At 39.0% G+C, this 72,089-nt stretch overlaps 1 long non-coding RNA gene across 1 annotated transcript; it reads left to right on the top strand.

Moving 5' to 3' along the window:
- Positions 1–42,330: 42,330 nt before the first annotated feature.
- Positions 42,331–65,580, top strand: LOC134299142 (uncharacterized). The gene is made up of 3 exons (XR_010006291.1): positions 42,331–48,037; positions 60,672–60,731; positions 61,662–65,580. It is a non-coding gene; the product is annotated as an uncharacterized LOC134299142 (long non-coding RNA).
- Positions 65,581–72,089: the final 6,509 nt, after the last annotated feature.

Below are 72,089 nucleotides of genomic sequence, written 5' to 3'. Positions count from 1 at the left end.
CGTCTCCAGTCTGTTCCCTGGCAATGAAGACATGCTTGCATCTTTGGCAATGAAGCCATGTTTGTATATGCACTCCCAGGCACTCATAGCTTAGCCAAGTAATAAGATTGTTTCCTTTTCTTAGTATCCAACTCACAGAGGAGGAAAGTGAGTTGCCAATATAGACATTACAGAAATGAACTACTATATAGTCAGAAGTTATTCTCAGAATAAGCTATTGCTGGACTAGTACTGAAGAAAAGACCTAGGACCAATATAGGACAAGAAACAGGCACATACAAGCAAATTCTCCCCTGACTCCTCATCCCCACTTCAAGTTTAAGTTTCTTTGTGTGATGAACAAAAACTTCATAGGTAGATGAGCACATTTTGATCTGGATGAAGGAACAAATACTGTATTTTCTTCTGTGGTGACAGTATTATTGTGTTGTCAAAGGCTTTCATGGAAGGAATCACTGGGTTGCTGTGAGATTTCTGAGCTGTATGGCCATGTTCCAGAAGCAGTATTATTATTATTTTATTGTATGACACAGCAAACAAGATAGACATGCTGGATTTCATATCACAAAATCACAAGTCGAACACTTCCCAAGCGTTTAGGACTGCGGGATGTATTTTCGGATGATGCGTGCAGATCCCAGTAGGGTGGCCTTTTGCAGTTGACAGATCATAATTTTGTCAATGTCTATTGTTTCCAAATGCCAGCTGAGATCTTTTGGCACGGCACCCAGTGTGCCCATCACCACCGGAACCACCTGCACTGGTTTCTGCCAGAGTCTTTGAAGTTCAATCTTAAGGTCCTGATAGCGGCTGAGTTTTTCCTGTTGTTTTTCGCCAATGCGACTGTCACCTGGGATGGCAACATCAATGATCAAAACCTTTTTCTTTTCCACAGCTGTGATGTCTGGTGTGTTGTGTTCCAGAACTTTGTCAGTCTGGATTTGGGAGTCCCACAGTATCTTTGCATGCTCATTTTCCAATACTTTTGTGATTCCACCAGTTCTTTGCTGCTGGGAGGTGGTACTTGAGGCATAAGTTCCAATGGATCATTTGGGCCACATAGTTGTGCCTCTGTTTGTAGTCTGTCTGTGCAATTTTCTTACAGCAGTTGAGGATATGATCAATGGTTTCGTCGGTTTCCTTGCACAGTCTGCATTTTGGGTCATCAGCTGATTTTTCAATCTTGGCCTTAATTGCATTTGTTCTGATGGCTTGCTCCTGGGCTGCAAGGATCAGGCCTTCTGTCTCCTTCTTCAGGGTCCCATTTGTGAGCCAGAGCCAGGTCTTCCCCTTATCAGCTTTTCCTTCAATTTTGTCAAGGAACTTTCCATGCAATGTTTTGTTGTGCCAGCTGTCAGCTCTAGTTTGTAGTGCGGTTTTCTTGTACTGATTCTTTGTCTGTCAGCTCTAGTTTGTAGTGCGGTTTTCTTGTACTGATTCTTTGTCTGCTGTGTTTTGAGGAGTTTCTGATTTTTGACTTTAAAAAATATTATTATTATTATTATTATTATTATTATTATTATTATTATTATTATTATTATTATTATTCCCCGCTTTATCTTCCCTAAATTCTAGTGATGGATTTTAACAAAACTTAGTATCTACTCTAAGAAGATTTAATGCTAATAACTGCAAACAGGACAACTCAACATCTCTTTCTCACCTTTAGTTCATACAAAATTAATGAATTTATACATGTGCATATGCAAATTCACACATCAGTGTACACTGTGAACACACACACACAAGCACAAAGAGAGACTTTTGGCTTTGCAAAGTTATTGCTGTAACAGGATCCATGTAGGTTAAGTCTGGCTTTAATTTACTATGGGGCTATTATCTGGTGAGAGACTGTTTCTTGTTTACTTTTACTTTCCCCTCCACTCCCTTCTTCCTTTGCTTTCATAAAAGAGCTTTCCCAGCAAATTTAGTTGAAATGAAATGTTGTTGGTAGGTCCAAGTCTCCAACTTATGGTAAGTAAAACAATGGGATATTGTTCTATAGTGGTAAGTTAGAAGGAAAATGAGAAGCAAATGCCAATTGCTGACTCTGAAAGCTGAACACAAAATAAATATATCTTCCCGACTCATAGACAGTTATTGGTGGTGGAATGGGATCTCAGCCTGACTATATATTGTTAACTCTACCATCTGCTGGGAATCCCACCAAGCTGACAATAATGCAGGGGCCATTTTTTGGATAACCCGAGGAGCATAAATACCGACAAAAAGAAAATGGAAAGAAACAAAATTAGAAATGACCCGCTGGGTTTTTTTTTTTTAAATGGTATTTTTGATGCTAAATGTGAAGGACTATTTAGAAAGTAAATTATTGTTCCTGGAGACTTCCAAGAACATACCCCAGAAACCATGGAAAACAACACCAGGACCACGTTCAATGAATCATTGTCCAACTCTACTAAGTTTCATTCTCCCCAACACAACACACATTTGTATACCTGGAAGAAGTTGTTGGGAAAGACATGTCAGCTAACTAACATAAATCCAACAAAGTCTACAGATAATACACTCCAAACTGCTGGAGATCCCTTGTCAAACATTAACCTCTACACCAGCCATTTCTCAGCCAACTCGGCAGCATCATCAGCACAGACCATGTTTGCACACATTTGTTTTATTGATTGCTCTTTTTCTGACTAATCTACTGAGTTTTCTGAGGAGAATCCATAGTCGCTACTTCAGTTTTTTGGAAATAATGGGAGCTCATGATTCATGTGACCTAGGTTTAACATACAGCCACACCTGTGGCCCTTTTATAAGTAACTACCATGTTTGTTTTGACCTTTCATTTCCCTGCGATCTTGATTATGTATTCCCCTTGCTTTCTCATACATTGCTAAATTACTCCTGTCTGTGATAGCAGAAATCATTAGCTTTAGAGAGGCAACTGGCCTTGCAAAGCAGATATTCTTAAACTGTATTGTTAAATCAGGCTGACAATTTTTTAAAGAGTTGAAGATCATGTGTCTCATAGGCTCAGCAGCTGTATACACATTTCATTTCATTTCGTTGATATGTCACTTTTCTCCTGAAGTGGGATCCAAAGTGGCTCAAAGAAGAAACAAATGAAAATTCAATAATATACTTTATTTATATTCCGCTCTATCTCCCCAAGGGGACTCAGAGTTGATTACAGAATACATATATGGCAAACATTAAATGCCATTACACGATTAACAACAAAGATAAACAGTACATAGACAGGGGTAAGGCTTCCCACTTTTTCATCTCCAGTATCTGGTGGCTGTGCTCGACTTGGCCATGGGGAGGCACTGTTGTTGTATTTTCCATGCCGAGGAGGCTATTGTCCATGGATGCCTTCCTGTCCTGTTTTGTCTTGCAAGAACAACCTTAAGACACTGTGATAAGTAAATGAAAACTGCCTTACTTCAGCAAAACATAAAGTACAGCACACTCAGTGGAATAATGCAAAAGAAAGCAAGGAAGTCTTAGGGCAAATGCAGTTCTTAGTCTCTGATACAGTCCCAAATCAAATAGCAGTCTTACTTCAGACAAAGAAACAGCAATAAATCCAGATGCAGACTCGGATCAGGCACACGGGGAGCGAAGGCATTAGAGCCAGTTTGTTACCAGCAAGAGCTGGCTGCACCTGATTCTGCTTTATAGCTCTGAGTCCCCTCACAGCTGCTAGAGCAGTTCCTAATTACTCAGCTGCATTTCTGGCAGTTATCCTAGCTGAACGACGTCTCTGCTCTGTTTCCTTTTACCTCCTGAAAAGTGGGTACTTGCAAAATCTCCTCCTCAGATTCCAATTCACCCTCAGATTCATGAACACTTTCCTGTTCCCCTTCCTCTTCTGAAGAAGAGGAATCCCAAACACTTCCTGATTGAATTGCTGGCATGTTTTCAGGGGCGCCTTTTCCCCGAAGCAGTACCTATTTATCTACTCACATTGCTGTTTTTGAACTGCTAGGTAAGCAGAAGCTAGGGCTGATGATGGGAGCTCACATCGACCCACGACTCGAACTGCCAACCTTCCGGTTGACAAAATTTTCTGTAGCTGGTGGTTTAACCTGCTGTGCTAGCCGCGGCCTAACAATAACAACAATGTAAAAACAATAATTAAAATCATCAGTATTTTAAAATCATCACATTAAAACAGTTATCAAATTATTGTAAAGACATACGATATAAAGAGTTATACAAGCACACACCCCAATAAGAAGCCTTCCTGTTAGTCATAGGGAAGCAGGGTGGGGCCCAGCCAAGACTTTACTTGAACACCCATGCAGTGGTCCTCTTTTCTTACTGAGACTGAAGACCCTTTTATTCTGCCCTTCTTCCAGCATGAAAAGAGAGATTAATGTGAGGTTATCTGATGTACAGAGAGAAGCCTTCTCAGTAAGCCTCATAAAGACCACTCTTTCCTTTCTTCTAATTAGGGTGGGATTGACTGAGGAAGCAGAGGGGCTGGCTTTAAGATCCTGAGATAAATATAGATAATATACTATTGGCTAAATCATGATCACAGAAAAGCTGATCACACTTGACCGAATTCCAAATCATCAATACCACGGGTTGGGAAATCTGGCTTTTATTATGGCACCTGGTCCATTCTCTTTAGGCCAAAATAGAGTGTGTGTATAAACTGCCATGTAGAATTCTCAAGGAATGGAATTTATCCTCTGTTGGAGCCTGCTCTGAAGGTTTTATAGAAGTTGGATGACCATATGTTGGGAGTGGTTTGATTGTGTGTCCCTGCACAGCAGGGGATTGGCCTGAATTGCCCTTGGGATCTCTTCCAACTCTAGGATTCTTACTAGGAACCTCATCATATGAAAGCAGGAAAAGCAGAGGGAACCGTCTTCTTTTATACTCTACCAGCAGGTCTTGTGCCTTTCCATGTTCAGGGATGGCAGCCACCCCATGTACTTTCCCCGCTTCTACCTGGCTTCTACCTGCCTTTTCCTGTTAAGAGTCAGGTGCTACCCGACTCCTGAAAGCACATTCTTTCCTTCATTTCTCTGAGCTGCCACAACTGAGTACCACATGCAACCACCAGAAATGGCCTTGCATCATGTGATGGCCTCCATTGGACTCTGTTTCAGCAGCACAAAGAAATGGAGAGAAGACTGTGTCTGATGAAGTGTGCATTCAGTAGGTTCACATAAAAAATTAATCATGTTAATTTCTCCAATCCTTACTAGTATTAAATCCTTCACCATCTAGTTTAGCTCCTGCTTTTATATCCCAGCAAGAATGTCATGAAACATTTTTCCTCACCAATATTGTCTATACCATCATTCTTCTGATTTTTTCCCACCTCTAGTTCTCTAGTTCATTGCTAGTTCTACTTTGGCATTGATGCTATCCTGGTTTTTATCCCTGGAGACCATCCATATTCTATTACCTTACATTACAAGGAATGACAAATAGCCAAACAAGAGCAGGGATCCTATTGCTTTGACATATAAGGTTTTTTTATCTGCCTTTGCTTTCTTTCTGCACTATATAAACTTATTTTCTTTACTTCTGTCTTCCCACATTCTTATCCTTGGTTCCACTCCTTCCTTTCCCCCCATTCTTCCAAAATTGTAGTAGTGAAGGGTTAAAAGCAATACTTTCCTTTTTCCATCTATGACTGACCGCCATCTGTTGTTAGTTAAGTTTGAAACATAGGTCTATATCAGATACAAAATTGCTGAATGTTACAGATCCTTTATTGCTCGTTTAATATCACAGTGCTTTTATGTATTAAAACCATGTGTGTTTCCTTATGTCTACCAATATAAAGCATCCAGCTAAGATTTGTCTCAGGTTGGTTTGTATGGATGGCCTTTCCAGGTGACAGAAACACTAACACACATTTAAAATATTAGCTGAGATCCTGCAATGTCAGACATTGCTATGATGACAGAACTACATTGACAGAGATGGTTGTCCCACCAAAAACATACTTGTTAAGAGATTTTTTTCATTCCAGGAGCAACTTGAGAAACTCCCAGTCGCTTCTGGTGTGAGAAAATTGACCATCTGCAAGGATGTTGCTCAGGGGATGCCCGGATGTTTTGATGTTTTTACCATCCATGTGGGAGGCTTCTCTCATGTCCCCACATGGGAGCTGGAGCCGACAGAGGGAGCTCATCTGTGCTCTCCCCAGATTCGAATTGGCAACCTTCAGGTCAGCAACCCAACCTTCAAGTTAGCAGTCTTGCTGGCACAAGGGTTTAACCCAATGTCCCATCTGAAGGTTTTTTTTAATGTGGTGCAGATTAAGAGGAGAAAAAGAACGCAGTCTCAAAGCTTGGGGTATTGTTTTTGGAGTACATCACTCAGAATCCTCCAGACACAATCCTCTGGGATTGATCATACAAAACTAACTTTTCCAGTCTCTGAGCTATTCCATCAGAGGACAAGAAGTAATCCATAATCCATAGGGCCAGGCTGTGGTGCAGCTGGTTAGTAGCCAGCTGCAATAAATCACTACTGACAGAGAGGCCATAAGTTCGAAGTCCAGGTCGGAGTGAGTGCCCAACCATTAAATAGCCCAGCTCGTTGTTTACTCAAAAGACAGTTGCATTTGTCAAGTAGGAAAATTTAGGGACTGCTTATGTGGGCAGGCTAATTTAAATAATTTATGTCACCATAAAAATGCCCAGCAGGGTGTGTGTGGAAGATGAGGAAGTATTCCATCAAGGACTCAGTGTCACAGTGGATGATGAAGCAGCAGCTCCCCCTGTGGCCAGAATTGAGCAGACTCTCATGAAGCCAGAAGCTGGAAAACGTTAAATAGCCTCTGTGTCTTTGTCTGTGTGTGCCGTGTGTCTAATGGCATTGAATATTTGCCATGAATATGTACATTTTGATCTGCCCTGAGTCCCCTTCAGGATGAGAAGGGCGGAATATAAATACTGTAAATAAATAAAATAAATAATCTGTGATGTAGAATTAACACCATTTGCTCCTGGACATTGTTACCACCAATTTTGCTGGCAGATCTATAAAGGCTGGAAGACTGTGTTTTGGTTGGTATGAAAGAGATATCAGATGGTGATGGACATTTCATTCTGCTCAGGTTTACTAAACTCTTGAGTACCTGTTAAATAGAATTAATAAAGCCGAGATTGATTTTAGCCCAAAAATTGTTCTTCTATCAATTCAGCTCCCATACAGAAACAAAACAAATAAACAAACAAAAAAGGATGGTGGGAGAGAGACCTCTCTCTCTCTCTCTCTCTCTCTCTCTCTCTCTCTCTCTCTCTCTCTCTCTCTCTCTCTCTCTCTCTCTCTCTCTCTCTCTCTTTCTTCCTCTTCCAACTTGGCTGAAACTAATGTGTGAATTCAGATGTCCATCATTATGTGAGGAAAATTCCTACAGCAGCTTTTCACAAAGAAAACAGCAGTTGAAAAACTGGAGCCCGGTTGCAGTGGCTGACACAACAAGGGCTCTGTGTTCTGATTGTTTGTTCTTTGTTTCCATTTATTTTGCACTGAGAAACTTGCCTTTTAAAAGAATTTGGATCAAGTTCACATATAAAGACCAGTTTCACCCCAGTCTTTCTCAGAATCTACTCCAAGTATTTTCATGGAAGGAGCAATAATGTCTGAGTAGACAGGAAACTTTGTTGTTAAAGGAATTGGCCAGGGCTTTTGGTCAAACCATCCCTGCTGATTCTGTAAAAGCAACAGCCTTTACAAATGATTAAGGAGGAAACAAAAATATTTTTAAATGTTATGTACAATTCCAATGCATTGAGAGCTATTGTTATATTAGAAAACCCTGTACTGTACTGTCCTACAGATGGCACAGGAAAGATACTGAATTGATATATTTCTTAGCATTAATTTAGAAGACCCACACAAAATTCATAACAGAAAGATTGTGTGGATAATATTTTAGAGTAAATAAAACAATTCAATCATGTTTATATGTGTTGCTGTAGTTCTACCTGAATATTAGGATGAACTTCCTAACTGTGAGAGCTGTTCAGCAGTGGAACTCTCTGTGCTGGAGTGTGGTGGAGAATCCTTCTTTGGAGGTTTTTAAACAGAGGCTAGTGGACCAGATATTGACTCTTGGGTTCATCTGTTGAAAAAATGTCAGTAACATGGCAAAATTACACCCCATGCTCCAGGAGGGCATTTGGGATGGGAGCAAAAGGATTTGTTTGATTTACAGGGCAACATGTTCCTCATCCCCTACACTTGCTATGGAAATATGGTCCTCAACCCTGTACAGTTGGTGGGGCAACATGGACCTCAACTCTCTTCAGTTGGCAGGGCATTATCTCCTCAACCCCCTACACTTGGCAGGGCAATATGGACCCCTTCTTCCTACAGTTAGTAGGGCAATATAGACCTCAACCCCCTACAGTTGCCTACCCCTAGGCTATAGGATAGATCAGAAAACCCCTCAGTCTTTGATCGTGCCCCACTTCAACCCCCCGCATATGTAGAAAGAGCTATGCTCTTATTTTCTTTGAGGTTGGATTTTAAACCTGGGACAGATGGAAGTAGTGTAATGTGAGTGGGCCATCATTTTGTCTGCAGGATTGAAATCCCCAACAGTTATATGTGACTTGCAGACTGAGCTAGAGTCTCTCTCTGTGTGTACATGTTTCTCTCCCATTATTTAAAATATGGCATCCCCATTGCTTGATCCATGAATTGCTATTATTCACAGACCTTGACCATGTCACCATTATGGAGGAATGTTTTAGTCCATCCTGGGACTGGAGTTCTCTGTCTGCTTCCCTGTCCTCCTACCTCTGTGGGGATGAGAATCCTTGCATTGAGTGAGACTGAGGCTGAAAGAGGGGAAGGCTGGCAGAAGCAAATTAGCATTCTGTTGCAATTCCAGCTTTCTACACATGATTCATTAGTCATCATTAAATAAAGTTGAAAAGAGGAGAAAAGAGGCAGGGAAGCTCACATCAAAAACATTCATGTGGCTAAAAGGGAAGCCATTATGAAATCTGAATCAAAAAGCAACATCCAATTTATTAAATAAAATATTAATAAATCCTGTGTCACCAAGTATGGGTAGTTATCAGAAAATGGGGACATATATCTTATTATGCTTGCAAGGAAGAGAAAGTTATGTACCTGTTTATAAGTACAAAATTATTTTTAAAAATAGATTTCTTACTATCATGTTTCACTGACCCAAAACCTGTCAATGTTAAATCATTTACACATGAAGCTCTTCATTTTTGGTAATGGGTGCATTACATTTACAGTTGCATAAGTGAAGTTTTTCAGTTGTAATAATTCCGCATGGAGCTATGTATTCCTGACCCATGCTTAACTATTTGTCAGTGCCTTCAATGTAGCACAGTGGTTCCCAACCAGTGGTCCGTGGACCACCAATGGTCTGCAAGAACTAAAATATGGTCGGCAAAACATTTTAAATTTTAAACCTTTATTCATTTTAATAAATCCATTGCTACACAGCTGGAGCTGGCGGGTAGGACGTTGGGCAAGCGCAGGAGACCAGGAGGAGGGCAAGAGATTGATGTCATGTGTTACATACTCACGCCACCCAGCATCAGTCAGTTGCACACATTCTTTTGTCTTGCTCGGTGTCAGTGGTTCTGTTTTGCCGTTTAGTGATTTGATGGCTCCAGCAGTTTTACTGACTGTGAGTTCTCAATATTCATATTAATTTTTGACTTATTTAATGACGATTGAAATGTTGGAGAGACCTTGCGCTATCTTATGGTCTTCTCCACAACTTATTTATGTGAACAAGGGTTTTCTGCTTTGCTGGTTATTGAAAAACAAGTCCAGGAATCGATTGAAAGTAAGTGATGATATGCATGTAGCTTAGAGCAATAATATTAGCCCCAGGATTACCCAACTTGTAAATAATGTTCTTATTTATAATATAATAGTACTCTCAATTGATGTTACTATTAAGTTTAATGAATATGTCAAAGGTTTTGATTAAAGTTTATTTTTTAGATTAACACAGTTTATTATTCTTGAACCATGTGGTCCCTGCTAACTGTTGTGGTAATCTCTGAGCAGTTAGACTCAATTTAACCCTCTCTGGGGGAGATTCCACCAAAAATCAGCAGAGTAGCAAAAGCAAAGCTTTTAAATGCAACAGTTACACGGGACGAGCAAGAGAAGCCTTTGATCATTTAGGATTGCAATGGACTGCAGAGTCTCAATAAAAGTTCAAAAAGTATTTATTCAGGTAAAAAGAACTCCATTGTAGATAGAAAGGCTTGGGAGCTGTCTAGCCTACTCGAGACTGGTTTCTAAGGAAAAATAAGAAAGGAAAAATAACAAACATCTAAACAGTTACATCTTGCCAGGAGAGACAGCAAGATGCTTCTTGTTAGCTAGAAGAACAAAAGGAGAAGAGAGCTTAGAGAGGGGCGACTGACCACATGGTCGTGCCTTTTATTGGGGCAATAAACATTCCAATGGATAGGAAGTTAGTATCCCTAAAGAGTCATATTTCTACTAACATCAAAGTAAGGGATGTGAAGTAAACAGGATAGAGTGAAACACAGTAAAGCCTGTCTAGGCATGCTTTGGAAACAGGGAAAGGATTCCCTCAATCTAACTCTATCATCTATCTAACTACATCTAGACTTGAGTAGTCCAGGATGATTCCCAACACTAACAACAAAAAAGATCAAAGCGGTCCCTGGTCAAAATAAATGGTAGGCTTCCACTGGTGTAGTACCTTAGAGGTTGATGAACTTTCCTTCCTTGGTAGATCTTTAAGCAGAAGTTGGATGATGATCTTTCAGCAGTGCTTTAGTTGGGTATTCCTGCATGACGGGGGGCTGGAGTATATGGTCCTTGTGGCCACCTCTGATGCTGCAATTCTAATATTCTGCTCGAGAGTGAAAGATACAGCCACATGAACTTTTGAAAATTCAGTTTGTCATTCACCCTATGGAATCCTCTTCATTGGCTTTTCCTTTCTCCTTCCTTCATAATATCATCTTCTTAGCCCCCTTTTCTTTAGGGTTTTGGTTCCCATATGGATTTCAGCAAAACTCCCAGGGATAAGAGCTATAAAATTTCTGATCTAAACATTTTAATTCACCAATCCTGAGGGACTAACAAAAAGTTAGTTTTACAAAAATCGAAGACAGCCAGGCTCTTGGTAAAGAACAGGCTGGGAAATGTAACATGTAAAATTAATAACTTAATTTATAATTAAAAGACTGACAATGCTGAAGAGCCAACAAATTTTACATTTCCCAGCTGGGTCTTTGCCCAAAGCCTATTTCTCATGGATTTGTGTAAAACTACATCTTGCTGTTTATTAGTCATTACAATTAATTAATAACTTTATTAATCTGCAATTAAGTTAGTGCTGCAATTCTAACCTGTTGAGCAATCTAATGAAAAAATCAAGTGTTATCACATCGCCCCTTTTCATTAGAAAATACACAACCTTTTAACTCAGTTGATCTCAACAAGTTAATTCCTATTTCTGTGTACCAAATCCAGGGGGAAAAATTGATTTAATTTAATATAATGGTAATTGTACTTGTGTAGAAATTCCTAAAAGGTGGATTTATTGTATTATTTTGCAGTGCTAAAATATACATTAGTATGTTTTTGTCAGTCTCAGACCTCAGACAACCTCTGAGGATGCCTGCCATAGATATGGGCGAAATGTCAAGAGAGAATGCTTCTGGAACATGGCCATACAGCCCAGAAAACTCACAGCAACCTAGTCTTAGAATTACTTTTTGATCAAGATTCGGTGTTCTTTCTATGGATCTTGTTGCTCCCATCAGAGAAACTGAGACCATCATTCCTTCATTTCTAGATCCAAAAAGCAACTGGAGCCTTCTGATGCCAGGAGCCGGCATTGTCCATAAACTCCCCCAAGGTTATGTGGCCAGCATGACTGCATGGAGCACCGTTACTTTCCTGCTTGAGTGGTACCTTTTAATATACTTACATTTGCATGTTTTCAAACTGCTAGGTTGGCAGAAGCTGGGGCTAACAGTGGGAGCTCACCCCACTCCCAGGATTCGAACCGCCAACCTTTCGATCAGTAAGTTCAGCAGCTCAGCAGTTTAACCTGATGTGCCATCTGAGGCCCCAATTACCAGGTACGTATATGTGTATAAAGTTGCAGCATGTTTCACATATATATTGAATAATCAAATCTATAATAAATGTATAGATGTGTATGACTAGCCAACTCTCCCTTTTAGTGATTTTCCTAAAACAAAAGGAAGATAAAATAAAACTAGAATATTTATTTATTTTATTATTTTTGTGTTCAGTTCTTCACCCTAGGATTTCTATCATCTCTGTGTATGTATGTACGTACTATCTAACTATTTATCTATTTGCTACCCTGCCGTTTTCTTTATACAGGATTCATAGTTTTATGACATTATATATTATAAAGCAATAAAACAAGAGATGAAATAGATCCAAGGAATTGATTCATTAATTCAATGGATCTCGGTATTATCACAGCTGCAATTTGTGTTTCTATGATGTTGCTATAAAGTAGGACTACAAGAAGACACATTTGGTGTTCAAGTCATTCAGTTCTAATTAGTGGGCTTGCCTATTGCATTGTTCAAACACTGACAATTTTTTTTAGTTAAAGCATGGCATAAATGGTTTGCCATAATCATAAATTAGAACCAGTAATGAACCAATACAGGACCATGTGAACATGTCTGTAGCCTGTGAACATGTTTGTAGCCTTTGGTAACCTTTGCTGGCGCTTTGTTTGTGCTCATTTACAACTTTGATCTTATTTTTTGTATTAAGTGTTGATAATTTTAGAGGTTTTAAACTGCAAAGGAATAGGGAAAACAATGTCTGTTTCTTCCCATGTTTTAGTCATATTTTTCTCACTCTTTCTCTGTCTTTCTGTGCATGTTTGAATTGTGCAATCGTCCTTCCCAGGCATCCAGGCTTTCTTTGTGTCTCCATATGGTCAAGAGACCTTTGGCTCTTCCAAAGCTCTCCTTGACCTGATACTACTTTGGGTGCATCCGGTGTGAGTTGTACAAACAAATGTGAATTTCAAGCCAACATCATCAAATAAAAAAAAATGTATATACAAAACAAGGAAATTCAGGAAAACTTTTTTTTTGCCTAACTGTTAGTAGGAGTTAGTAGGAGAAAAAAGAAACATTTTTGTCTTCAATTTTTTTTTAAAGGCCGTCACTTCATCATTTCAAAGGACTGGAACACCAAGGAAAGCTATGTTGCCTAAGGCTGCAAATACAATGAAAGGATGTAAATGTAACCTCAATGTTCAGAAACAGGAAATCCTTTTAATTCAATCTTTCATTAAAACTTTCTTAATGCGGATTCATTCCTGAAAGTAAGCATCACCAATGTTTTCTCAAGATTGTATTTCATTATATAAAAACCTGTTTTCAATAATATGACTCTTGTAGCCACATCCACATGCTGGATAAAAACATATGATTGCATATGGAGAGTTGCTCCTTCATTTGAAAACAATCCCTCTTTGCTCAGCCTCATTTCAGACGTATTAATTTTCAGTGTTTCCTTGAATGTGACATTTGTTGTGGATTGATGATGATAAATGGAAGCTCTTCCTGCAGAACAATAACATGCCACTCAGGTTTGCAGAACAAAAATATAGGAATTTTACTGATTCCAAGAGATAAAAAAACAGTAGTATTTATAACTGTCCCTCTGATCACTTACAGAAGTCCACAAATCTGCTTCAGAGAAGAATACAGTCCTGGTTTTTCTCCCTCTATTCTTAGCAACAAAATAGGCCTCAAAAGAGCAAGGCCTCTCAGTACTCAGCTCCCTTCACCAGCAGTACTCAGTCAGCAACTGAAAACTTGTCCAAACTGGTTCTGCAGCAGCAGAACAGAAACAGTATCAAATTAATCCCCAGATCTTTGCAGGTTCATCCAATCAGCTTCATGCACTTCATTTTTCAGTTAACACACACTGCACAGTGCCTTTGCAAACCATGAAAACATTTCCTTTATCTCCAGCCTACGGTTATTGAATACAGGATTATATTGCCACTTGGTTCTGTTGAATGTATAAACTTCATGGCACTTTGACTTCAATTGCTTTAGTGTTATAAAAAAGCAGAATCAGCCACTAGCTGCCCTTAGTGTCATGGCGGTGTGAGGTGATTCAGAAGGCTAACAAGGATCAATGGTCATTCTGGTTAAAAGATTTTAATTGCAACCCAAAAAGTAACCCTTCAAAGTTCTGATCTATGCAGTTTACAAAGCTTCCTGAACTTTCTTCAGAGGTGTGCCATCAGCTTACACTTGTCTTGTATATACTGTTCTTGACAGTCTCCCTGTTTCAACACATCCAGAGATAAAAGAGTTATTGAACAAAGAACATTCTTGCAGAGCATTCCATATTTGGTCATTCTGGTTTTGTTCTCTGTTCTCTTCCAAGTAATTCGGAAATGTTCATGGATAAAAGGGAACAGTGTAAACAGCTGGAGAGACAAACTCAGAAACCTTTCAGTTTGTAATCTGCATTGGTTGGCATCCTATGATGTTTGCTAATGGTGGTCTAGGAGGGAACAGAACATATATAGATACAAACTCATAAAAGACATTCTTTAAGGCAATTAATAGGCAAATTAAGCAACTCTTACTTTTAAAGGCGTGCAGTAAAGTTGCTTTAATTTTAAATTTGTGTCCTTTGTTTAATTGCTGTTTTGTGTATTTTAATAGGTATTTTGTAGAGATACATTTTGGTGTGTAGCTTTTATAGAGCTACATTTTAATATGTGTAATTTTTGTAGTGTTTATGTGTTTTATGTAGTGTTCTGTAACCTGCCTCGAACTACGAGGAGAGGCAGGTAAGAAATAAAATCATTATTATCATCATTGTCATCGTTGTCGTCGTCATCGTCATCATCATCATCATCACTTAAAGTCCCTTTGGAGGTTCTGTTCATGTTGCAACAATTTCAATTCTTTGGAAAACAAGTTTGCAAACAACTGTTTCAGGTGCCCTATAAGAATCCAGCCAAAGCGCCAGTAAACTTTGATGCACATCATTAAAAGCAGAAACCGATGCAATGTGCCAGTGTCTGAACCATTAAAAATCAATTGGCACCAGCAGGCTTGACATAAAATCCCTTCTCTTTTCTCTGGCTCCAGTTGCTAATTATAGTGTACCAATAAAAAATCCATCATTAACTTTCACTGTTGGAAAGTATTCCAAGAGCAGCAATGAATTTTGTATAATCTAATAAAGAGTCCATCTAGTATGTGTCAGTTTCTTGAAAATGGAAGTTACAGATCCTTCACGGAGGCTGTTTTATCTTGCAGAGATATGAGTAGACCACTGCTGATTGCATTTCTAAGTCCAATCAGCATCTTTGGGTAGATCACCTTTCAATGTGAGCCATTTCTCCCCTGAATTCCTGTTCTGAACCCCATCTGCTTCCCCTCTTGTGCCTGCCAATTTTAAAAGAAATAAAGAGGCACGCAGAAATAAGCACACCTCATTACTTGTGTACTAAAACTCACTCTTCCAAGTGAGAAGGTAAAATAGTGGCAACAGTAGGAAACAGCAGTTGTACAATTATCTTATGTCTTTTAGGTTAGGAAAGGTTCTCCCCTGACATTAAGTCTAGTTGTGTCTGACTCTGGGGCTTGGTGCTCATCTCCATTTCTAAGCTGAATAGCTAGCATTGTTCGTAAATGCCTCCAAGGTCATGTGGCCGGCATGACCGCATGGAGTGCCACTACCTTACCGCCGAAGCAGTACCTATTGATCTACACACATTTGCATGTTTTTGAACTGCTAGGTTGGCAGAAGCTGGAATTAACAGCAAAAGCTCACCCCGCTCCTCTGATTCGAACTGCCAACCTTTCAGTCAACAAGTTCAGCATCTTTCGTAAAATCAGAAGTAGGTTTAGCAATTTCTGGATCGGCTTACAATGTATGTTTGTTGTGGATTTTTAAAAAAATGCTTTGAGTCTGCTTGGGAAGACTACCTTCTTGGAAAATTGATTAAGTACATTAATAACGTAAGATGTGACAGGCAGATTTATACTTCGTTTTTGTTTTGAGTTAGAATCTTTGCTAATTTTACATCTTATTGCCTAGGCAGACTATACAGAAACAACCCAAAAGGTTCTTGAATTTCATTAAGGTTTCTGGTGATATGTTCTGGCCCATGGACTTTCATAATACAGGACTTGTCCGGATCAGTTGTCACCTCTGGAAAATTTACATGCAATCTTTTAAATTAAGAGCAATGTTCTCTGGAAAGTGAATAAGGTGGGCAATAGGTATAAAAATAAGTTTATAATTCCTTGTTAGAAAATAGCAAATAATGAGGAATGTCAGTGCGCAAAGCTTTAAATAGGCTTTCAAATGTCCTGGAAAGGTTGCTGGAAAAGAACTGTAAGCATCTAACATCCGTAGAGAATTGTCTGCCATTGAAACAGTTGTTAAAACAGTGATTGTGTAACAAGTGGTACAAGACCAATTATGGTCCTTCATCCGCTGAAAAATTGGCCACTTTGTCCTCTTCTCACTCCCAACAACAAAAGCGGACATGGATGGCTGAGAAGCAGAACACAGAACAGAAGGGAGCTTTGGTTTGGAACCTCATGGCAAGAAATGTCATCTCTCAGCTTCCATATAAAACTGATTTTTCAGAAAGTTGCAATTAAATTGATAGTGGTAAACTTCATATTAAAGAAGCAAATTATTTATATTTGATGTTAAACTATTGTGGCCAACTAGGATACATGACTGAAGCATCATTTAGGAGAGACCTGGTACATATCTGTAACTTGGGACCTCACTACAACTCCAAGCCTATTTCAGCTTCTGATGCAGTTGTTAGTGTGCAAAACATCCATGTACTTCCCTGTAAATTAGTTCCAGATGTTTCTAGTAAATCTCAATATTACAAATAGGGAAAGTTCATATTTTTCTAGGAAAGTAAACTATATTTTCCCAAGTGAAATATCTCTGAAAGAGCTAGGAGATATTTGGGGTACAGGCATTTAGGGTGTCATGTATTTTAGTACTGAACTGAATGTAAAATGAACGGAGTTGAATTTGTGCTGTAATGTGTAGAGAGCATTATCCAAAAGTACATTGCAACTATGTCTTATTGTTAATTAGACACTCAGAATCAGGGATCTGAATAACCTATTAAAAGAATCAGTAGCACTTGCTCCTGTTGTTTTATGATGCTTTGCCTTGCCCTTTCACCGGCTGTTCCTTCTTTCTGCTTATGCATAACATATTCTGAGACTTGTGATTCTTAATATGGTAAACCATGTCTCTGAGGCTCATACACTACTAGATTAGCATCACAAGCACAATGTCTGTTGTATAGAAGTGCCTTGGGCTGAGGCCAGACCAGGAGGCTTAGCATTTCAGAAGTTGGAGGTTCCTTTAATATCGTTTCTGATTGGAACCAGATGCATAGATACATGGAAACATATACTCAAGAATGTTGTATGTTTCTATCTCATGAATGAGGATTGCAGCCTGAGTTGGGCTGCACTAGACTTACAGTTTCCTCTAGAATTCAGCTCCTTTTATGTTGGCCCTGCTGGCAAAAAAGGTCTCATAGAGTATGAAAAGCATTGCTACGCTATTCTGGGCAAAGGTGACGATCATACAGAAGTCAGACTCCCTGTTGCTGTTAAAAGTTAAACAGAATATCATACTGAACATACAATATGGAAAAAAACTCCATTATGATAGTCAAAAGTCACATTGCATATGTCGCAAGACAATAAATAAAATATATAACAGTGTCCAAATGTGAAATTAATAATTGTTTGCTGGGTTTTGGTTGAATATAGTTTATAACCTGACAGTCATCAGTAATTGTTTGCTGGACTTCTCAATACGTTCTTTGTTATTTTGGACTTGTTCATCACTCTTAAGCTACTTGATTCCTCAATTGAAGTTTATTTATTTCTTTAAATCTTTGTATTTATGTTGTACATTTATAATCTATTATATATTTCATTAATTGCCTTGCCATAAATGTAATATAACTTTTGGCTATGTTGTAAGTTATTTTTCATGCTGTCTGTTCAGTATGGTATTTTATTTAACTTGTTATACATATTTTAATTTTCTATTGTTTATTTTTGCTATAAATGTAGTGTTCATTTCTCTTTTTTCGTATTTGCTATACTTATTATAATTATTGGTTATTGGCATTTGTTATATTTGTTTTGTTTATTTGATGGTCTTGTATGTTTTTGGGCTTGTGGTTGAGATCCTGCCTTTTTGTTGTTTGTTATCAGTTCCTTACAGGAATAGAAATGCTAATTATTGTGCTTTGAAGAAAGAACCATCCTAGCCTCCCATGGGAGAATTTAAAAGCCTGAAAGCAACTAGTGAGAAGGTCTTCTCCCATGTTGCCACCAGATGTGCCTCTGAAGTTGGTAAGATTGGGATGTCTACCCTTGATGATCTTAGAGCCCAGGCATAAGAATATAGGAGGATGAAAAGGAGCAGAAAAGAACAGCCTTGAACACTTACAAATGGACCGATCTGGTGGCTGTCAAGACTAGAACTTGAATGTAATCCCACATCAGCATAATGTGGGAAAAATTCTCATTGAATCTGGGAAGATTAGGATGGATAAGAATGCAGTAAACAGCTCAAGGGGAGGTCACAGGGGCTTACATGTCTTTACACCAACGCTCAGAGCATGGGAAATAAGCAAGACGAACTCCAATTGTTAGCACAGCACCACACATACGATGTCATAGGCATCACTGAAACCTGGTGGGATGACTCCCATCACTGGAATGTAGCCATTGAGGGCTATAACCTCTTTCACAGAAATAGAACAAAAGGGAGAGGAGGGGGAGTAGCTTTATATGTCAAAAACAGTTATGTTGCAGAAGAAATGCAAGACTGTAATCCGGGAAACCAGCTTGAAAGCATCTGGATAAGAATCAAGGGAACCGGGACTCAAAAAGATCTTGTCGTGGGTGTCTACTACAGACCTCCGAGTCAGAATTAAGGACTTGATGAAGCCTTCTGTCAACAGCTGACCAAACAGGCACAAAGAAGAGCTATAGTAATCATGGGCGATTTCAATTATTCCGATATCTGCTGGAAAACAAACTCAGCCAAGAGTACAAAGTCCAACAAATTCCTCACTTGCCTTGCAGACAATTTTATGGTCCAGAAGGTAGAAGAGGCAACAAGAGGATCAGCAACTCTTGATCTAATCTTAACAAATGTGGAAGACCTGATCAATACAGTTGAAGTGGTTGGATCCTTAGGGGCAAGTGACCATGTGCTCCTGGAGTTTGCAATACAAAGGAATGCTGAAACTAGGACAAGTCAAACACGCATTCTCGACTTTAAGAGAGCTGACTTCCAAAAAATGAAGGAATTACTGAGCGGCATTCCATGGACGCCAATATTAAAAAACAAGGGAGTTAAGGATGGATGGGAGTTTTTCAAAAGTGAAATACTCCAGGCGCAAATGCAAACAGTGCCAACAAAGAAGAAAAATAAGACAAGTGCAAAGAAGCCAGAATGGATGTCCAAAGAACTTCTAACTGAGCTAAAGCTCAAAAGTGACATGCACAAGAAGTGGAAAAGGGGAGAAATCACCAAAGAAGAATTCAAACGTAAAGCCAACACCTGTAGGGAAAAGGTTCGCAAGGCTAAAGCACAAAATGAGCTCAGGCTTGCCAGAAACATAAAAAACAACAAAAAAGGCTTTTTTGCTTACATTGGTAGAAAAAGGAAGAAAAAGGAGGCGATAGGGCCTCTGCAAGGAGAAGATGGGGTGATGGCGACAGGGGACAGGGAAAAGGCAGAACTGCTCAATGCCTTCTTTGCCTCGGTCTTCTCACAAAAAGAAAGCCATCTTCAACCTCAGCAACATGAAATGGACGAAGGATTGGGGGAAATCCAACCCCAAATAGGGAAGCAAGCTGTCCAGGAACACCTGGCCTCTCTAAACGAATTCAAGTCCCCAGGGCCAGATCAGCTACATCCAAGAGTATTGAAGGAATTAGCGGAAGTTATTTCAGAACCACTAGCAATTATCTTCGAGAGTTCTTGGAGAACGGGAGAAGTCCCAGCAGATTGGAGGAGGGCGAATGTGGTCCCTATCTTCAAGAAGGGAAAAAAGAACGACCCAAACAATTACCGTCCGGTCAGCCTCACATCGATACCAGGCAAGATCCTGGAAAAGATCATCAAGGAAGTGGTCTGCGAACACTTAGAAACAAATGCGGTCATTGCTAATAGTCAACACGGATTTACCAAAAACAAGTCATGCCAGACTAATCTGATCTCTTTTTTCGATAGAGTTACGAGTTGGGTCGATACAGGGAATGCTGTGGATGTAGCCTACCTGGATTTCAGTAAGGCCTTCGACAAAGTCCCCCACGACCTTCTGGCAAATAAACTAGTAAAATGTGGGCTAGACAAAACTACAGTTAGGTGGATCTGCAATTGGCTAAGCGAACGAACCCAAAGGGTGCTCACCAATGCGTCATCTTCATCATGGAAAGAAGTGACAAGTGGAGTGCCACAGGGCTCCGTCCTGGGCCCGGTTCTGTTCAACATCTTTATTAACGACTTAGACGAAGGGTTAGAAGGCACGATCATCAAGTTTGCAGACGACACCAAACTGGGAGGGATAGCTAACACTCCAGAAGACAGGAGCAGAATTCAAAACGATCTTGACAGACTAGAGAAATGGGCCGAAACTAACAAAATGAAGTTCAACAGGGACAAATGCAAGATACTTCATTTCGGCAGAAAAAATGGAAATCAAAGATACAGAATGGGGGACGCCTGGCTTGACAACAGTGTGTGCGAAAAAGACCTTGGAGTCCTCGTGGACAACAAGTTAAACATGAGCCAACAATGTGATGCAGCAGCTAAAAAAGCCAACGGGATTCTGGCCTGCATCAATAGGGGTATAGCGTCTAGATCCAGGGAAGTCATGCTCCCCCTCTATTCTGCCTTGGTCAGACCACACCTGGAATACTGCGTCCAATTTTGGGCACCACAGTTGAAGGGAGATGTTGACAAGCTGGAAAGCGTCCAGAGGAGGGCGACTAAAATGATTAAGGGTCTGGAGAACAAGCCCTATGAGGAGCGGCTTAAAGAGCTGGGCATGTTTAGCCTGCAGAAGAGAAGGCTGAGAGGAGACATGATAGCCATGTACAAATACGTGAGGGGAAGTCATAGGGAGGAGGGAGCAAGCTTGTTTTCTGCTGCCCTGCAGACTAGGACACGGAACAATGGCTTCAAACTACAGGAAAGGAGATTCCACCTGAACATCAGGAAGAACTTCCTCACTGTGAGGGCTGTTCAACAGTGGAACTCTCTCCCCCGGACTGTGGTGGAGGCTCCTTCCTTGGAGGCTTTTAAGCAGAGGCTGGATGGCTATCTGTCAGGGGTGCTTTGAATGCGATTTCCTGCTTCTTGGCAGGGGGTTGGACTGGATGGCCCATGAGGTCTCTTCCAACTCTACTATTCTATGATTCTATGATTCTATGATTCTATGAACTGTAGTATACATATCATTGCTATGGTTTTCTTTGTGTTGGCAATAGAAACAAATTTCTTTGATGCTCTGTTGCTTATTGCTATATCCTGTGCATAGAATATGGTGCAACATCCTTATTCACAGATTCAATATCCACAATTTCACTTACCCAAACTACAGCAAATATTTCAATGTGAAAGTGTTTGCAGGCCACTCTAGGTCCTCTAGTGTAATTCTAAGGCATCCTTCCAGCCCAAGTGCAGTATTGACCTCATCAGACGGGGCTTTTTCCTGAGACATATACTGGTTAAGCCTTAGATGATCCAAGGAATGAGTTGGCTTTCATCAAATGATGCACAGAAACTTCTGGCAGGGCTCCATGGGTCATCTAGAGCGGAGGTGGCATATGCTGCCACCACAGTAACACAGGAGGCTTCCCGTGTTCCATAGGAAGCAATGGGGGGGGGGAGGAGTTGCACTGTTGATGCTTTCCCCCATGGGATCAGCTTCCTGTCGAGCCTGGCAATGTGGGGAGGGGGGTAATGGATTCCCCATGACCCCCCCCCCCCAACAAAAGTCACCAGATTCTCCACGATGCGTGTAATGAGGTTGTAAAAGTTCACTATAATCCACAGTTTCAGGTACTCATGGGTATTTTGAAACATATCCACATCAGATATGAGGGTTGTAGTATATAAAGTGGTGTATAGGAAAAAATGTGCTAGCACTCTCTTTTTGGACCCTGAGATTTGAATCCTATTAGTTAGTCCCAAACAGAAGAGAGTTTTTCGAATAGTTGAATCATAAGTCAACACATAAGTAAACCCTACTGATTCAATGGGTTTATTCTAGCTGGAACTGAACACAGAATTTAAGCTTGCTACTCTTCTATGTCCACTTTAGTTAATGGCTGAGGGCATTTACCATCTACTTTAGGAAAAGTTTACGGTAGCCTTGTTGTTGTTGTTTGTTCAGGGAGGAGGTTTCAATGCTTTCCCTTGAGGATGAGACAGTATGACTTTTTGAAGGTTGCCTAGTGGGTTTCTGAGGGTAAGAAGGGATTTGAATGCTGGTCTGCCAGATTACTAGTCTGGCTCTGAGCCTCAATATTGTCTATCCCAGCAAATACATAATAATTCACAAATTGAGAAAACACTCTATACTTCTAGACGCAACTCAACACACCAAGCCAACACCGTCATCAATATGACATGTACTTCAAATATTTGAACACAGCTGTAATTTCAACTCTTAATCTTCTTTTCTCCATGATGGTAATGGAGATGTCTTTTTTCCACACACTGGATGTGGTACAAAATATTCCAAGAATCAGGCAGCCTCACAGTAATAAAAAGTCAGTCTTGGTACTTCCTTAGTGGCTTCAAAGCTTTCCTTTTGGCAACATCTACATCAGTAAAAGGCATTCTTCTGTTCCTTGCTCCAATGTCCAAAGATCTGGGAGCATTTCTTTTAATTCAGCTGTTTGCACAAGGAATATAACGCAGTCAAAAAGAAGACACTTGACTAGACACTTCTAATAAATGAAGACTTTTGCATTAAGCTTCTCACTTATCAGGTAACTGACAATTACTAAAAAGTCTTTTATCATTCATCACAGTGACAGGAAAAGGAAATTGTTAAAGAGTGTGGTTAAATATTTGGGAACTATTTCATTTTACTGCTTTTGCAGCCAAATCCCTTGCAGGCTGTTTAGAATCAGTCAGTATAACTTGATGTAAGCTTGTCCCTGTCCATCGGAAAAAAAAAAACTTTGGAAATTATCTTACTTTCCTCTCAATCGTAGTCATGATGGCCATGAAGCAATACAATATGCAACAAAATACAAAATACACAAGAAGGAATGACACCTTAATTGGCTGACTGAAATGTACAAAATACATCATACCAGTTTTTCAAGCTCTACTGGCTTCTTCAATAGATAATTAATGGCTTCTTTGGGTGAGAAAGGCGGGGTATAAATATTGTAAATAAAATAAATGGAAATAAATAGAAGAGGAAAATAAAATAGAGAATGGCCTATATTTTGTATCAAATGATGTTTGGGTTGTAATTGCAATCAATCAATCAATCAATTGGTCAGTTTTTTCTCAATGCATGCAAAAACCATTCTCCCTCTTAGCCATGTGGAGACCAGGGACAAAGGGCAATATGAGACATTTAATACTCCATTAGCAACAGAAAACCCTTGAGATCCAAGTTGCCCTGTCCTGTGTGATGCTAACTGCTTTCTCATGTTAGAAAGGAAACATCTGTGATTCTACGATTATCACTCTTCTTCTGCATGATTTTTGAACATATTTTGCCTGATGAAGAAATTAATGGAGAGTGATTTGCAGAGTGATTTCTACCACCTCATCCATTCCTCTTCAGTATTTATAATTTTTGTGAATGCTTTATGACAATACAGTAGTTGCAGCTTCTTTTTCTTCATGGGACACTTCAAAAATTCTTATCCAAAACATCTTTCTTAGAAGGAGATCCTACTGTTTTCAGTGGAATTAAATTAAATGGTGTTGATGTTATAGATAATCATTAGAAACACAGTTTTCACATCGAGTTACTGAATCGAAAAATCTTTTTCTGCCAGACTCTGTTAAACAGAGGGATAGCAGGAGTGATATTAGAATATGAAGACACCTTATGTCTCAGAGAAGCAGACACAGCTTGGCATTTTGTGAAATTATTTGTGGCATCTCCTGAATCTGGTATTCTCTCATATAAGTAAATTGTTTCAGACATGCTGAATGCTAATTTCTAAGTACAATGAAATCAGTCAGTATGTTAAAATCTGTTGAGCATTTTACCTCACCAATGAAAAGAGTATGTGCTTTAAAATGTCCATTTTAAGATTATTTCCTCCACATTTTTGGTAACTCTTAGGTATTTTAAAGACATGGTTACAATTAGAGATTTCTTGTGCCCAAGAAATCAAGATCTTTCTGATGCTCAGCTCTAACATGCAGCATCTATAGTTTCTCACTAGGGAATTAAAAGGCGGCCCACTTCTAGCTTTTAAAAACCACCATTAGTTTCTGGTTTAGAAGACTGCAGGGGATAGGACTAGACCACAGAGAACTCGAAAGCTGGGCTGATGCATTTGATTGTACAGCTGGTGAATTTTCTATTCCTTCTTCAGAATCCAGGCATGGATTGTTCAATGCACATCTTATTCCAAATTGATTGTATTTGTATGATATCCCGAAACATCCTGTCATGAAAGGCAGGGAGACAGATATTTAAACAAATCTTAACCCCCAATTCTAGTGATATCAAACAAAAACTATTGTGTTGCTATTCCTTTTTTTCTTAACATGTTCTTTCACATTTCTGCAAAGAAAAAAAAGGAAGCAATGGGGAAAAATTGGAGGACCAAAAATAGAAGGCACTGTCTGGATTTGGTTAGAGCAGTGGTTGCCAACCTGTGGTCCATGGACCACCAGTGGTCCCCAAGAACTAAAATATGGTCTGCAGCCTCACTGTTACTACACCATTGCAAGGAGAGTGAGTGGTCTTGCGAAACCCTCTTATAGTGCCAAGGCATGGGGGATGTCAGGAGGGGAGAGGCTGACTACCCACAGAAGGTGCGACAACCAGCCTCCTGACTGCTGCTTCTCCTCCTCCTCCTCCCTCCCCCTGAGCGGAGCCATTCCATGTGGTGCCTGGAAGTGGGGGCACCTTGGTGTCTTCGTTTTTAGGCCTGTTCCTGGGGTTATTTTTATTTGGGGTGCCGATTCAGAAAATTATATTGGATAGACCACATCGGTTCTAGATTATTTAATACGGTTTTCTGTGTGCGAGCACATAGCGACTACTAGATGGCATATGTTCTGTATCAGAAACTAGAGCTGATGTGGTCTATCCAATGCAGTTTTCTGAATCAGCACCCCAAATAACCAAATCGAATCTAAAGTTGACCAAAACAGATTCGTAATCCTTTTGATACTTATGTTGGAGAGTGGCCCCTGGTCAAAAAAAGGTTGAGAATCACTGCATTAGAGCAACTGCACAATAAAAAATCTTGTCTGAAAGCTTATTCCTTCTTTTATCTCAAACAGAAAGTATGACAGTTTGGAAAGATTCTTAAAATTATCTTATATAATAGGGATTGTATTTTGTCTACTTTGTAAAGTACCATACCCTATGAACTTATGAAACCTATGATTTTTCAGTGCACAAAAACACACTGTTGGTCTATCTAGCCCAGAACTGTCTAGTCTAACTGATGGCAACTGTCTATGATCTCTGGTGGAAGCCTGTGTTCTGGACGTATTGTTCTTGGAAGCTTTTCTGTGTGGGATGTACTATTCTCTTGCTGAAGTAGATATATAAATAAAACATAACGTGTAAGCACTTAAGTTAGAGCAAAGAAGCACAGTTAAATTGCTGTAACTAAAGCAAAACCTATAGGATTGTAGTAATTTTCAGTTTTTAAAGAGATGTTACACTTCCATTAGTCAAAACTGTACAGATAGCAGTTTGCTTGTGCAAAGAAGCCTAAAGCAGAGAATATTGTTTCCAGTTCCTAGCTTATAAGTACAACCACACACACTTTCTTTCTAAAAGGAAGTCCATAGGAACTGTGTGTCTTCAAGTTGTCTGTTGACTTATGGTGACCCTATGAATTTCATGGGGTTTTCTTAGGCAAGGAATACTCAGTTTCTTCCTCTGACATATACTGTAGTCTATAACACCTGATATTCAATGGCAGTTTCTCATCCAAGTATTAACCGTTGCTTGGTTCAGACTGATTCTCTGCATCTCTATGATTCTAAATTTAAATGAGATAGAGGGAAGAAGCAAGCAAACTGCTATCTGGTGGCACTGCTGATAATGTCACTTGGTTATCTTTTATGTAGCTTAAAATAAACATTTGTCTGTGATTTCTACAGAGCATCAAAGGCAGTTGTAGCTATAAATGCAGCTTTATCTCAGGGATGCCAGGAAATGCGGCAATCACCTCCTTATTCCCCTTTCCCCCCAGCAGCTAAATACATGCTGCAGTCCTCAATGGTTTCCTTATCGGTAACAGAAAGTAGTTTGCAATGTTATTGAATCCTTTGCCAGCAGGACTATGCATGCTGTTGAGTTTTAGACATCACAAATAGATCTGACTGCCAATTTTATCAAAGTTGTTGGGGACAGTTACTGGAGTATACTGGACTTGCTTTTAAGAAAGTGTGTTTAAGTTTATTCAAAGGATGTAAAGGTTTTCCCTTGACATTAAGTCTGACTCTGGGGGTTGGTGCTCATCTCTATTTATAAGCTGAAGAGTCGGTGTTATCATAGACACCTCCAAGGTCATGTGGAGCACCATTACCTTCCCGCCGGAGAGGTACCTATTGATCTACTCACATTTGCATGTTTTTGAACTGCTGGGTTGGCAGAAGCTGGGCTAACAGTGGGAGTTCACCCTGCTCCCTGGATTCAAACTGCCAACCTTTCAGTCAGCAAGTCCAGCAACTCAGTGGTTTAATCTGCTGCGCCATTGAGGGCTCCTCACAGGATGTAGAGTCACCAAAATTTCTGCCCCAATCCCAGCATAGGTATAATAACATTGCAAAATTTTCTTGCATTCCTCAAAATGCAATGCAAATTACTGGAGAAAAGGCTTCTTATCCAGAAGAGAGTGCAAACACTATCTGGAAGAAAACCTTGTACATAATGTTTTCCACTGCACTCACTGTGCGGTAAGCAGACTTATTGCTTTCACACATCAGCACTAACTGACCACTGTAAAGATCTGAAAGATTTTTATCACCGTATGCAGATCTTTGAAAATTTAGGGCAAGGGCAATGAGTTTCATCTTTCTGGGTCCTATTACATTCCATCCCAATCCCACAGCTGTGTAAATATGCTTTATACATTGAAGACTGGATCATTTACTACACTTGAAAAAGTTTCCTTATATCCACAAAAGCTCACACTAAAATAAAAGAGTTTACTCTCGAAAGTGCTACTATAGTCTTTCCCCCTTCTTCCTCTCTCTTCCTCCTTTTTATGGTGTTGTCACAAGTTTCTCTGTAAGCTAAATGATGGTCAAAAGACTGAAAATATAGTCTATGTTCTGAGATGGAGGAAATGCTGCAGCTAACACAGATGAAATCACTATAGTCCCACTGACTAAAGGCAGCTGCATACATTTCTGCTGACACAAGAAGACCACTACAAACAGTTTTATACATTTGATGTGATTGGTAAAAACTGAATGCCACATAACTTCCTGTGGGGAATCTATAACCTCAGGACAAATATTTTGCAATGTTCTGTAAAGTACATAAACTGTGATATGCCGTATAAACTGTGATGATTCCAACTGGTTAACTGTGACAGAGGAAAAGGCTACCTCTCACTGAAATCTAACAGTTACTGCTGACACAAGATTTGTAGTTGTCGGCTCAACTATTAGGACCCTTGTGATTGTTACCTAGGAAGAATTTATTGGCTTACAGCCATAGCTGGTCCATGCATTTTCTTTATATATTGAACAGAAGAGCTTCCAAGGAGTAATTAAAGGAGTAATTTGTGGGAGATCACCTGAAGGATGTTCTGTTTATTCTCATTAGGTCGTAAATATAGAACAAGGAACTAGAAGTTAATAAAGTATGACAAGATCACTGGTCAGTATGTTCTGGGTAGAGTGCATAAAAGCACAATTGCATACCATCCAAAATGAATTTGTACAGTCAACCAGGCAGTGACGATCCCAAGGAAGAACTACCAACCTAAGTTAGGCCAAATATGGGCAGAAGAAGAAAGTAAGTCACAAATTATAAAACGTGGTTCACATGAAGATCTGCTCTGAAGGAATGAGCCTGGGAGCAACTCTTAAGATGCCATATAACAGAAGAAGACATTCTAAACTTGTGTTGATACTACTGAAATAGGAACTTCAAATGTACATACAAACGTAAATAATTCCTGCCACTGATTTACAATATGATTCATAATATTTGGCAAACTTCAAGCACTGTAAGTCAAACTGACATTCAGCAGTATGAAAGAATCAATTCCACACTTTTGATGTAGGTCTCGTTTGTATACTGAAAGACATTTAGGATTTTATAAAAGCAGCACTCTGCACATTTCAGAGTTTGCTTAAAACTGATTGCCTCTTGTCTGTCTACTCCTGTGTACTCATATTTTGTAATAGTTATGCCAGAGACATGTAACATTTTATTATGTTACAAACAGAAGAATTTATTTGATTGTTATGCTCCATGGGAATATATTAAGCATTTCAGGAAACTAAGGACCTTATCAGAAAGGACCATGGATTCATCCCGCATTGGGCTGAATACATGGGCTCCCGGTGGGGGGCATGGCAGCAGCAGCTACATGTCCCGCATTGCCCACCTTACCTTCTCCCTCATCCCATTTGGGGAAATGTCTCCACCCGGCTTCCCCCATTGAAGGGAAAGCTACACGGGAAGGCTCCCATGTTGCAGTGGGAGGCACAGCTTCACCTTCCTTTTCAGCACAGAGCCCGGCCGGAAGTCCCTTTTCATCGTGCGAAAGGCTCTGTGCCATAAAGGGAGGAGAAGCACCATATGACAGGCAAATCGGCCCATGTGATGAGGTCATTAATTGGTATTTTGTGAAAATAAAAAGAGTGAGATTCATAAATGGGTGCTAGTAAAAATTAAATGCTAGAAATTAAAATGTATTTGGCAATATCAGTTTCTAGAGTAACACTATATACTGCTATATACTTGTGTGTGTGTATTTATTTAGGCAGTTCACAAATTACAAACAAGATAGCCTCTGCTGGTTTGTTCTTAAAATGAATTTGTATGTAAGTCGGAACAGGTACTTTTTAAAAGTGTAACTTCAGCCATATATATGTGCTTTGGATAGCATAGGGGAGAGTTAACACTCCTGTGATGTTTGTTTTACTGTCTGTGCCCCTGTTCAGAAGTTTTCACCTCACTTTCTGTCTCTGTGATAATTGGGTTTTGAAAAAAAAAAATTTATTTTTATCCCGGTTTTCTCCCACGGATGGGAGTCAAAGTGGCAAACAAATGGCTTAAAAGCAACAATTACATAATACAAGAACACAACATCATACCCCAACCCAACCAAATAACCATAAACAAACACATTACCTTGAGACATTATATAAACCATCTAGAATAAGCATAATGAATAACTACATTTTATCATTATTATTAAAAATCTCTGGGCCTCAGGCCAATGAGGTTGTCCTTAAAATATGCTAAAAATCACGAAGCTCTGAACCTTTGGCCATGAGAACCTTATCAGACCGAGATAGCCTTCAGTGATGAGTTTTGGTAGTGATCTCTGGCTTCCAAGTCCTATCTTATTATGGGTTGTTTGGGAAGGCCTGTTTCCATAAAAATTGGCTTGTTGTGGAAACAAGAATTGGTGAGAAAGCCTCAGTGGAAACACCTTTTCCTCATGATAACTCTTTCAGGATTGAATTTTCCTTTTTAGAGGTAGATTTCTCTCGCTTGCTTTTGTCTCACTCCTGTTCTTAATTCTGAGTCATTTGTAAATTGAATATTTGTAACTCAAGGACTGTCTGTATACTATAGTGCTTCTTATGTAGAAACTCACCATTTCCCCACAGTTTTTGAGAACACCATCAGAAAGTCTTCTTGGTCCAGCAACGGTTTTTGTGTTCTTGAAGTCATGGATATCATCACCATCTTCACCGTCATTGTCAACATCATCAGCATATTAATTTATTAATTAAAATGCCCAAACCTCTTAGGAAATGCACAAAAAATTTTAAAAGTATTTTCAGTTCTGCAGGCTTGCAATTTGAAGACTACAGTCCAGCTCCATTCATCATCTTAAATCTATATTAAAATAAGACATTCATAACTAAATGTGCCAAAAGTTTTACTTCTCCTTGATAACCCCTTTCATCAGAAATAAATTCAGACTAGTGCAGGGGCCTAATGAAGAAATAAACATATAAAATTTTTTCCTCAGAACATTTTTGTTAGAGGAAAGATACAGGCAAGAAGAAACCAACTTCTATTCCATGGTTGTTTACCACTCTTAGTTAGAAGCTCAGCGTTATTATGAACTGAGGAGCAGCTGAAATAAATGACAGTAGGCTATTGCTGCAGAGCAGTGTCAAGATATTTGGGAAATGACTGGGGGAATGAAGAAGCCCTTAGATACCTGCCTAATGAGACAAGTGGCAGGAAGCCTGGCCAAAGTTATACTTACAGCTCTCATAAAATTTCCAAAGTACGTTGAAAAGAAAGTGTTCCAGCTCTTCGAGATTGTGTGGTTCCATCAGAGAGTTGAAAGGGTACAGAAGAAGAGCCTTCACCTGTTTCAAGAAGGAGAGCCCCATCTGACTTCATCTCGCATGCATGGCGCATAGTTGCAGTCTAACTTTATGACTTTTAATGACTCCGGAACACCTCGTCACTTGTGAAGGAATAGGCAGGAGTTTGCCTTCACTCAGCTTGACAAGGTGATGGGAGTTATATATTGCCCTCCCCTTTCCCACTCTTACATGAAAACACTTGTCAGTTCCATCAAATTTGGTAAGACAAGCACCCATGACACCTTGGGGGAAATGTAACTCAGCTGACACCCAATGCATACGCGCACAGCACATGCAGCAACACAGCCTAAATTCAAGTGATATATGCAAATGGCATATGCCCTCTTATTTTTGCCTTTTCCCATTTTCCTGCAGAGGTGCACGTTAGATGATTAAAAACATCACAGACTTTTTCTATAACAATGAAGAGATGAATCTCTACAAGGAGGATAGACAATGTTTTAATATAGTTACCTCATAACAAAAGATAATATTGTGCCATGTGGTTTCATTTAATTTTAAAGAGACTCGTCATTAGAGCTTGGCTTCAAGGAACTACTTTCTTTCTTTTCTTAAATGGCAAGGATTTGATTTACACTCCAATTAATCACTATGTTCCAATTATTTAAAATACTCTGATTGAAACAAATGACCATAATGTCCATTGACTTTAAGGCCAAATAATTTATGTATCTCCAATATGTGGGGAGCCAGGTGCTTGTAATTTGCCAGTGAGAGATCCAGACTCAAATCTTCTCTTCATCCATGAAGTTCCCAAGGTAGCCTTGGGCAATCGAAACCTACACTGCAGACATGATCTGCTCATAAGCGTGTGAGTTGGACATTCAGAAGGAAAAGTTTCCCAGTATCTCCCTGGGACAGGTGGAAAAACTGTGACTGTCTTACAATAGATATGGTTTATTTAGGGGAAAAATGTTTGGCACCCGCACAGCTCCCAGCCTACTTATTATAGCGAAACCCCAGTGCAAGAGCTATCCATCTTTCTGGTTTTGATGTTCTTTAATACTTTTATTGGATGGAGTTTCAATGCAAGGCTGTAGACACAACAGTACACTTGGTTATTAACAAGTGGTATAAATTCAGTCCAGGATAGCAACAAACAGACAATAGACTGACGCCTTTTTGGCTTCCTGAAAACACCTGCTTCTGATAAATAGCTAGTTAGCAGAGCTCAAGATCTTTTTTTGATAAATGACCATCGGTATAATAAAGTACCCATTATCTGTTTATCAAGGGAGAAGATATTCAAGACATCAGCACAGAATACCTTTTAACTTTTGTAAGGAGCGAAAACTTCAATCCATTCAATTTCTCTTGTAAGTTGAAGATACACATACGGCTCTCTCCTTATCTAGTTCCGACACAATGCTTTTGGACGGTGTTTTTACATTAGTCCAATAATACAAACCATTTTACCAAGCTTGGGAACTATACTATTTCTAATGAATACTCAAAAAAACTTTACATGGATGAATGCCCACCTGTTTGCTTCTAGCCCATGCCTGAAGACTATTTGAGTCAATTTTTACATAAGTAAATTGTTGGATTAAGACACAGAGCCATTAATGTCCCCTAATTTTCTTGTTTGAGTGATTTATCCAAATGGAAGGAGTTTGCAACTAAATATTTGTGATATCTAATAAAAAATGTTAGGTAAGCGGTTTAATTTTTCTTCCTTTTTTGTGAATATGTGCAGGTTACGCCTTTAAATGGATAAGGGTCCTTGAAATTAATCAGTCAGAACTTATCTGTATCTGAAATGCAGAAAGAGCACAGGAGGTTGGTGTGCTGTGATTGCACAGAAGGCAAACATGTTTCTGTGGAGTGACTCAGATTTCCACTCTTGGCTGTATAAAGTTTATTTCATCTGAGAATGAGATAATGCAAGGGAAAGGGAAGGAGAGAAAGAAGAACCCAATTATACTATCTTTGAGCTACTTTGAGTCTTTGTAGAGAGAAAAAGCAGGGTATAAATAAACATAATAAACATACCATATATAGTTAAATATAAGCCGAGGGGTGAAAAAGGCCCCCCTCGGCTTATATTTGAGTGAGGGTCCTGGCCGGCTTACATTCGGGTCGGCTTATAGTTGAGTATATAGGTAATCTGAGTTGGAGTCTTATTTTATTAAAGTCTTATTATCTTAAATTACAGTTTTATGTAAATATTCAAAAACATTTAACCTACTGATGACTCAAGTACTGTAATTTTATTGATATCTATTTTTATTTTTGAAATTTACCAGTAGCTGCTGCATTTCCCACCTTCATCTTATACTCGAGTCAATAAGTTTTCCCAGATTTTTGGGCTTATATTTGGGTTGGCTTATAGTCAAGTATACAGTAGTAGTAGTAGTAGTAGTAGTAGTAATAATAATAATAATAATAATAATAATAATGTCTTGAGAAATCTGTCATCTTGACAGTAGCATCCTTTGGAGTCAGAAGGTAAAGTGGGAAAGACATGCAGTGAAGTGAGCCACAAGAGTAGGTTACAAATTAGTCTTCTTAAATGGTGGAAATATTGAGAAACACAGCAGGATTTGTGGAGATGTGCAGTCATCATCTAATGTTTGCAACAAGATGTATCTTTGAAATAGCACGTAACTCTCTTTGGTCCTTCAAGCATCACTCTGATCCTAACACCATCTGGATAGAAATTCCTCTATTCCTATCATAGATATGGACTGCTAATCTCACAGAATGTGGCCAGGTAATGTGTAGGCTTTATTGCTTTAAATGTTAATGAAGCAACTTGATTCAGATATAATTCTGTACATATGTACATTTGAATCCAAGCAGCTTTAGGTGAGGGAATGCAAAATGCAATCAGAAGAGAGTATGTTCTGTTTTTGAAATAGTATATGTTTTTCTCAATGTACTAAGTTCCTTGCTGTTCTTTAACTATGCCAGATTGTTTCTGTCTCTAAAGATGGAAAATGTAACTTCCTAATTTGAACATTCAACTTTTTTTTCTTTTTGCACTTGGTCTGCTGCCTTAACCATTTCATAAATCCCTTCTTAGAATATTGTTAACCTTTAAGCAATGAGAACAAAAAGAATGAAAAGTACCAGACAACCACACAGAATAATGTAAACAGAAACTTCACTCAAAGCATATCAAGTAAATACAAGACGTTTAATTCAAGAGCAATGCTGGGCTGAACGAGGAAGAAAAGTATGCTTGCTTTGAATTAGCACTTTGCTCCAAGCAATAGCTTTGGTAAGAAGAGGCCCTTTTACATATTGTTTCAATGAACAATATGGAAAAGGATTATGTTGTTTTTGCAAGAAACCCACAAAACGCAAAATAATTGATGTCATGCCTTATGGAATTAGAGATGTGTGTTTATATGGGTCTCTTATATTCTGAGGGCCTTTTTTTCAAGGCAAATGTTGTACTTGGGTTCTTTGGGATTTTCATTCTGTTGGAAAGTGCTGGCATAATTATTAACTCTGTGCATCATCCATCCATCTTCCTTTCTCATATGCAAGCAACATGACTCAGGTCTCTTCCACACAGATGAATAAAATCCCACATTATCTGCTTTGAACTAGAATATATGGCAGTGTGGACTCAGATAACCCAGTTCAAAAAGATATTGTGGGATTTTCGGCCTTGATATTCTAGGTTATATGGCTAGGTGGAAGGGCCCAAAGATAATCTGTTGTACTTGTGGAGTTTTTAAACATAATCCAGAACCATGCTTTTTGGTTTGGTTATGACTATGGATGGCGTGATTTTAATTGAAATGTTTTTAAATGTTTAATATTGTCTGTTTTTAATGTAATTTAATTTTAACTTCTGTATTATATGTTTTAAGGCATTGAATAATTGCCTCCATGTAAGCCGCCTTGAGTCCCCTTTGGGGTAGAGAAAGGCAAGATAGAAATAGAGCAAATAAATAAATAATTTTTTCCTTTACTCTGGCTCCCATTGAGAGAATAGTATTGTTTAATGTGTTGTCGAAGGCTTTCATGACCAGAATCATTGGGTTGTTAAGAGTTTTCTGGGCTGTATGGCCATGTTCCAGAAGCATTCTTTTCTAAACCTCACTTACTTAGTTTCCAACAGACCCCTCAATCTCTAAGGATGCCTGCCATAGATGTGGGTGAAACGTCAGGAGAGAATGCTTCTGGAACATGGCCACACAGCCCTGAAAAATCACAACAATAGTATTGTTTCTTCAGATATCTCTCTCTTATAGGAAGAAAGCAGCAGTGAAGGGGACCAGGCATAGTGCTCTCCTCTCCCTGCGTATGGAGCATTAGCCCTAGCAAGTCCATCCAGTGATGAAGAATATTAGGTACTGGAGAACCAGTCTGTAGTTTGAAAAGAACTAAGGACTGGTTCTCTAGTACTTAGTGGTCTAGCAAGTCCATCCAGCGGTGAAGCATACTAGGTACTATAGAACTAGTCCTTAGTTTGAAAAGAACTAAGGATTGGTCCTCTACTACCTAGTATTCTTCACACTGGGTGGACATGCTAGGACTAATAGGCATTGCAGTCCAACAATATTTGAAGGGGCACACTTTGTCCACTCTGAATGAGGAACAGCAATTTAAAATTTTCACTGCTTTAAAAAAACAAAAACAAAACAAGGCAGAATTCTTGAGGTTGATTGTAAATGTTCAATATCTTCTAAAGAAGAAGTTATAGGATGGAAACCATTTTTACCTTTCATCTTTCCATTATATTAAAATCTTCAGTCATACCATGCTGTGACTTTTAAAAAGTAAATCTCTACTTTCAAAACCTCTGCAATTAAAACTCACATTTCCTCCTACTTTCTGTGTATCTGGGGATTTAATTATAGCTTTTCAGATTGAGAGTAATGGAGCCTCCTCTCTTCTTGTGCAGACTTTTTACACTTGTCTTTTATGATTTATTTTTTATTTTAAGTTGGTATTTTATCCCATGAAGTGATTAATAGTAACAACACAGAATAGCCCTGGGCAAAATGTGAGAGAGCCTGTCCTTTTTAGAAATCATTTTGAAAAACAAAATATCAAAACAAATTGATCACTGTACTAATAGTTTGCTTTACTGTGTTCTTGTTATTATGTTCCTTCATGTCATTACCAACTTATAGTGGCCCTAAGGTGAGCCTTTCACAGCATTTTCTTGACCAGATTTGTTCAAGACAGGAATGCTTTTTGCCTTAGGCTGAGAGTGTGTGACTTTCCTAGAGTCACTCAATGGATTTCCTTGACTGGTTAGGAATTAAAACCCTGTTCTCCAGAGTCAATCTGCCCCTTCTTGTCTTGCAGAAGCGGCAGAATGTTGTTCCTCCTTGTAGACCAGTTGTTCTCAACCTGTAGGTCCCCAGATGTTTTTGGTCTTCAACTCCCAGAAATCCTAACAGCTGGTAAACTGGTTGGGATTTCTGGGAGTTGTAGGCCAAAAACATCGGGGGACCCCAGGTTGAGAACCACTGTTGTAGACAATGGGGAAACAAACTTGTCCTTATAGGAGGTTCCTTATACAATCAGGTAGTTTTTTTCTTAGCTTCTATATTTTATTTATTGTGTCAGAAGCAAATTGAGGGTAAAAAACACAGTTAAAAACTTGGCATTATATTAGATTTCCTTTGACCAGAAGCTGGCCATTTGGAGTGCCTCTGGGGTTGCTGTGAGAAGGTCCTCCATTGTGCATGTGGCAGGGCTCAGGTTACATTGTAGTATTCTCTCCCTTAAGTAAATTATTTCAGACATGCTGAATGCTAATTTCGAGATACAATGAAATCAAGTCAGTACGTAAAAATTTGTTGAGCATTTTACCTTGCAAATGAGGAGAGTATATACTGTACTTTAAAATGTCTATTTTAAGATTATTTCCTCTACATTTTTAATAACTCTTAGGTATTACAAAGACATGGTTATTTATTTATTTATCATGTCAGAAGCTAATTGAGAATACAGTTATAATGTATAAAAAACCACAAAGTTAAAAAACTTGGCATTATACTAAATTTCCTTTGACCAGAAGCTGGCCACTTGGAGTGCCTCTTATGTCCCTGTGAGAAGGTCCTCCTTTGTGCATGTGGCAGGGTTCATTCTGATGTGTCCCAGTTTGAAATTTGTGATATTGGGAGGTGGGTAGGATAAGATATACTGTATGAAATATTGTTCCATTACTATAGGGCCATTGCTAGTCTCTGGCCCATCTATAAGTCTGGAATATGTGCCTGAGATTTTGAAAGTTGGTGGCCAAGTGGAAGGGAATGTTTAAAATAATCTTTGTAAAGTTGTCTGTCCTTGACTTCACAGGAAGTTAACATTCAATTACTGTCATCTGAAGCTTCAACTATCATAGCACCATGTTCCCCCTGAGCTAAGATATTACGTGCTTTTGCTTATCAAACTCCAAGTCATCTTATAAGACATTTTCCTTCTGCCTGCTTTCTCTGTGTTATTTTATTTCCAAATAAGGAAGCTGCAGTCTTGGGAAATGTCTCCCAAGTGCTTCTGAAACTTTAAATACAAGCAGGGAACAATCTCAGATTTTTAAAATATAAAAATGAAGTGGCTATGTCTGTTATGCATAATTTGGCCCATTACTTTTGCAATTTGAATTCAAATTTAAAATCATCATGCTCTTGAAAAGAAGGGCAGGAATGAATCCATCTCAATATAAGTAAATATGGATGCAAGTGAATGAAATTTCTGAAAAAAAGCACAGTTTTATAAAATGCAGCAGAACTTTAAAATGTACTTGCAATTTTGCTTTGTTACTTTAATTTTCGGATTATTTAGCATCTTAAGTCAACTGTCAAAGGAATGTGTTGTCAAAGGCTTTCATGGTACTTTTTCTATATTACAACTCCCATACCTACTACTCAGTTAGTTTCCTCGTGGCCTTTTAGGCTGAGGGATTTAAGTCTTGTGTCCCAAAAAGTAATATTTCCAAGCTCCATATGCATACTAATGCAAAGCAAGGTGAACAGAAAATTGTATCTACATGAATTCAATGAGATATTTAAAAGCACATCATTGTTGACGCATGGCAGGAACAATAAAAACTACAGACTAGATTGCAGAGAAAATGTAGGAATGGTAAACTAGGCATAGTAGAAGGGGTATTTCACCCACCATCCACACGAATATACATAGAAAGTATTGAAAAAATATAGACAATTGCATTCTCGTTCAGATTTTGTAACTTGTTTTCCTTTGTAATAGCTTTCTAATGTCAGCAATTGTTGTTCATATTTTATGGATGAAAAACCAAAACTGCAAGCAGATTACTCACACCAAATAGCAGTGGGATTTGTAATCTAGTTGTGATGCAGGTATGTTAAATATTGAATCATGCAGGCTCAAAGTTGCTGACAATGATAGCTTGAGGATGAATGCTCCAAATAATTGCTGAACCTAGAGAACAGAGAGGCAGAACTGTGTGCTTGTCATTCACTGTATTGTGTGATTTCTGGGCACTAAAAGGACCATAAGCCAGTTTTTTGTAGCCCAAGAGAATTTTTATATTTATCACTCCACAGTTGGTAGAGATGGAAATAACCAAGTGATAAGTGAGTTGAAGTCCAAAACACCTGGAGGGCTGAAGTTTGCCCATCCCTGGTATAGACTCTGCTGGACTGGTTTGGCATACTAGCGCAGGAATGGGCTAACTTTGGCCCATTCTTGCTCTAGAACAACCTAATTGTTTTTCCATATTGGACTAGCTATATCAAGCAGCTATCACAGTGCTAATAGTTTACTTTACTGTATTCTTGTTATGTGCTTTCATGTCATCCCCAACTTATAGTGGCCCTAAGGTGAACCTATCATAGCATTTTCTTGACCAGATTTGTTCAAGCCAGGGATGCCTTTTGCCTTCCTCTGAGGCTGAGAGTGTGTGACTTTCCTGGTTAGGGATATATCATTATAGCAGAATCGGTGTAAACAGTGATTGCCTGAGAAGTGTAGATTGAGAGGACACTCAAGTTAGTGTGAACTTTTTCCTCAGGGATGTATGACGGGAAATAAGCAGTGATACAAATCTATGCTATTTTTATTCTAAAATACTTCAGAAAGGATTCTTTTAAAAATGTTTTGTTATGTGTTCCCCCTAATAAGTTAGTTCTAAACAAATATCATTTGCTGTCATGAAATACTATAGACCAGTGATTTCCAATCTGTGGGTCGTGGCCCAGAAGTGGGCTGCAAAAAGTAAAATCTGGTCTGTGAACCTCCTTCCTCTTTATTTATTTTATTTCCATTCTTTTCCACAGAGCTGGATAGATCGCACCAGCTCTAGATTATTAAATATGGTTTTCTGTGGGCGAGCAGATAGCGACTACTGAATGGCATATGTTTTGTATCAGAAACTAGAGCTGTTGTGGTCTATCCAATGCAATTTTCTGAATCAGCACCCCAAATAACCAAACCGAATCTAAAGTTGACCAAAAACTGATTCTTAACCCTTTTGTTACTAATGTTGGAGAGTAGTCCCAGGTCAAAGTGGTCCCAGGTCAAAGTGGCCCTGGTCAAAAAAGGTTGGGAACCACTGCTATAGACTAAGAGCAAGTCTGCATTTTCAGTTTTACACAAGTCAATAGAAATGTAGTTCTTTAGCTCAGAACAGTACTGTCCAGCTATAATTTAAAGGTTATATTCTGAGCTAGCTTGTTAGTGCTAAGAATCAATGGGTTTCCAGCAACACACTCATTGTTGTAGTAAGGAAAGAGCAGCCAAAGATGGTGGGAATTTTACCAATATGGCTATAAATTAAATGTAGTAGTAACTCTGTCCCTTCCAAGATTGGTGCCTGAATGTCGGTCTACATCTTGTTATTGCTCTATAAATAAATAGAGCAGAAATTGTTTATTGACGATCATGACTATTGTTAGACTCCATTATTAGTGCCAACTTAGCCCTGGTATCTGCCACTGAAATGATTTCGTTTCTTACACAGTAGGTCTTCTCCAGAAAACACTGCAATTGTGATAGGTAACTAATACAGTGTTATAGTTTATGATGTACAAGTCTGTGTGTGATGCACTGTTTTACTTCTCAAAGAATTTTTTTCAGCATAAAAAGAAGAATACCTTTAAAGAAATATTGAGGTTGCAAATCTCAATTTGGTTTAGAGAAATAATGATTATTAGCCACTGATGGATTCCCTCAAGACAAATGCAGCACCCAAAGGGAAGCAAAGGGGGCAGCAGATTTGCATACAATGTGCATAATGTCTGTATATGTGCAGCTTCAGACAATATTCAAACAATACTTTGTCATAACACACTAGCATGGGAAATGACTTGTGTTCTTGTTCATTTTGGAGACCATTTTCAGTTGGGAGCACAGCAGGTATCTGCAAGGACTTTTGGGGGTCCCCATGAGGCCCCAGAAGATGATGTCATTGTCTGTGTGTGTTGAGGGGGATTTTTAGTTGTTGGATATGTGATAGAGAATTCCAATCACTGCAAAAACCAAGAGTAACTTGTGATGCCATAAATCTTACTTTGTTCTTTGTTATTTTAGTCCAAGATGACTTTGATGCAATGAGAGACCGTATGAATGAGAGACCCCCAAGAACCCTAGCCATCAACTGCTCTGCTAAAGTCTTGCAGACTTGGGGCTGAGACTTCCTAGGCTGAATCAGTTTGTAGTATGGCTTCCCTTTTTACTGCTGCCTTCTGCTTTACCAAGCATTAGTATATTTTTCCATTGGGTCATATCATCTGATGATATGTCCAAAATATAGCAGTCTCAGTTTAGTCATTATTGCTTCTAATGAGAGTTCAGGTTTGAGTTGCTCTAAGAACCATTCATTTATCTTTTCAGTAGTCTATGAGCCCTTCCAGACAGGCTCTATATCCCAGGATCTGATCCTAGATTTTCTGTTTATCCCAGATTATCTGGCAGTGTGGACTCATATAATCCAGTTTAAAGCAGAAAACCTGGAATCAGATCCTGAGGCATAGGGCCCATTTGGAAGGGCTCTTTGGTATCCATATAGGTACAACAGTTATGGGGAGCAGCAGTTGGAAATGTCCCTGGTGGAAGATCTCATAAAGACAACAGCAATTGCACCATTGCTACCTTTAAAGGAACTAATGCTGCATAGAAGAAAGTAATGATAAACCACCCCTGAAGCGTTTCACATTAAAAACCCTATGATGAGGCAATCCAAAATTAAACAAGTCTGACTTAGCCTATCATAAATCACCAACAGGATGCCAGCCATTGTGTTCAAAAATTATGGGATGCAAACTTTAATTTGATTAGTGCCTTTGCTTATCTTGATTTTTACTTGATTATTTACTTTAAATTATGTAAAGTTGATAGTTGTATAATAGATGGCTCTGTATCAAGGTCCAGAATGAGTCATGTTCCTGGTAACTTAGTCTTGAGTCATCTGAACCAGGCACAATATTCTCCACACAGTACTTTTTGTGCATTCATTTAAGTTAGTTAGATTTATGTTTGTTTTGAACATTAGCAGTGTAAGCAAAGCCAATTAACAACTTCAGCATTTTGTGCTGACAGAACACCCAATGTGTTAAATGGCAGATTTGGTTTTTATGATAGGCAGCCTGCTGGCAAAAGCTGCTAAGCGTAATCAGCCATACCACAATACTCGCAATGGGGAGTGTGGTGTTTCTCTGACAGAAAGTGAGGGCCAAGCACCACAGACACTTCGTTTATCAATCTCATTTATCCAGAGGCTCAGCTGGAGCTCTTTGTTTTTTTCAACCCAAATCAGTTCTCTCCAAAGGCTCTGCAACCCACAGCATGATTTGGCTGGATGGTTGCTGAATTTCATCATGTTCTAATTGCTAGATTATGACACATTGCAAAGAAAGAGGAAAAACAGGAGCAACAAATGCAGATATGTTTCATAGCCATAGTTTACACTATACATTCTCTGGTTATCTATGAGTGGAGGGCTGAAGGAAGAGAAGATCAATAGTATCTACAAGCAGTCTTCTAAGGCTGGATCTACACTACCATATAACGCAGTTTCAGAATCCAGATTAACTGCACTGAACTGGATTATATGAGTCTAGATCAGGTATGGGCAAACTTTTTTGCCTTGTGGCTGCTTTGTGGGCCTGACTGAAACGGCTGAGCTGGGAGGGAGAGGGCCTGTGAGAAGGTGGGGCTAGGAGAGGGTGGGGCAGGGCCGGGGTCATCCTCAGATTATCCTCCTGGCATGAGAATGGGGCTGTTCGCCCCATCCTTATGCTGGGAGGAAAATAAAACATGCAGCAACTCCCCTGATCCTCCTCCCCGGATTTTGGGCTGTCCTCTCGGCATTATGCCAGGAGGAGGGCAGTACATGTGACCGCCAAGAGCACTTGGGAGGGCTCTTAGTCACTGTGTGCCTTCCTTGAGTCATCTTCTCGGCATAAGGATGGGGCCACTCACACTTTCCTTATGCCAGGAGGAGGGCGAGACATGTTGTGGCTGGGAGCGCTCCAGAGGGCTCTCCACTGGTCTGTGCCTTCCTCCCCTGTCCTTTCTGCATACGGATGCAGCAGGTTACTGTATCCTTATGCTGAGAGAACAGGGAAAATGAGGAGGGCCTGAGGTAAGTGCCCAGGGGGCTGCATCTGGCCCCTGGGTCTTAGTTTGCCCATGCCTGATCTAGATGATAACACTTAGATGGCTGAAAGCGAGGAGCAGCTGAGGAGCCTTATAAACAAGGTGAAAGAAGAAAGTATGAAAGCTGGGTTGCAGTTAAACATAAAAAAACAAGATTATGGCGACCAGACTGATTGATAATTGGCAAATAGAGGGAGAAAACATGAGGCAGTGACAGACTTTGTATTTTTAGGCACAAAGATTACTGTAGACGCAGACTACAGCCAGGAAGACGTTTACTTCTTGGGAGGAGAGCAATGACCAATCTCAACAAAATAATGCATAGAGACATCACACTGGCAATGAAGGACCACATAGTTAAAGCAATGGTATTCCCCGTAGGAACCTATGGATGCCAGAGCTGGACCATAAGGAAGGCTGAGTAAAGGAAGATAGATGCTTTTGAACTGTGGTGTTGGAGGAAAATTCCGAGAGTGCCTTGGACCGCAAAAAGATCCAACCAGTCCATACTCCAGGAAGTTATGCCTGACTGCCCACTGGAGTGAAGGATATTAGTGGCAAAGATGGAGTACTTTGGCCACATAATGAGAAGGCAGGAAAGCTTGGAAAATATAATGATGTTGGGGGAAATGGAAGGAAAAAGGAAGGTGGACTGACCAAGGGCAAGATGGGTGGATGTTATCCTTGAAGTGACTGGCTCGACCTTGAAGGAGCTGGGGGGTGGCGATGGCCGACAGGAAGCTCTGGCATGGACTGGTCCATGAGGTCACAAAGAGTTGGAAGCAATTGAATGAATAAACAACAACAATCTGCAGGGTAGAGCCAGCTTAAGAGATTTTTTTATGTAGGCATATGATTCTGAGGACAACCGTGTACTGGCAGATTTCCCTTTTATCTTGATAATTTATATTCTCTAAAGAAGTAGTAGAAAGACCTATAACTGCCTAACACTACAGGTGGGAGAGATAGTGGTCTGGCCCAAGACAGTTTAATGCTGGGGCAGAAAATGGTGCCGTATTTTCAAGTCAAAATGCATAGTAATTAAAGCCAACTGGGTAATTTTGGCAGTTCATTTAGAATTCCCATAAGCATATCTTCCCATTTCTACTCCTAAAGTAGAAATGCAATAAATTAATAACTAGAAAATTGCTCTTTTAATCACACACACACACACACACACACACACTGGTGCTGGTTGAACAACTGCATCTTCCTAACTAATATTAGAGATAGTCTTAGGGAAATATGTTTTTGATGTTAAAAACAAGCAATTTCCTATAAATTGAAAAAGAAGATGTCAAGTTCTAGTCCAGTACCTTCCCCACTTCTTTTTCCACATAAAGGAAGTACAGTTTCAAACAATTCCTGAGTTCTAAAGTAAATCAGGTTGATTTGGGCCCATTTAGGTCAAGCTCGAGGTTGTCTGATCAGCCTATTTTAGATTCAGAATCAATTGATCCTATTATCTACAAGGGCTATCCACAAAGTAGGTTACGTTTTGGAATTAAAAATGAACAAAGTATAGGAGAAAATTCTGCCGCTTGCACTCTCAACCAGTGCAGCCCTTCCCGTAGCTGCGCAGCATCGACAAAACGTTGCGTTGCCAGCCAAGCCCCCATTGTTGGAAACAAGTGGTTGAGGGCACAAGTGGCAGAATTTAGTGGGGAAGGATTTGCAAAGCTCATTCATAAGTATGGTAAGTGCCTAGATTTGAATGGTGACTACGTGAGATGTGATATTTGGGTGTGGCTTTCAACTGCATATGGTAAATGTGTTCTCCTATACTTTGTTCATTTTTAATTCCAAAACGTAACCTACTTTGTGGATAACCCTTGTATACACATAATCCGTATGTGTGTATGTGGCAGAGGTGTCCATTTACACAGACAGCCTCCCACTTCCACAAACAGCTTTAACCCACAGTTCTGGGAAGCCACCAAAGCCCTCCCTCCAAGGACATTGCAGGTTACAGTGAGCCACATCGCAGTGTTCCTTTCTCTCTCCATTTGTATGGAATTTGCATGACCCTGCCCACTGCCTCTACCTTAACTCTTTCCTATTCTTTTCTATGGCATACAGTAATTGAACATATTAGAGAAAGAGGATTCCAACTGGGAATACTGGTAGACTTTGGGTGATTGACCTTTAACTCTGGGAGCCCTCTGAACCCTACCAATGACAGATATGGACCAAACTTGGCACACAAACCCAACACTGCTAACTTTGCATACTGATGGACTTTGGGGTGATTGACCTTGGCACCAGAGAGTTGTAGTTCACCCTTAACCAGAGAGCACACAACCCAACCGACGACGAACCTGGCCTAAACTTGGCACACAGATCCAACATGGCCAGCTATGCATATAGGCCTGGTTTGGGGAGGATTGATCCACAATTCTTGGAATTGTAGTTCCACTCACATCATTATGTATTTTCTAATGGGAGCATTAATAAAAAATGAAATCAAAGACTGGCTTTTTTCTAATAAATAGTGATACTAATTCACTAAATGATATTACCCAACGCCCCAAAACAAACAATGCCTTTTTAAAATAACTTGGGCACCATCAGGTACCCAAGCTAGTCATCTAATAAAAGTAACAAACTGCACAATGACAGTTTGCAAAGGGATCTTGTAGTACCTTTGTACTATAAAATCAAAGACCCATATTTTACAGTTCCTATGTGTAACTAAGTACTATCTCCTGATGCAATCCACCAGCCTCCATCTATATCAAGAGTGGAGATCTGTTCAGCTGCCATTTGGGGCATAGGACGATGATATTTCTATTGTCCTCTTGCAAGTACACGAGACTGCGACAAGGAATTATGATGGAATACTACTTCCAATTGTCACCATCTCCCTCACTGATGGGAAGAGGGTTAGGAACATCATCCCCTATGCCCTGATTGGCAGCTCACCAGACCTCCATCTCTCAGCAAAATTGTAGCTTGGTAAAGTAGGTTTGAGATGAAATTTACAATTATGGCAATACTGTAGTGCTATTATTGTGATTGTGTAGTATTAATGAGTAGGGAGGAGATACGGATCCATAACTCTATGCTACAAATCTGAGAAAGTAGACCTAGTTTACAAAAGCTTATGTTACCAGCTTGGTTCTCTCCATTAGTCTCTAAGGTGCTACAAGATCCCTTGACAATCTGCAATACAGAATGCCAACCATCATCATTGCTTTAGGTTAAACTCAATTGATCACAACATAGAAATGCTTTTACAAATGGGATCTTTTTTTGAAAAAAAGGTTCATCAAAAATCTAAGTCTCCTACCTCCTATCTCCACTAGGCTGCTCTTGTAATATGTTGCCAATTCTACCTCGTGGCAAGAAAATAAATAGGTTTCCCCCCCCTGTGTTTTAAACATTGGTGATGATTTTGTCCAGAGGGAATAGGTAACTGTAAATGTTTAATGCTGCGATTTTCCCAAGATGCATGTATATAGAGACAGATAGATAGACAGATAGATATGGAAAGCTAGCATTTTCATAAGATTTAAGTTCATTTACACAGCAAGAAACTCTGATCAAAGAGAAGTGTACATACCTATTTCTTACTAAGACATCTCAACAGGTTTCCTTAGGTCATCCATATATATATATATATCTTCCCCTCTGGCAGATTCTAGACTACCTGGGGCTATTTCAGTATTAGCTGGGAGACAAGGGACTACAGCATCCCAGGTGGCTTTCCTTTCACATTACCTGATCCATATTAATTGGGAAGTGTGATGTAGTATATCCAAGGTTCTTCACAAGATTGCTCCTTAAGGCTACAATATGAAATTTTAAAGAACATGATAAATACTTGGGCATCCTAGTAAGTGTTTTTGTCAGATCTGTGGAGCTTTCATCTCACATCCAGTACAGGAATAATGAACATTTTTATAGTCTGCATAGAGTCAAGTTACATGCTAGATGTAAGGTCTAAGTGAAATTGGAGTTACAGGTGGTGTATGCATTTTGTACAATAGACTACAATAGTGTCCTTGTATTTGCTAGTTACAGCTTAACTGTTCTTCTTTGTATCTCATCACATTCAAAGAAACAAATGGTAAATCTGTATGCATCCCGTAGCTGATAATGACTGGATGCATATGCTACACACATGGGATGCATAGAAATCCCAACACACCCATTTCTTACATTTTGAAACGAATCCCCTTTTGACTCAACACATGCTGAAATTGTTTCTTCTCCCAATTCATTCAGATTTCTCCTGATGTCACTTTCTCACCTGTTTTTAAGCTATTTTAAGCATTATACAGTTATATAGCCTCTAATTCTGTACTTTTACTAAAAGAATTTAATTTAAAAAAATGAAATCTTTAATTCATAAACATATTTTCAAGATTCAAAGCACCCCCAACAGATGGCCATCTAACCTCTGTTTAAAAGCCTCCAAAAAGGAGCCTCCACCACACTCCGGTGCAGAGAGTTCCACTGCTGAACAACTCTCATAGTTAGAAAGTCCTTCCTAAAATTCAGGTGGAATCTCCTTTCCTGTAGTTTGAAGCTGTTGTTCTGCCTCCTAGTCTCCAGGACAGCAGAAAACAAGCTTGCTCCCTCCTCCCTATGACTTTCCTTCACATATTTGTACATGGCTATCATGTCTCCTCTCAGCCTTCTCTTCTGCAGGCTAAACATGCCCAGCTCTTTCAGTCTCTCCTCATAGAGCTTGTTCTCCAGACCCTTGATCATTTTAGTCACCCTCCTCTGGACACATTCCAGCTTGTCAACATCTCCCTTCAATTGCGGTGCCCAGAAATTGACACAGTATTCCAGGTGTGGTCTGACCAAGGCAGAATAGAGGGGTAGAATGACTTCCCTGGATCTAGACACTATACTCCTATTCATGCAGGCCAAACACCCATTCGCTTTTTTTTGCCGCCACATGACATTGTTGGCTCATGTTTAACTTGTCATTCACAAGTATATTTTTTCATACATATTGCTGTTGAGCCAGGCATCTCCCATTCTGTATCTTTGCATTTCATTTTTTCTGCCTAAGTGGAGCATTTGTTCCTGTTGAACTTCATTTTGTTAGTTTCGGCCCATCTCTCTAATCTGTTAAAATTGTTTTGAATTCTGCTCCTGTCTTTTGGAGTATTAACTATCCCTCCCAATTTGGTGTTATCTGCAAACTTGATGATCATGCTTTCTAGCCCTTCATCAAAGTCATTAATAAAGATGTTGAACAGAACCGGGCCCAGGACGGAACCCTGGAGCACTCCACTTGTGACTTCTTTCCAGGATGAAGAGCAAGCATTGCTGAGCACCATTTGGGTTTATTCACTTAACCAATTACAGTTCCACCTAACCGTAGTTTTGCCTAGCCCACATTTGACTAGTTTGTTTGCCAGAAGGTCATGGGGAAACTTGTTGAAGGCCTTATTGAAATCCAGATACGATACATCCATGGTGTTCCCTGCATCTACCCAGCTTGTACCTCTATGGAAAAAAGAAATCAGATTTGTCTGGCATGACTTGTTTTTGATAAATCCGTGTTGACTATTAGTAATGACCACATTCCTTTCTAAGTGTTTGACACCACTTCTTTAATAATTTTTTTCCAGAATTTTGCCTCTGTTGACATGAGGTTGACTGGACAGTCAGCAGACTCTGCCCCTAAGCTGCGTCTCAGAATCAATTTAAGGTAAAAAGCATGATTTTAAATTTGTATTTTTTACTCCATATCTGAGAACTTTTGCAGACAGTTCCCAATGAGTTGCTGGTGACAGGGGGACATAAAAACATAAACTTGAATTAAAATTAAATTAAGATTAAATACATACATAAAAACATAATTAAAATATATTCCAATGTTAAGACATGTCATCCAAAAGGAAGGTTTGAATGAGAATTTAACCCTTTTCCTTATGCAACTCTCATACTGAAGCATCCTCCTTCTTGTAAGAGGAAAAGTTGAAGAAAAATATAAAATTCACAACATCTCAAGTGTATGTGTGTGTGTGTACATTCCCAGCAATGTACCAAAAATATAAATGAAACCAGAGGGTTTATAACCCCATCCTGGTTTATAAATTAACAGTATTTGAATGATGTGGCTTTTCTGTGCAATTCTGTGCAATTTGTATTGTCTTTCATCGATCAAAAAATCACCATCAATACCTGACCTTGGAAGTTTACTGAATGAGGACTCCACAGACATTCAAAAATTCAATGCAATTCAACAATATATTTCAAATCCATATGGCTAAGACTAGGAAAGCTACATTTTAGACTGTAATTCCCAGAATCTTTGGTCATGTGGACTGGAGAATTTTGAGAGTTGCTATTCCCAGAAGAAACATTTTCAAGTTCTGAGAGTTGAGCTTCTTTGTTGAGTTCCTTTGTTCATTTTGTACTGATGTCTTCCTTATTAACTTTGATGCCTTCCTTGTTAACTTTGTGAATTGGATAGTGTTATCCAGATGAACTTCCTAATAAATACAGACAAACACATGTACATTGCTAGGACATACTTCTTAAAAGGGAGAAAACAAAACAGAAAATATGGCAAATATGTGCATCTACATTCTTTTATACATTCTAACATTTTTGATCCAGCACAGCCACCACCATCATCTTAAATTTTTTTAGAGATTCTGCAAACAGTATACTCTATCTGAAGAAGTGGGTTTATATTCACAAAAGCTCATAGGAGTCGCAGTGTGAATAAGGCCTCCTGCAGTTGCTATTGCCGTTGGAAAGAAAGCTTCCAAACTTGAGCTTGTAAATGTTAGTTCAATATCTTAAAACTTCCAAATTCCACAGACAGCTTATTATAAAATTCTGAGAACTGAAATCCAAAAATTAAACTCTGTTCCCATTAATTTATATTTACTTGAAAACAAAACTCATGTAGTTGCTAATATTTGCAATTGCTATTTTGTCTCTTTGCCTGTTTTACTTGGGGTGTTATTTATGTAAACACATAAACATGCACTAGTTTCCATCAAAATTACATTTGCACAATTGCTAGCAATGTGCATAAACCTAACTCTTACATATGAGCAGCTTTAGAATGGAGGAAAATTAAGCAAACTCATGAACATAAATACAGATGTATAATTTACAATACATTTACACAGTGCCGTATGTTAATTTGACACATTCATGCTTGCTAATTCAACACTTTCAGCAGCCAGGTTTTTTTTTTTAATGATGATGAACAATTCATTATGGTAGAACACTGACTTGAACCATTCCTGATTTTTCATTCAGATGTGCCCATCAACCCATGCTGCCCTCGGCTTGGTCAGAGGAGGGCAGACAGAAATAAAGATTTATTCTTCTATTATCTCATAGTTAATGCATGGCAATGTCAGCATCATCTGGAAGCTCCTGAGAATCCTCCGAAGTCCCAAAAGATGACACTGCCATCTTGTGCTGGCCATCTGGATAATGTTTGGGTTGTTGTATGTTTTCCGGGCTGTATGGCCATGTTCTAGAAGTATTCTCTCCTGACGTTTCACCCACATCTATGGCAGGCATCCTCAGAGGTTGTGAGGTATGGAGAAACTAAGCAAAGCAGGTTTATATATATCTGTGGAAAGTCCAGGGTGAGAGACAAACTCTTGTCAGTTGGAGGCCAGCGTGAATGTTGTAGTTAACCACCTTAGTTAGCAATGAATAGCTTCATCTCCTGGCTTCTTCCTGCCTGGGGGCATCCTTTGTTCGGAGTTGTTAGCTGCCCCTGGTTCCCATGTCTGGAACTCCTCTGTTTTCAGAGTGTTGCTTCTTATTTACTGTTCTGATTTTTGAGTTTTTAATACTGGTAGCCAGATTTTGTTCATTTTCATGGTTTCCTCAACTTCAACAGAAAGGATAAAGAATAAAGTTGTTGTTGTTGTTGTTGTTGTTGTTGTTGTTATTACTGCAGGTATAGCACTTTCACAAATAACCCAATTCTCACTGAAGTGCCAACTATATTGGTGGAATCTATTTTTTTATTGTGTTAGAAGTGACCTTTGGTGTGAGAGAATCAGCCGTCTACAAAGATGTTGCCTGGGGAGTGGCCGGATGCATTACCATCCTATGGGAGGCTTCTCTCATGTCCCCGCATGGGAAGCTGAGCCTGACAGATGGGAGCTCACCCCATCTTGTGGATTTGAACTGCTGACCTTCAGGTCAGCAGTTCAGCCAGCACAAGGATTTAACCCATTGCACCACTGCGGTTCCCTGGTGGAATCTGTGACTGCTGTTGATATCCTGTTATTGACATGAATACTTGTCTTTTTCTATACACTGTGTACACCTTTGTGCACCATTCTCCCCTATCTCCCATGTAAGGCAGCTTTCATGTGCCTAAATATGCTGCCAGAGCCAAAAGAGGGTTAACAAACCCAATGTCTGGGCAAAAAATTATTCTCTTTCTGGGCACATGATTTCTTCTTACCTTCCCTTACCTTCCCTCAACCATGAAATGGCCACGGTAGTACATTCTGGTGCTTGGAACCTGTCTTCTCTGTGTTGTGGGGAAAATGGATGTGGACTTGCACTTGTGAACCATTGAGCTCTGCAAATACCAAGTAGGAGCTTCTAACTGGGGAGGGCTGCTTCAAACTGAAGATGTGGATCCACATTGTAAGAGACTGGCCTTGTTCGTCCAACGTATTTGGAGGGGAAGTAAAGGAGAGAATTCCAAGAGAGCGATAAGACAAGTGCTAGACGAACAAGGCCAATCTCTTACAACATGACCAACAATTTTAGTAGCAACATTTCTGTACAACTGTACTTTATTTTATTCAGTTCTGAAACAGGCGCAATGTATTGGTTCCAATGTCTGTTTTGACAATGTGATGGAACAAATACATATGATCAACTATTTGAATATTCTATCTAGACTCAAATAGATAGATATGCCCGCAATGGTGCAGCAGATTAAACCGCTGAGCTGCTAAACTTGCTGACTGAAAGGTTGGTGGTTCGAATTCAGGGGGTGGGGTGAGCTCCCGCTATTAGTTTCAGCTTCTGCCTACCTAACAGTTCAAAAACATGCTAATGTAAGTAGATCACTAGGTACCACTCCGGCAGGAATGTAATGGTGCTCCATGCAGTCACGCTGGCCACATGACCTTGGAGGTGTCTATGGACAACGCTGGCTCTTCGGCTTAGAAATGGAAATGCGCACCAACCCCCAAAGTCAGACATGACTAGACTTAATGTCAGGGGAAAACCTTTACCTTTACTATCCACACTAGTATGTGAAAGTTGGGGCTAGATCAGAACATGCATTCCTATAATGTAGTTTTCTATGCAAACATAAGTTTCTGGGTGGACTGCTGAACGCAAATGAACCCCCCCTTTTTTTTGCACTGTACAACAGTAAACATTTCACCAAAAAGGCAATAAGGACAGAAACCTATCTGCTTGAAGGTAGGGCCCGCTTTCACTATACAAGGGATATAATTTTTTAAAATCCCCTAAGCTGTAGGTTCTGACATTGTGTTGGACCCACAATTTAATTTACAGAATACATTTCTATTGAGTTAGACAGATAGTTCAGTGGATGGATCAGTGCCTCCCTTTATACAATGGACTCCCAAATCCCTTCCAGAAGATTGAGGGCCAGCCATCCTCACAGTCTATATCAGTGGTTCTCAACCTGTGGATCCCCAGATGTTTTGGCCTTCAACTCCCAGGAATCCTAAAAGCTGGTAAACTGACTGAGATTTCTGGGAGTTGTAGGGCAAAACACCTGGGGACCCACAGGGAAGGAGAAATCAACATAAAAACCACACAGCCTTTTCTCTTGGTGGAAGGCTTTTAATCAATGCATGCCATGGTATGTGATGTAAATTTTGATAACTAAAATTCTAATAAAAGATTCTGGGAATAACTAATATTCATTAAGGCACACAATAGGATCAGATTTTGTTGTTGCTGTTTCCATCACCCTCCCCTTTGCTCAAGGACAGTCAAAACCATGTAATTACTTTCTCAAGTGAAAACATGTCTTTTAAATTTCTAGTAGTAATCGCAGGGATTTGGTCACTCAGAAGGAAAAAAACAAACAAACATTGGCTACAAGTAGTATCATGGGACTCTTAAGTTTCAAGAAGCAATAGCATTAGGGATGCTGACACTGTGGAATGTAAGAGCAAGGGATAACAACTGGAAAACACACTGTCTGAAAACCCGATATCTAAGATCCCTTGACTGTTTTATGAGAAGAAGGCTTATCTTTGTCTAGATGGGAATCCTGTATAACTGCCCACGAAATGAGATGCCGAATTCATCTATTTATCGAAACAGCTTTATATGGGTGAAACTATATTTAGTGCTGTCAAGTTATATAGTTATCTGTATCTACACAGCCATAGCAGTTTGATATCATTTTAACTATTGTGGCTTCATGTTATAGAAGCTATGTCACTGGAAAGCAGGGGAGATACAGGGTGGGATCAGTTGAGACATTTCCGATAGATCAGTGCTCTGCCATAGTCATCTGCAGAGACCTTTAATGGCCCTCAAGAGGTCCCTACAGATGATGTCCAGCTAAAGAAAAATAGTTGCACACATCTCTGCTCCTCCTCATGGTCTCCAGTGACACAAAAATGGTTGTGTTGGGTGAAGCTGCATAGGTTAAAAGTGGGTTTAGGGGGAATTTTGGTCATTGTGCAATCTGCTTCCACCCAAAACACCAAAAACAGGGGTTTTTTCATGTCAGGAGCGACTTGAGAAACTACAAGTCACTTCTGGTGTGAGGGAATTGGCCGTCTGCAAGGACGTTGCCCAGGGGTTGCCTGGATGTTTTGATGTTTTTACCATCCTTGTGGGAGGCTTCTCTCATGTCCCTGCATGGGAGGCTGGAGCTGACAGAAGGAGCTCATCCGCGCTCTTCCCAGATTGGAACCGGCAACCTTCAGGTCAGCAACCCAACCTCCAGGTTAGCAGTCCTGCTGGCACAAGGGTTTGACCCATTGCGCCACCAGGGGCTCCTGACTGAAGACAGTTAGATAAAGGTAAATATTTTCCCCTGACATTACGTAAGTCTAGTTGTGCCGAAGATCCAGCATTGTCTGTAGACACCTCCAAGGTCAAGGGACTGGCATGACTGCATGGAGTGCCGTTAACTTCCAACTGGAGTGGTACCTTTTGATCTACTCACATGTGCATGTTTTCGAACTGCTACTTTGGCAGAAGCTGGGGCTAACAGCGAGTGCTCACACTACTCCCCAGATTCAAACCGGCAACCTTTTGGTCAGCAAGTTCAGCAGCCAGCGGTTGTACTTAAGGTGTGATAATTCATTAATAGAATGCCAGTCAGACTTCTATGTCAGCATGACATTTATTTATGTGAATGAAAGACATAGTATGAAATGTGAAGGAAATCTGAACAAAGTCAATATTTACATTTCTTTTTCTTTTGGAGGAAAAGATTAAGAGTTTTTCTAATCCCAGATTTCCAGGAATCCTATTTATCACTGACATTGTTCCATCCAGATCATTTGTTAGTTCATTATTTGGCAGAATAATGTGCAGCTCAAGGAAAAGGCGGGGACGGGAGAATCAAAACTGTGTGAACCGTTTACCCTTTTAACATAGTTCAGAGTTTAAATTGCCTGGCAAAGTGCCTAGGGTTCTTTTTTGCATGACTTTGTTATTTTTGTTTGGTTTGCATAAAGCCTATAGAGTATATCTGGAAAGAGGTTGAAACAGCAGGGAGACAAAGTGGGAAAGAGTGGGAAACTAGTGCAGTGCAAACTAAACAAACCGTTTTTAAAAAGAGATAGCATCAAGGAGGTAAATTCATGCTGGAAAAAGTAATTAAAGTGAAATTGAGAGTGCTTTTTACTTACTATACATTAGGGTTCCAGTTGCTCAGGAAACCTACACAGGCTTAGATTTTTAAAATCTTTTTTACAGTACAGATCCAAACATCCCGCAGCCAGCATGACCAGAGTTGCTATATTACTTGAGTATGGTCATCAGTGAGTTTAATTTGATTTTCTTCTTGTGATCTAGAAATTATCATATATATTACAACTCCTATGTTGAAACATCTCCACTGACTGGGCAGAATTCAAAGTGCTAGTGATGATCTATAAAGAATTGCTGTGAATTTTCCAGGCTGTATGTCCATGTTCCAGAAGCATTCTCTCCTGATGTTTCACCCACATCTATGGCATCCTCAGAGGTTGTGAGGTCTGTTGGAAACTAGGCAAGTGGGGTTTATATATCTGTGGAAGGTCTAAGGTGGGAGAAAGAACTCTTGCCTGCTTGAGCCAATTATGAATGGTGCAATTGGCCACCTTGATTAGCATTGACTGGCCTTGCAGCTTCAAAGTCTGGCTGCTTCCTGCCTGTGGGAATCCTTTGTTGGGAGGTGTTAGCTGGCCTTGATTGTTTCATATCTGTTTCATGTTTTCCTATAAAGGATTGTACAGCTTGGCTTTAGGTTATTTGAAGAAACATTTCTCCCTTTAGGTAAGCCTAAATACTCTAAAGATACTAGATCTTGTCTGATCTTGGAAGCTAAGCAGAACCAGTCCTAGCTGTTACTTCCATGGGAGACTGTCAGTAAATGCCAGACATTAAAGGTTATATTTCAGAGGAAGGAACTGTCAAAACCACTTCTTAATATCCTGTTTCAGAAAACCCTATGAAAAAATCATGGGGTTGCCATAAGTCAATATGTGACTTGCAAGAACATACCCATTATATATACATCTCCATTTGTAAGTCCATTAGCATTCTAAATTTACACCCAACCTTTCTCTATTAAAGGCCAAATGCAAAACCAAAGTTATGTTCGTTTGGTTTTTTTTTAAAAAAAATCTATTCTTGCAGAAATTTAATATTTACTTTTTTTTTTACTCTTTCTGTTTATAGAAAAATACACACATAAATGTACACACACAAAATCCTTTTCCAGGTGCTGGGGAAAGACACAGAAAATAATTATGACCTGAAATATCATTTATTTTTCATTCAAGGTCCCAGACACCACTTGCAGCTTACAGAGAGCAGAAGTGACGGGATTTTTAAGACTCTCAAAGCCAGTGAACAAAGTCTGTGATATTCCTGAAACGTGGGATAAAAAAGCCGCACAGCCCCAGAATTGTCTTATAACTAAGCTCTGGGGAAGCTCCTTAACCCAGTCTAAGATCAAATCAAAGGCTATTATAGATCCTGCTGGCATAGCTAGAGCCCGACCCTATGTTTTCGTGACCTCTTTAGCTTGTGGCAAGATCTCCAAGAAGAAGAAGAAAAAGAAAAGGTAGGGAAAAAGAGACCTCTTCCCAGGTGTCTCAGTTTTCAGTGCAAATGTTATAATTAATATTGAACACCTGAAGCATCTCAGAGGAGTCTGAGGGTTTTTTAAAAAAACTTTTTGTATCAAACTAAAGAGGGTAAAAGAGTGGTAGTACTGCAATACATATTTTTCTTCTGTTGCTTTTGCACACATTTTATAGGTTTAAACAATGTAATACAGACCAAATTGAGTACAGATGCTAATGAAGCTAATGAAGATTTTATTGTTTTTATACTTTTAAAGTGACAACAATAGAAGCACAACCCAAAGTTAGTTTTAGAATGGGCACGGGCACATTGAAATCAATAGGATTTGAGTTAGCTGTGATGGATGCCTTCCACTAATTTCTATGGCTAATGTTGGATTTACTCCATAGTCAGTTTCACCAATCCTACTTCATTTGGTGTTTTGTTAGGCATTTTATAAATATATTTTTGTTCATTTATATTTCTGTTGTGACCATAAAATAACTAATAAAGCCCGATCCCTTTAGCAAAGCACCAGTTATTCAGTGGCAAGGCATAGGAAAACAGAAAAGTATTGGAAATAACTGCACCCAGTCTCTAGGCACATATCCCTTTGGAAATAAATAGCACTCATAACCTTATTGAAAAGGAAAAATGATATCATATCAATTTGGCAAATGTGGATCTCCATAAACATGTGGAGATCACCTTTTGAAAACCACTAGTCAAGAAAAGTATAACTTTGTTAGAAGTCAACCCTTTGAACAAGTGATATTCATAAGCATTCATGGAATGGCACACAGGTTACGCAGCTGTTAAACTGAAGAACCAAGTCTTTGAACTGCCAAGGATAAAGACATGCCACTACAAAAATATATTTGGTTAGCAGAGGATGGTTGTTTATTTAAAGTTGAAATTGCAGTTTAAATTACAGTTATAATTCCCCAAAAAGATATACACTCCCTTGAAACCCCTTAGTTTAAAATATGCACTCAGAGTTTTTAAAAAATCAAAGTATTCTCTGAAAAATAGCATATCTTGTTTACTCACAAACATCTTGTATTAATCCACCATACAGACAGATTTCTTATTTACCTTCATTTATCTATAGGATGTAGTTCTCTGTGTGTTGAGTACACAGGGTATCATTCTTAATCAATAGCCCATAGTCTTTAGGTATAGTTGTACTCACTGGAGTCCATAAGTCATACTTCTCTACCGAAGTCCAAACAGCAACATACATACATCTCCACTGAGGTCTGATGCAAACATGCATCCACTTCCACTGTGGTGTAAAGCAGACACAATATAAAATGGAGTCCTGAGTCCGAACATGCTCAGTACAATCACGTGTCTGTAATCCCGCCAACACCAAAGAGGTACAGTCAAACTGGTAAATCAACATAAACATAAAATACAGATTAGCAAATATATATATTAACAAATAAATAGTGAGAGCCTTGGGAGGTTACCATTTCCAACAGCTCTTCTCAACCAATCAAGCCGACCACTAGACCCATTAAAGATAATAATAATAATAATAATAATAATAATAATAATAATAATAATAATAATAATACATAAAACTAAATATCGGTATTATAATCTTCTAGTTATTTAGTTCCACAACTAAATGGGTACTTTTGTAATCTTGTCCAAGTTCACATCCCTAATTTTTAAACCCAGTTCCATTATCTTTACTTCACTTCAATTAGCTTCTCTAAATAGATGGATGGTAGAAGAGCTGACATTTTCCTTCTAGCCTTATCTTTACTGGGTGATAAAGAATTAAGCATAGTATATAATGTAAATTGTTTTGCTTATTTTGTTGTTGCACAGAGAAGCAAAGAGTTTCTGAAGTTTTCCCAATGGGCAGGATTATGGGACTTTCTCTGTATTTTTCAATAATGTTTTCATGTTGGGCACTTTTTAAATGAAAAATTTTTGAAACAAATATCTTGAACAAATGATATTTTCACAAAGAAGTCCTGAAAAATCTCATTTTGATTTTTATCTGGGTGTTTCAGTACATTATGGAAGATGAAAAAAATTAAAGTGTGCCTTAGGATAGGAGTGTACAAAATGCAGCCTGAAAGTGTGGAGGGATAGGTGCGTTGTTTTATGAAGTGTGATGGGGAAAGCATTGAATTTTGTTATACAATGACAATAAAGTTGTTGTTGTTGTTGTTGTTGTTTATTCTTCTGTTTCAACCCCTCATGTAAGGTCTGTTGTGGCTTTTATTCCTTTCCCCAAGGTTTTGGATTAAAGGTACTATCTGCACTGGTTCCACCAACTCTCTGTATTTCAGGGCTTTCTTGCCAGCCGCCTTAGACCACTTGTGTGTCTGCCAGCTCAATTATTTGTATTCATAAACCAATCATAAATCATCACTATGTACTTCAAATGGCCCATCAAAACCTGACATTTAGCAGTCTCCTTTACATTAATCTGCAGGGATTACATATATATGAAGCACTAAATTTATAACCACTTTCTTTCTAGTTGTATCAACTCCCTTGGCACCACAATTGTAAATATTAAGACTTAGGAATGCTTTGGTTTCTAGATAATCAAGACTTCACTGCTAAACATTCATGTTAGTATTACCTTCTTACTCAATGAAAAAGAATCTCTTGGCCTGACTAATACAATCCATTCTGCTGTATCAAGGTCTGTTCTGTTGATTGGGACATAGCAGGCTGACATTTCCAAGTCCTTCCTCCAGCAATCTCTGGTGTGACCTTCTGGAGGAGGAACCCTGGCATAGTTCCTCCTTACACAAGACAATGCTGGAGGCGTGGGTGGAAACATCAGTCACTCTGCTGCACCCAAGTCAACATTCGAATAGACCCCTGTTGCTTGCATGTGCTGCCGTCCAATAATGCAATGGTCATGGATATGTGTACTCTTCGTGAATATAAGTCATTTACAGATGCATGCCTCTAAATGATGTATTTGGAATTGTGATAGTGAATTCCACCCGTAACGATCAGCATCAAATTTGAAAATGCTTTGTGAGGTCTAGAATAGGTTCTAAAATGTTAACTCTTGTATAATTTTGTAGGGCACTAGCTCAGATCCTAGATCAGAGATAGCCTCTGAGACCTCCCCGGCCCTATCTAAACTGCCATATAATCCAGTTTCAGAATGTAGACTAACTGCATTGAACTGGATTATATGACAGTGCAGACTCATATAATCCAATTCAAAGCAGTTAGTCTGCATTCTGAAACTGGATTATAGGGCAGTTTAGATCTAGCCCCAGGTTCTTTCTGTGGTCCTTAACACCACCAGATTTCTCAGATTGTCCTTTTTTGGTCTCTACTGAAAGCGGCTACACACAAAAATTCACATTGGTCCCACACTATTTCAGTATAATGACTCTTTCTCTCCCCACTCCCAATGCCCTGCTTGCATCTGTGAAATGTTGAAGGCAATGTTTTAGGCTTGAGCAGGTCCAACAAGAACAGCTCTGTCTGTAGTCCATAGACCCCCACAGCGAGACACTTGGCAAAATGTCTTCTTTATTCCCCATTGCAAAAGAGATGGGGCATGCTACAAAGCAACTGCTGCAGTCAAGCACAATGATTTGATTTCTTCAGTCTGCCTCCAAGCACTACCTGGGCCTAGAGACACCCTTTGGAATGAAGATGTCAAAGATCTTCACTTTACTTTCATCTCTCTTCTTTCTTTGACTTGTATTCTGCTTTTGTCTGCCTTACAAAAGAGGGCCACAAGGCAACTGAACAAGTACAGTTAGAAATAAAAACAGATTAAAATATAAGGTACAGTAGAGTCTCACTTATCTAACACTCGCTTATCCAACGTTCTGAATTATCCAACGCATTTTTGTAGTCAATGTTTTCAAAACATTGTGATATTTTGGTACTAAATGAATAAATACAGTAATTGTTACATAGCATTATTGCACATTGAACTACTTTTTCTTTCAAACTTGTTGGATAACATGATGTTTTGGTGCTTAATTTGTAAAATTATAACCTAATTTGATGTTTAATAGGCTTTTCCTTAATCCCTCCTTATTATCCAACATATTTGCTTATCCAACGTTCTGCCGGCCCGGTTATGTTGGATAAGTGAGACTCTACTGTACTTTAAAAAATTAAATAAGGGGAAATGCTGCTGGATTAAAAGTCCCTTCCATAGCAACCCAGGTGAAGTGCTAAACAGAGACATGACTGAATAAAAATGCTTGCCAGAGAACAACTGTTCCAAGACAGAGTAATATCTCAACTTCTGTACAGTTCTCAGCTGTGCATTTATAAAGACTTTTAACCCCTGGAGGCAATACAAGTCAATTTTCTGTATGACAGCCTTGGTGTCCCATGTAGCTTTCCAAACGCCTTGCTTACTGCAGAATCTGGAATGGTTCCACTCCAAGTGTGTGCTTGGGTCTACAAAATCAGTTCCTGGCTTAGATTGAATCTTATTCTTTCTGGTTTAGCTCTCTGATCTTAACTGACAATTTTTTATTTGCCTGGTTCAGGGCTTTTAAGGAGAGATTAAAGCAATATGAATTTCCCCTTCAGCTATTCTGTGCTTGGGATCCCCTTGGGTCAAAGAAACTATCAAGCAGTGGATCAGAGACATAACTTTGCAAGAAGACGGAGCAAGAAGCAAAACTATTATGAGCAGGCAAACATAGCATAAACCTTACTCTGGCTTATTACTTTTAAACTCTAGAAATTCCCAAATATACTTTGGGTGACAACTAAAGTGGGTCCAATCCCATGTCTCAGATGCCATGGCAGTGGCAGGGAATCCCTACTGTCCTACTACACTGAGCCTGGTTCAGGGCAACAGGGCAGGGACCCAACTGCAAACATGGCACAATACAATTAAAACACAGCAAATGCATTATAATATGAATATAAAAAATTAAATATTTTGTTGCCATGGAACAAAAATATCAAAATACATTTAAAACTACACTTGACTAGAGAGCAATGAGCACTGGGGTAAAAGCAAGGAAAACACCAGTTGTAATACAGACCAGTGAAACACAACACTTTACTTACTTACTTATTTACTTACTTAGGTGATCCCTTGTTGTCCAAGTATGATGGCCTTCCAAGTGTAGTGTCTTGCTGGTGGATAGGTAAGTGACTGTAGAGCCCTATTCTTGACCCTCATGTTCTTCCACAGTGAGGACATCGGTTTCCAGGTGGAAGGCAGTTCCGGTCAGGGTTAGCTTGACGCGCCTTCCTCTTGGCACGTTTCTCCCTTTCACCCTTCATTCGTGCCTCTTTGAATTCAATAGCACTGCTGGTGACTGCTGACTTCAGCTAGAGCGCTCAAGGGCCAGGGCTTCCCAGTTCTCAGTGTCTATACCACAGTTTTTTTTAAGGTTAGCTTTAAGCCCACCTTTAAATCTCTTTTCCTGTCCACCAACATTACGTTTCTCATTCTTGAGTTGGGAGCATAGTAACTGCTTTGGGAGACAGAGATTGGGCATTCGGACAACGTGGCCAGTCCAACGGAGTTGATGGCATTAAGAGCATCACTTCAATGTAATGGTTTCTGCTTCTTCCAGAACACTGACATTTGTCCGCCTGCCTTCCCAAGAGATTTGGAATCATTCCAGGAGTTGAGTGTGATGCCTGTAGACAGTCCACGTTTTGCAGGCATATCATAGGGTTGGGAGGGCAATAGCTTTATAAACAAGCACCTTGGTATCCTTATATTTAAATTTAATGGAGTAATCAAATATGTAAAATCTATTCCCCATATTCACTCACTCACTGATGTGGAAGCCACCAGCCTATATAAAAAGATTTACCATAGCACCTCTGGAAAGAAGAAGAAAGAAAGGGCCTTAAAGAAAATCAAGGTTAGACTGGAAAAACTGTAACGGGGGATTAAAAGTTTATCACTTCTTTCAGTATACAGTTCTAATTAATTGCTCTATATCTATAGGTCTTGTATCTATAGGCCTGTCTTCTTTCTTTCATTTCATTTGTAGCATTTGTTTCTAGACTACCTGCTGTACTGAGTCTTGTATTGAACTTTTTTTGTATGTGTGTGTCAGGAGCAACTTGAGAAACTGCATATCGCTTCTGGTGTGAGAGAACTGGCCGTCTGCAAAGACGTTGTCCAGGCGATGCCCGGATGTTTGATGTTTTACCATCCTGTGGGAGGCTTCTCTCATGTCTCCGCATGGGGAGCTGGAGCTGATAGAGGGAGCTCACCCGCTCTCCCCAGATTCGAACCGCTGACCTGTCGTCAGGAGTCCTCCCGGCACAAGGGTTTAACCCATTGCACCACCAAAGGCTCCACATATCAAACTATTCACCTATATGAACTTCCTCAATTTTCAGCTTTTTAAAGGTCTTGCTGCTCTGTAAGCTTTATGCATCTATCCCTGTATGGTCTGAATTATCCTGATATTCCTAGACATATTTAAAATGTAGAATATTATGCAAAATGCAATGAAAGCATGAATGTAACTTTGGTTTTTTAAACAGTGTTTCGTCTTTCTGTTACTACTTTCAAACTCTGAAGTTTTGCTCTGAGAAATTATGTGATATGCTGCAATTGCTTGCAAAGCAGAGATGTGCTAATAAAGACCAGTAGATGTCAGTATTGATCTTCACTATGTTATACCTTACATTTTTGAAAGAAATGTCTTGTATGGTGAAAGAAATACGTTTATTTCTTGACTAGGAATATCACTGTCATGTTATGAAACATAATGCAAATGCAGAATAGCATATGCAATTATATGTAATGTAATAATCAGAAAGTTGAAAAAGAACACTCTTTGTGTTTTAATGCCTCAGTGTAATTAATATGGCTTCTTGAAACTGTGTCTTCAGTTTTCTTTCTTGGAATTATATAGCCCATAATGATATCTAAGACTCATAATAAAATTTGCAAATCATGGACAATTCTGCATACAGCAGAAAAACTACAGACCAAATAATAATAATCACACTTTATCTCACATTCTCTCTTAATTAAAAATTGGAAGTACATTTGCCCCCTTTTGAGGATGTATCAATTTGTGACAGTTTTTGGCAGCCGTGGGAAAACGATAAGAGCATTATTATACCTGTTATTCTGTATATCTATACTGTTCTATTGGGAGTCACTGATAGAAACAGATCACAAGAATTCAGTTAAGCAGTAGAAAATTGCAATAATTTTTTTTATTATAGCCCACAGAGCTAGCAAGTTCTAATTCATAACATAATACATATATAAGAAAAACTAAGACCAGAAAAAATAGTGGATAAAATTATACAGGCAGAATTTATTTCAAACATTTCCCCCTAATACAGAAATTCACTCTTCTTTAATGCCAACTGCCCCTGAGTCCTTCCACACGGCCATATAACCCAGAATATCAAGGCAGAAAATCCCACAGTATCTGCTTTGAACTGGGTTTTCTGAGTTCACACTACCATATATTCCAGTTCAAAGCAGAAAATGTGGGATTTTATTTAGCTGTGTGGAAGGGGTCTCAGACCAAAACTTGGCAACAACCAAAGTTACACTGGGATTCTTATCTTCTAGTAAGAATTTGGCATAAAAGTGGGCTGGTTTTCTTGGTAGATCTCAATTAATTGAGTAATATATGTTGAACCTGCTTGTAGAATCCATAAGACAAAATAAGGTGCTTCATTGATTCTTCTTCCAGGTTCATAACCTGGAATGACGTGGAAGTTCATAACCTTTTGATATATGAGAGACAACTTGGAGTATTTCAGAGGGGAAAGTATTCAATCTGAATTTAGTAAAAATATGACAAGGGTTAAATTCTTTAAATACCCAGCTAGATGAAAAGGACTGACACATTCTGTACCTTTGAAAGTGCAATGACCCTGCAGTAATTCTACTAAAAATTTCAAGTACAGCTTGCAAGCGCTGTTTTCCCCACTTTTGTTATTACAACATTAGAGTGAAAACTTTCAAACAGGATTAGAAATTCTACTGCTTTAATACTGATTGGAATATCTTGATAACATTCAGTGTGGAAAATATTATCAGCAAGCAGAAATGTTGAAAATATACTAATGTACATATAAAGATATCATTGTATTCCAGCTTCCAAGGAATGTAAAATATTAACTTCTATATACATCAGTTAGTGATAAAATAGTAGTAGTAGTAGTAGTAGTAGTAGTAAACTTTATTTATACTCTGCCACCATCTTCCTGAAAGGACTCTGGGCGGCTCACAGAAGCACTACCAGTGCTAAACATAAAATAAACTATATATAAACATGGAGGCTATCACAACATACATTTACAACTGCAAACATGCATAAAATGACACATAATAAAATTTTAAAATATATTTAAAAACCATTAGTAAGTTGTTTTTCAACTGTTCCAAAGTCTTTTGCTTGTGTTGTTAGGCCATGGCCAAGCAAAGAGGACAGGTTGCAAGCAATTACACTATGTGAAATGTGCTTAATCCTCATATGGCACAGAAACCAACACAAAATGCCAGTCCCAGGATTCTATAAGATACGATGAGAGCTGATAAGAGCCCTATGACACTATAACTGTGTACTATAAATGGGTCCACAGTGGTAACAGAGACACCAAATGCTGCATTTCTTCAATTCTAAGACACACCTTTTTCCTATATAAACATCTCTAAAAATGGGAGTCCATCTTAGAATCATAAATGTTATCTTAAGTATTTTTTTTGACAATAGTGGTGCTGAAATTAGGGTGTGCCTTACAATTGATGGCGTCTTAAAATTGAATAAATACAGTAATAGAGTATTTTAAAAATGAGCACCTGGTATCCAAAACAGATGCAAGTATGCCTCAGTTAAGGCAGTAGATATGGTCCTCGGCATTGCTTCTTTAACAAAACTTCTGGTGCTACAAGTAGAAATAATGTGGAAAGAACAGGATTGGTTCCTGCATCACCTAAAAAAGATAGAGAGGGAGAGAGAAGAAAGAAAGGGAGGGAGTGGAGAAGGAGAAGAGTTCAACATTTCAGCAAGACGTTTATCTACAATAGATAAAATATACAATGGAACTAACATTTTCTATGGTTTCTATTTTAACATACTGGAGAAGACTTGATGGAGGCAAGCTTATCTGCTTTCCTCGTTTGTCGCTATTTTGATGTTTATGCATCACAAGTAAGCAATTCCCGAGCCAACTGCTATTTAAATTGCCTGTTATAAGCAGGCAGACACAGCTTTGATAGGTTTGGCTTGAACAGATTCGAAGTGCAAATAAAAAGCAACCAAGTATTGTCGAAGGCTTTCATGGCCGGGATCACAGGGTTGTTGTATGTTTTCCAGGCTGTAACATGGCCATACAGCCCGGAAAATAAACAACAACCAAGTATTTCACATATATATATTTCATTGGTTCTTCTTTCATTTACATTGAGTGGGCTAAATCCAGCATTAGTTACAACAGGAGTAGTCAGTTAACTCAATAGGACTTTTGAATCCACATTCATTTCAATGGTGCTGCTGTAATGGTGTTGAACATTTGAATTACCTCAATATTTAAATGTTTCTAATACCATAAAATCATTATGCATCAATCGGTTTAAAATAAGGATGTCAGGGATTTAAAGGGGTCCATTTGTGCTGTTGCCTCATAATCATGTTGAAACAGAACATTTTTAAACAACATGCTGCTGAATATTTAATGCATATAAATTGTAATTGATGGGGTGGGGTGCCAGTCAACTTAGATATAAATACTTTATTGGATAATTACTTTTTAGATTGAGTTGTTAATTTTTTGAAAGTATTCCGCATAGATAATTTTTGTTACCTATCACTGTACCTTTTAACAATTCTAATAGATCCTTTCTGGAAAGGGATACCCAGAACTATTAACTCTGTATTAATATTTCATACTGAAATAATGCTGGAACATTTTGGCTTCCTTGCCTCATCAAACAGACTTTTAGGCCATGTATTCCCCAAATGGGTTTTTTAATAAAATCAGTTTTTACCAAACAAACATTACACTTTCCTCTGTCCTTTATCAGAGAATACCATTCATGTCATTTTTTTTCTTTGTTTTTTCTCTCTCTCTGCAACAATAAAAAGCCAAGAGGGAAAATGGAATCAGAAATACCAACAACATGTGTGAATATTCAAACTCATAGAAAACTAATAGAATCCATATGAAAAGTCTGAGGAAATGATACTTAATGTTTGAAATACTATTTTAAAAAACAAACTAAAATTTTATATCCTATTCTGGTGAGCTGGTGCTTTTTCAAAGTGAATCACAATCATTTAATAAGAACTCAACAAGGTAAAGGCTGGTGGCTGGAATCCAACATCACTTTATGTGTTATTTAACATTTTATATATAGTTAGCCACATACAGGAAGCACTAAGGAACTTTATTAGTGAACTGTGAAGATTCATAGCTTTACTGAATGTGGACACCATGAAACTGCCCAATTCTTATTCCTGCAGACATAATTCTACTTATGAAGATATACATCCTTAAAATAATTCTAGTCCACCAGGTCTGAAGCTGGATCTACACAGCCATATAATGCAGTTTGATCTGCATTATATAGTCAATGTAGATGCATATAATGAAGTCAGGCTGCATTATATGGATCTACACTGACTATATAATGCAGATTCAAATTGCACTTGTGGATTCTATGCTATGATTTTAGGATAGCAAGGACGCAAATCTACTGAAGTGCTACGGATTTTCTGCTACCATGCAAATTAAGATATCAAATAAAAGCAACAGTTTGAACCCTACTTTATGATTTGTATATTCACTGCATTTTTCTGCCTCATGCTGAAATTTGACCGACTGAAATATCTATGTTGCTTCTGATAATCTGCACTGTGAAAGTTTGCAATAACATGGTCACTTAGATTTTGGCCCGAAAATCTAAAGCAGTGGGATGATGAAGATGATGACAATTACAACACCCCACTCTATACCAAAGATCTCAGGGTGGTATACCTGTAACATTAAAACACATTATCATTTAAATCTATGAAATAAGATAAAACTGATAAACAATAAATTTAAAACTATATACAACTATATCTGGCATGAATGAATGAGGCCCAAAGTCTTTCATGAACAGCCAAGTGCTGGTATCACCCCAATTGTGGAATGGCCACCAGGTGGAGGTCATTCTACAATTAGGATGCCACAGCTGAGAAGACACCACTAGACCTTAATCTCCAGACAGGCATACATGGGGAGAGGTCTCCTTCAAATATTGATGTCCCAAGCAGTTCATTCCACTAATTGGCAATCCTAGGTATTCAGCTCTGCACTGATGAGAACATGGGTAAAAATCCTCCAAAATTCTTGATGAATTCAAATGACAATCTGAAAAAGAGAGAAAACCCAGAAGAATGGAATATAAGGAAACATGTTTAAGATGTATGAGGGGTGGATGAGAAGTCCTGAGCCTACTTGTGATGTGGTTGTCTGATAGCGACTAAACTTAATCACTATTCCACCTACTCTCCCACCACTTCGGCATACTTTTCACTATGAATTCCTTCAAAAACAGCACATGACAACAAGGTCCACAACATGGTTCTCACTACCTTAATGTCTCCCCCCCCCCCCCGCCCCATCATCATCAGAGAGCAGCCCCTCGCACATGGGTGAAATTTAGTAGGAAGTATGGTGAAAAGTTACTCTTCCCCAAAATATATTTTGGTCACCCCACAGTTGCTCCTTCACGGGTAGGCTCAAGACTTTTCATCGTCTCCTTGCATCAATTAGTCAAAGTACATTGATTTTCCTGGCACAACATTGGGTCCCCTTGATTCAGAAATTAGATCTTCTGTAATATAGAATATGAATTGTTTTGTTTATATAACAAATTAATCAGGACAAATCACTACTTTGTTGTTGTTGTTGTTGTTGTTGTTGTGTGCCTTCAAGTTATTTCTGACTTATGGTAACTCTGAGCAAACTTTCCACAGGTTTTTTTGGGAGGACTGAGAGTGTGTGAGCGTGTGATTTGTCCAAGATCATGCAGTGGCTTTGCATAGCCAAGTGGAGAATTGAACCCTGATCTCCAGAGTCATAGTCCAACACTCAAACCACTCCACCACACTGTCCCTCACTTCCTTAACTGAAAGGATTCTGGAAAAGGACTTTGACCTGTTTGAGGCAATTTTGTTTTCATTAATGTTCTTTCCAACCATAAGAATAAAACTAGACAGTGACAGAAAAGGAAATAGTCAAAACTATCTTCCTGTTCCAAAACTTCTATAGAATAACAATGGCTGGAAAAAAAGATAGAAAACAGGATCTGTTTTCTGCAATGGGAAGAAAGCAGGGATCTATTATTTAAGAAAGCAATACAGCCAATATGATAAAAGTATCTTTCCCCATCTTTTGGTCAGGTGCTACGTGCATATAAATGTTTCACGTTAAGCTTTAAGATCAAGGGAAATCTTTAGGGAACCCTGGTTCCTAGAGACCCAGTTTCTAGAGCAACTCTGAAGCACTGACTACTCGGCTTTTTATTTCATTATTAAGGAGGAAAGGATGAAGCATTTTCTGGTACACGTTACTTCTTTGCTTGCCGTTAATTTCTGCCCACGACTCGAAAGAACTAGATCTTGTTGGAGAACTTTCATATGTATTCAGTAAAAAGATGAGGAAAGCTGCTTGACTTAACTAAATTCATTAATCGATTACTAATGAATGGCTAATGAAAAAAGAAATCAGGAACTCACAAAATAGAAACAGACACTCGTCTCCATTCTTACATGAACAAAACTGTATTCAGTGCACACATACACAGAACACTTCTCATTTTAATTGGGAATCTCATAGGGGGGAAGAGAGGGAAAGGGCTATGTCTGAGGAGGGGAGAATCTATATTCATTCATTCACTCATTCATTTATTAAATTTACATCCAATGTTTCTTTCATGGAGCTCACTGCAATAGAAATGGTTCACCAGTCCACATCCTTATTTTACCTTCACCGCAACCCTGTAAGGTAGGTTAAGCTGAAAGGGGGAAGAAGGAAGCCATAGGATATAAATGTTAGTTAGCCATATACAGTCATCTCTAGAAAAAAATATGAATATGAAATCTAAAAGGGGGAATGGTGCAACACCACTGTGATGCATGAAGAGAGGTTACCCATTGTGGTCCCAGAGGAAAGAGTAAAAGGAGATGGCCCTACGTGCCACTTCATTTCACTATCTATAGCTATTCACATAAAGTTTTCCTATAAAAGTCTATTCCTAAGCACTTTACTTCATGTATCTGAGGAAGTAGTAGTCTATGAAAGCTAATGCTTCCCAATTTTGTTCTCTCGTTTTGTTTCTAAGGTGCTACAAGATCCTTTTACTAATATTCCAGACTAACATGGCTATGTCTTTGAATTCTATTGTTTCACTTTACGATGCCACCTCCAAAGGTTTATCTTTGCAATCTGATAAATTATGTTTGTAGTATTCTCCCTGTTGCAAGGTGGATTGAGAAAAACCAACTGGTGGAGAGACCACTTGGGGTCCTGCCACAACTGCTTATCTCAGTAACCTCCTTGACCAAGGAGAGCACTGAACATGTCATTACCTTGTGATCTGATCTGTGCTGCTTGAGGTGCTACCAGGGCTGAAAAGGTGGGTTTTAAGGCTCACATTTGTCTGTTAACAACTGTAAACTGAAGATCACCTTTTGATCTACCTCATGATGATATATGCCATAAGCAGGCTATGAAACACAAGTAAGAGTACTGGAATTGTCACACAACATCAAGGGTGGTGCAATGGGTTAAACCGCTGTGCTGCTGAACTTGCTGACCAAAAGGTCGGCAGTTAGAATCCAGGGAGCGGAGTAAGCTCTTGCTGTTAGCCCCAGCTTCTGCCAACCTAACAGTTCAAAAACATGCAAATGTAAGTAGATCAATAGATCTGACGGGAACGTAATGGCACTCCATGCAGTCGTGCTGGCCACATGACCTTGGAGATGTTTACGGACAATGCTGACTTTTCAGCTTAGAAATGGAGATGAGCACCAACCCCCAGAATCAGACATGACTAGAATTAATGTCAGGGAAAAACCTTTACCTTTACTATCAAGGGTGGGAAAGATGTGTGTGATCTAAAGCAGGTTTTGCTCACCCCAACACCCACCTCAATTCCCATTGGTTCACAAATGGTGAATTGACTCTCCTGCAAACTTCAAGCAGCAACAATTCAACTTTTCCATAGACTACAGATTTCTTCTCCTCTATTAGAAATGAAAGGATACTCTTTTTCAAGGCCAGAAGTGGACTTCTGGTCACTTATAATTTTGTTTTACTTTTTTAATTGCTTGGTATTTTGGGCAGGCTGTGAAACTCCTAGAGCAGAAATTTGACCTCTGGACCAAAGTTGCCCACCCTAATTTCTGCTCAAATGAATGTCATTGAATAGTTCTGGATAAAGATTTTATGGAAGTTTTGATTCATTAGCATTTCAAACTTTTGATGCCAACTCACTGCAGCCATGGTTGCTTTAAAAAAAAACATATGAGAGATCAGCCCATTGACCCAGAGCACTGCTTGAAAGGAAACAATTTCCTTTAAAAGTTACTGGCAAAATGAGGGAGAGGAGTCTTTTAGCCAAGCAGTTTAATGTCATAGTCATATCCGCTGCTGCAATCATTCATATTCAGGGAATGATTTATTTCAGTTTTGTTGACCTATCTTCCAAGGCTCTTGTTTATGATGTATCAATCTGTTTTAAACTGACCATTTTGGTGTATTGCCGAAGACAGTCTAGAGTGCTGTAGGAGTCCAAAATGATGAGGCAATATTGTCAGTGATTTCTGAAAACAAAGATTCATTTTAATTCTTAACTGCTAATGCTGGGAAATCTATGCCTTTCCCATCTCTGGCATATTAGGCATCACCCACATTATCCGAAGTGTTGCATTTTTGCCCATTTGCAATAATTGATGACACTCCTGTTGAAAAGAAAATGGGCTACTCTAGTAAGTCATATACGATGGAAACGGAATTAAGGAAGTCTAAATGCTAAGAAGTAAAGATATCATTTAAAGCCATTTCGTTTGTGAGACAAACAGATAAAAGCACAGTAAACAGGAGACTAATATCTTTGGCAAATGAAGGAGACAGACAATTTTCTTGGCCCTCTGCCGTTGCAGCTCTTTAGTTCGGCTGGGTTTAAAAAACAAAACAAAAACTCAGGTCATGAGTACATGCAATATATTTTAGAGCATTGGGAGAGGAAACAAGGCAAGGAAGAAGACAAATATTTTTAAAGGAATATTTTCAAGGACTCGGTAAGGTGGATAGAAAATTATGATTTTACATTGAATGGTTATCATTGGTTCCCTGATCATAAACCTATTGTGGTGCTATTCTGACAGGGATGGAATATTAAAGTGATAGTGCTGCATCCAACCAGAATTGAGGACTGGCACACCAAGGGTATAGAATGTTTTTTGAACTTTTGTCCACTTTGGTTAATTTCCATACTAAAACACATAAATCCAGGTGTAAAGCTGCTATGTAAATAAAGTAGAAATAATTGTGGGATGTTTACATGTCTCACTGAAGCACGGACATGCTAAGGGCGACATAGGTGTGATACTAAGCTGATTTGTTGTATAGATATAGTGTATAGATCAGTGGTTCCCAACCTTGTTTTGACCAGGGACCACTTTGAGTAGGACCCACTTGACCAGAGATCACTTTGACCAGGGACCAGCTTAACCAGGAACCAGTTTAACCAGGGACCACTCTCCAACATTACTACTAAAAGGGTAACGAATCAGTTTTTGTTCAACTTTAGATTCAGTTTAGTTATTTGGGGTGCTGATTCAGAAAATTGCTTTAGATAGACCACATCAGCTCTAGTTTCTGATACAAAACATATGTCATCCAGCAGTCGCCATCTGCTCGCCCACAGAAAACCATATTTAATAATATAAAGCTAATGTGGTCTATCCAATGCAATGGTCGGCTCTGCAGAAAGGAAAGGAAATAAATAAAGAGGAAGGAGTTCACAGACTGAATTTTCGTTCTTGGGGCTCACTGCTGGACCATGGCCCACAGGTTGAGAACCACTGGTATAATTTCTGAAGACTTGTTTCAGTTCAGGGGCCTGCTTTTGAGAAACAGTTGCAGAAATAAATGATAGCAGTCTTCCTCCTTTGTGTGTTTCTTAATTAACAAAAGTGCATTGGGGTAGGAACTTTTCCAAACTGGCTTGTGGACAACAATACTTTTTGCAGGCATAGGATGTCCTTCTGCTGTGAACTATTGCTCCTCCTTATGTGAATTATTTCAGCCTGATTCATGCCTTCCTTTCTCCTACACATTTGCAAAAATGCCACCTATCTTTTGGGTTTTTTTCTCATTCTTAAGAACTCTTTGCCTATGTATTACAAATATTGGAACATATGTGTCAGAGATGAAACAGTTTGTCTTTCCCTTTGGGGCCAGTTTCAAAGTATGACCCTTAAGCAAAATGTTTAATCTCATTGCCTCCTGAC

Source organism: Anolis carolinensis, chromosome 5 (assembly GCF_035594765.1).
Source record: "Anolis carolinensis isolate JA03-04 chromosome 5, rAnoCar3.1.pri, whole genome shotgun sequence".
NCBI classification, from domain to species: domain Eukaryota; kingdom Metazoa; phylum Chordata; class Lepidosauria; order Squamata; family Dactyloidae; genus Anolis; species Anolis carolinensis.
The sequence above is the reverse complement of the archived record's forward strand: the minus strand, read 5'-3'. Positions and strand labels throughout refer to the sequence as shown.